Below are 72,089 nucleotides of genomic sequence, written 5' to 3' on the forward strand. Positions count from 1 at the left end.
TGCTAGTACCTCTGCATAGGACACAGGAAAGTTTCATGCCTTAACTGTAGCCCACATAGTTTTCTGTCCCTCATGGAGCAGGTGCCAATGGAGCCACTGCACCACATCACCTGCAGGTTCAGCCTCCAACCATCACACCCTTGTCAACATATCTGCCTCATCATTCCTAGAATGGGCTAGAGGGGCATGCCTTGTGACATGATATACTGTCACCTGCTTCTAGTGTCCTATTTCCTTCCCATAAGTCCTGCTACATGGCCTGACCTCATAGTGGATGGTGCATTACCATCCGCTGGTTAATGTGCCAAGTAGCAATCCAGAGGTTTAGTCCATGATAGATAGCCCTGCTGTCAGTACAGATCACCAGAGATAAAGGATCATTATGGGCAACTAGCCAAACAGCTCTTAATTCTGCCCATTGGCTGCTTTGGCCTGTACCCATGTCTATTCAAATAGTCTCAGTGGCCAGATGGAAGGCTATAGTCATCCACTTGGCAGGTTGGCCCCTGCTGGAACCATCAGTATACCAGGCATCCTTGAGGATGAGCACCCCCCCCCTCCTGGTAGGGACTGACTTCAGATTCTGCCTCCTGAGCCCCAGCTGCACCTGACTCTAAGGTCGCATAGGTGACTGGCCCCAAGACTTCCTGCAGTTCTGCCCTCAATGGGCTGGTGCTAAGAGCACAGCATTGTTGCAGGTAGGCACCCCACTTGGCCAGAGTGGACATTTGGGCCATACCACTATGTGGTTTGGTTGCCCAATCTCTCACCCATCCTGCAATAGGGTATGTTGTCTTGGCTGTAACTAATGTTGTGGTTGTAATACTCTCAGTGGCCAGGAGGGCAGCATACATAGCTGCCAGCTGCTTCTCCACTAATGAGTAACAAACTTCACCTTTCCACAATTGAGACCAAAACCCAATAGGTTGCCGTAAGCACTCTGTCCATTGCCACAAGCCCCATTCAAACCCCTCTGAGATTACATAAACATCCAGCTCACAGGGCCTGGCAGGATCAAACACATTCAAGGCCTGTGCTACCTTGACAGCTCTCTTAGCTGCTGCAAACAAACCTTGTGCCTATTCAGTCCAATCCCAAAGAGCTCCCTTCCAAAAAAGGTTGTACAAGGGGCGCAGTAACTGAACCAAATGAGATATAAATGCTTGCCAATACCCCAACAAACCTAAGAATTCCTGTAACTGTTTTACCATAGAGGGCACAGGGTATGCTTGGATCTTATCTATAACTGTGTCAGGAATAACATTTGTCTTACCCGACCAGACAAGTCCCAAGAATTTAACAGATAACCCAGGTCCTTGTAATTTGTTCTCATTGACTGCCCAGCCACATGCTTTCAAATGGGATAGCAGGGTAGGGACTGCTTGCTCCAATTCTGGAAGAGAATCACTAGTTAGAATAATATCATCAATATAATGGTACATGTAAACTGCCTCTGGCTGTTTCCATTTAGCCAGGTCAGCAGCCACCAGTCTGTGGCACAACGCAGGGCTATGCAAATAGCCCTGGGGCAACTCTCTAAAGGTCCATTGTCTCCCTTCCCAACTGAAGGAAAATTGGTCTGACTCTCTGGAGCTATATCAATAGAGAAAAAAAGCATTGGCCAAGTCTGCCACAAAGTGGTATGTCTCCAACTCATGGCTTAGCCAATCCATCATGTTAGCTATCAAGGGAACAGCAGTGTGCAAAGGGGGAACAACATTATTAAGTTCTCTGTAATCTTCTGTCATTCTCCAGGTTCCATCTGCTTTGCGCACAGGACATACCGGGGTGTTGTAAGGACTGTGTGCTGGCCAGAAGACCCTCACCTTTTCTAGTTCGAGGATTGTCCCTGCGACTTCTTCATAACCACCTGGCAGGTGGTACTGCTTGGTGTTAGTCACACGCCGAGGGATGGGTAATTGCAAAGGGGAATGTTGCCGGGGTCCAGCCCCGGGGGGAATCCAGGGGTCCCACAGGGAGAGACGGCATCGGCGAATCGAGTGAGAGAGCTGAATTCTTTTCTTTCTCTTTATTCTCTCATTAGCATTTACTGTCAGGCATCTCTGCCAATGGCTGGTCTAACTTTACTTTTTATACACACACACTAAGTTACAATCACATGGTATTCAGAATACATTGATTAATCATTGTTTTTGTTTCACTATGGTTACATTTCCTAGGTAACAGTTAATTCATTTCTATAAACTATAAATCAGGTGGTAAGTCATTCAAAGTACAATTATACAATAACTTGAACAGCAATAACAATATTGGTACAAACTTCCAAAAGGTCAGTACTGATTAATAACTCTACCTTGTCTAAAATTCTATTGTCTAGTCAAATTTTATTTATTTACCATATTCATACACTAGTTAAGTTCTAACTTTATTCTTCTCAGAGTGTTCCACCACCTGCAGGTCAGGTATGCAAGAAGAAAGGAAAGTTCCTCTACTCTACTACATGAATACGCTAGGGAGGTAAAGTGATGAATTAAGTGAAGGCTGAAAGGTGCTCTGTGTATAGTTACTGTTTCCTACCTATTCATAAGTCACAATCTATTCTTTCTAACATGATTAATAAGAAGAAATTCTCCTACAAACTTAACCCTTTACGAGGGATATCATAGCCAGCCTCTTATATCTATGAGCCCAGTTCAAGGGGCTTACAGGCTTTTCTGTGGAACTCACACCCTTTCTCTCATTTTCAAAGAAATTACTACGAATCTACAGGGAAAGCACGGTACTATTATCCCTGTGCCATAAATGATAGCACACACCCAGAAAAGGGGGGATATAAGGCCAGATTAATTCAAAAAGGTCAAAGGGGGAATATCATTGTGCCTTTCCTTTGTAGTGACTTTGTCAACCCACAGCCATTGGTCTTCACTGCGGTGACTTTGTCAATCAGCAGTTTTTGATCTTCTTCTGCTGTGACCTTGTCAGCCAGCAGTTGTGGGTCTTCTTCTGCTGTGACTTTGTCAGCCAGCAGTTGTGGGTCTTCTCCTGCTGTGACCTTGTCAGCCAGCAGTTGTGGGTCTTCTCCTGCTGTGACCTTGTCAGCCAGCAGTCGTAGATCGGCTCCCGACAGAATGTGATGCATGTCCCTGCAGTACTGCCTTCACAACCTTGATCTGCAGCTGAAACTCCCCAGCTGTATTTTCTGTAAAACCCCTAGACAAATGTTAATCTTGTTAATGTAACAAATCTTGTCAAATGTTATAATCTTGTTAATGATTGTGTCATGCTGTCATGCCCCTCAACATGTATGTGGTCAAAGGTATATAACCAGCCACTGAAATATACTCAGCACACACAATTTGGGTCTGCAATTGCCCTGTGTTAGCTGTATATGGCTGGCATATTTAACAAATTTCCTCCTTCAATAAAACTCTTCAAAATTTATTTGGACTAGCCTGACCTATGGTGGCGCAGTGGGTAAAAGCATCGACCTGAAACTCTGAGGTCGCTGGTTTGAAACCCCAGGCTTCCCTAGTCAAGGCACATATGGGAGTTGATGCTTTCTGCTCCTGCCTCCCTTCTCTATCTGTCTCTGTCTCCTCTCTCTAAAATGAATAAATAAAATTTAAAAAAATTTCATTTAGACTGGGTGTCTCTACATAGACTTGATGAAGTGAGGTACAGTGCCTTTCAGAATCTGGGGTGCGGTACTTTATAATAGTTTCAATTTAACAAATACTAGAACAAAAAATATGTACAGAACATTTTATTTGTATTTTAAGTCCAAATTTAGGAATGAATATTAGAGGTCAGCAAGGTATCCAGTTAAACAAAACTACATAAATAATTATCAGCAGCCTTCCTCTACATGACTAGTTATCAATAAAGCAATGGAAGGCAACACTAAAGGTATAATTAGAATAATTAGTAGTTATAATATGATGTGCAGAGTTCCTATGAAAAATAAGTAATATCTATGCAAAGGTATGGGCATCTCTTCACAGTCATTCTCACATCATGGTTGCTGAAATGGAACATGTTATTAATATAATAAAGAATATCACAGTTTTTATTGGCTTTAAAATACATACTTGGTCCACTGCAGTGGAAGGAAGAGTTGTGTTTTCATTATTTGACATTTGAGCTTGTAGGATTTCTACTTGTATGATTTCTATTCAGCTACATATCCAGCAGCTCTGCATGATGGTTGTTCTGTAGTTTAGTTGTAATTTTGATATGGTTGTGAGAGGATGCAAGTACTGTGTTTAACTACACTGCCATCTTGACGGGAGGTCAGAAAGCATTCCATTAAAAGTATAGACTCAGACTATATAAAATTAAAGATTTTATACAGATATCATAAAGTAAGTTAAAGGAGCAAGTTATCAATTGAATAGATACAAAAACATTTGATAGTGTTGGAATCCATGGGAGTTGGAAAGACCAGAGTAACAGGCTTTATTTAAAGGAAGAAAGGAATCCTGCCAGGTACTTCTCTTGGGGAGAAGAGCGCAGGTTACAGACTAGGGGCGAGTTATACAGTGTTTGGGAGAGCCTGAGGAAATACTGAGGCAAAAGTTCTGGTGTGTCCAGAATGCTCCTTTTTGGGGGGCCTCAAGCATGTGGGTGTTGAATCAAAAGTCCTGGTATGTCCGGAGCCCCTCCTTGGAGTGGCTTGTCAGCTTCTTGGAATTCCTCTGTCTCAGGGGCGATAGTCCAGTAAGGGTGAGGTCTGACAGATAAGCGGAACATCAAGAAGGCAGTTTGGAATACACGTATCTATAATTTCTTAACTCTGTGGTTACATATAAAAGAAAGGCAGTTACTAATTTTATAATATATGGTGAGGGGTGATGAGGAGAAAGAGGAGAAAAAATTGGAAAATTATTGCTTCTTCTGGAGAAAACTCAAGAAGGGAACCTTGCCAAACCAAGAACCCCATCCAGTTAAGAAGGTAGTCAATTTCTGTGTTGTAAGGTCTGAACCAGGTGATGTCTCTGAAAACCTGAGTGAGGAAGTAAACAAATTTTGCGAGGTAATAATTGTGCATTGCTTGCTGTGAGTGCCAAATGGACAGAGTGGCATGGTGATACATGGTCTCCTGGTTGAGCCTCATGAGACGTGCTGGTCTGGTTCCTCTCAAATGAAGGGACATGTTGAGATTTGTAGAGATAGAGAACCTGTTAGTGTAAGATTTTAGAAGGACTGAATATTAAAAGGAAGGGGGTTTGGAGAACATTCAGGAGGCAACTTCTTGGGCTGAGGGGCAGCTTCTTCCTGCTGTCATCCCTACTTATTTGATATTTCCCTTGTGAAGTTCTTCTTGGGGTATTGGGGAATAGAAGTATAGAAGCATTTGATTGTAGGTAATCCTAGAGAGTTCTCTCATCTTGGCCTGTAGGAACTTGATAAATAAGGGGGCAAGTATTTGGAGATCAGGAATGCAGAGATAAGGAGGGTTGTATAGCAGAGGGTGAATGTTCTTCCATGGTAAAGATAGAAATATTTTTTCCTGGAAGTCCTGGAGAGAGAAGTTAGTTTGAGCTAAAAAAATGTTTCATGTTCATTTGTAGGCTCTTCTTCAGCCAAGAAGACCCAGCAATCTTGTCCCCTTACTATGTGAAGGGTAAAAAGATTGAGAAGTGTTAAGAGGTGAATGCTATTTGTTCTCCTAGTTCTTTCAGGGATATGGGAGAGCTTTAGGGTTAGGGGACCTGTAAGGGTTGAAAGATAGGATTTAGGAGGTTTGCTGATATAGGGTTTCAGATTTAACTGTTTCACGAGGGCAGGTTTCAGGGTTGGTGTGTAGGGTTAGGTAGATTTTTCCAATTTTCTGATGGCGAAGGTCTGCAAGTGGTTCTGTAAGAAACTAGTGAAAAAACATAAGAGGCAGGGTCCAAAAGTTAGAAAAATAAATAGGAGAGTGAGTGAACTAATGAAAGGCAATAGTCAAGACACCCAGTTTGTGTGAAACCACTGATTTCATGTATACAAATTTGCTAGGCTTCCTAAAGCAACAAGAAGAAAAATTACCTGAATAGCTCGTTTGGTCCTTAGATTGACAGGTAGTGTACTAGGAATTGAAATAGGCTCATGGGGTGGGATTAGGTTGATATTTGGGGGGGGTGAGATAGATTGGGGTACAGGTTTCTGTATAATTAGGAAGGAGACACATATAGGTGTTGGTCCCATATGAGTAGAAAAACCCTGATTAGGTGAGGCAGGCTGAGAGGTGAATAGAGAATAGAAGGACAAGGGGTCCGTTTCTTTTCTCTGTTTCTGAGCTCCAGATGGTTAGGGTGAAGGAAAGAGCCACTCCTAGCAGCAGTGGGAGTTGTCAGGATCACGGTATGTGGGCCTGTCCATGTGTAAGTTAGTCCTTGGGTGATGTACTGCTGAGTAACCTGTAATTACTGCAAGTACTTAGGGAAAGGGTGGTTACATTTCTACTACTTTGCAGTTAGAGTTTAAGTCCTAGTGGCCACTGCTTCTAGTTGGAATTAGCAGCAGGTCCCAGCCTACAATAGGCATGGGACATTGAGACAAGGGGAATAATGGAGATATTATACATTAAATAAAGTAATGAAATTAGACTGTCAATACCCACAGTAGAGATCTTTGATGGATAAATAAAACTCAAATATTTAGACAAAGCATAGTAGATGGTTCCTCTGTTTACAAGAAATGAGATTAGTTTATCTGCTACTTGGAATAAATACCTTAGGCCCCTGAGCGATGTCCTTGGGCCTTTAGTGGCAATTCCCAGCATGCTAGGCAAGGTCAGGTCACAGGTAGCTGGAGCAGGGCTAGAAGAGACTGAACCCTTCCTCAATGGAGCAAGGGGGCAGCTTACGTTCTCATGTCCTTCTTTCCACTGCACAGACGTGTAAACCAGTGGGGCTGGGAAGCCTGGCAGGCTTCAGTTCAATGACCTTTCTTTCCACTCTGGAGCAGGTCCCTGATGCAATTCTATGAAGCCCTTTAGGGCGCTGGAGCCTTTAAGAGCGTATGCCAAAAGCTGGTATTTCTTGGCTTCTTTTGGGCCTTATTTGCCTTTTCTGTTACTTCCTTTGGCTATTATAGACCTTAAAAGCCATGCTCAGAAGATCTCACAGTGGGGCTTGACTAAGAGCAAAATTGGGAATTCAGTGTTTAAAGAAGCCTATTAGACCAAGGAAAGAAAAGATTTGAACTGTGGTAGTAGGTGGTTGGAGACTGTGGAGAGTCTGAGTTTGATATAGGGTTAGACTTCAGGTGGTGGGGATTAAGGCAATGCCTAGATATACTAGGGATGGAGAATAAAGTTGAGCTTTAGCAGAGAAGACACGATATCCCTTCGTAGTGAGGAAGTTAAGAAGGGTGGTGGTGTGTCTCCTTGAGGCAGGCAGGGAGGGGCTGCAGAGGAGTAGGTTATTTACATATTGTAAGAGAGTACTAGTTTTGAGATTGCATGCTGCCAAATCCTGAGCTAGTGCCTACCCAAACAGGTGTGGGCTGTTTCTGATCCCCTGGGGTAAATTAGTGCATGTACGTTGCAGGGCTGCATTAGTTTCTGGGTCAGTTTAAATAAAAGTAAACAGAAAGTAAGAGTCAGAGTGTAGAGGAATGGTAAAGAAGTCATTCTTGCCTGACCTGTGGTGGCGCAGTGAATAAAGCATTGACTTGGAAATGCTGAGGTCGCCGGTTCAAAATCCTGGGCTTGCCTGGTCAAGGCACATGTGGGAGGTGATGCATCCAGCTCCTCCCCACCTTCTCTCTGTCTCTCTCTCCTCTCTCTCTCCTTCCCTGTCTCTCTCTCTCTTTCTCTCTCCTCTCTAAAATGAATAAATAAAAAAAGAGAGAAGGCATTCTTGAGGTCTAGGATTATGAATGAGTGGTGTTTGAGAAAATGTGTGACAATAACTTGTAGAGATTAGGGACTACTGGATTGAGGGGAATTATTGCCTCATTGATTAGGAGTAAATTTTTTATGCGGTGATGAGCCCCTGAAGGTTTCTGAGCAGGAAGGATAGGGGTATTGCCGGGAGAGTCCATGGGGATGAGTAAGCCTGGTTTAAGAGGTGGGTAATTATTGGTTTAAGGCCTTAGAAACAGACACAGTTACACATTAAACAAAGACTTCACATATTATGAATTAAGAAATTTAAAAGAGCATGCTTTATTTGTTTCAATTCAAATTATACTAGAATATTTTCTGACAAAGAGACAAGACAGATTATTCACTCACACAGTTCAATAGACAATTTTGCTTTTTTAAAGCTTTTCGAGATGGCAGGGAGTTGCCAGCATAGAGGGGAGGAAGAGAGAAAGCAGACAGATGGACAGTGTGAGCAGCTGGATAAAAAAGTAGGGTCAGAATCTGCAGGAGGAGGAGGAGAAGGTTAAAGTATTGGTGTGGCACCACATGGTCAGAGGAGTCAAAAAAGATGTGGAGCTCTGAGGAGAGGGGAGAGGAGGAGGAGGAAAGAGGCACAGTCACAGTTTGTAAGGAAGGAGGAGGGGTCAGAGAGGAGACAGACTGAACTGCAGTTTGTAAGGAGGGAAGAGAGGTCAGAGATGAGACAGGCACTGCAGCCAGAGTCATAGCTTCTAAGGAGGGGGGAGGGGACAAAGAACACAGTGGAGAAGGGAGTGGCCCCAGGCCAGTAGGGGAAGAGAAAGAGAAACCAGTGAATAAGAAAACAGGATTTAGTGAAGGGAGGGGGCTTTCTGGAGGGAAGAGACTCTAGCAAAAAAGATTTGCTGAGGGACTAGAAAGGGGTCCCGAGAGAGGGGTGCCCCCAGGGGTCAGGCAGGAGGGAGAGAGTTGGAAGACCACGGAGAAGGAAAGATTAGGAGCAGAGGTTTTAGGTGAGGTTTCTTTGGCCAAAATGGCCTGTGTGTAGAACAGAAGGCACAGAAATTAAGGACAGGAGAGAAGGGAGAAGAAAAGCCTGCATGTAAGGAATTTCTGATGCCCTCCCTGTTGGGTGGCAGAAATTGTCAACATCTCTTAGGATATTGTAATCGAATGTCCCATTTTTAGGCTAATAGGAGTCATTGTCTAGTGTCTGTACTGAGGCCATGCCATGTTACAGAAGATTAATTTCTTCGGTTTGAGGTCTGAGAGACTGAGTTTAGTGAGGTTTTTTTTGTGTGTGTGTGTGTGTGTTTTGTTTTGTTTTGTTTCTTTTCATTTTTCCTAAGATGGAAACAGGGAGGCAGTCAGACAGACTCCCGCATGCGCCCGACCGGGATCCACCCAGCATGCCCACCAGGGGGCAATGCCCTGCCCCTCTGGGGCGTTGCTCTGCTGCATCCAGAGCCACTCCAGCGCCTGATGCAGAGGCCACAGAGCCATCCCCAGCGCCCGGGCCATCCTTGCTCCAATGGAGCCTCGCTGCGGGAGGGGAAGAGAGAGACAGAGAGGAAGGAGAGGGGGAGCTGTGGAGAAGCAAATGGGCACCTCTCCTGTGTGCCCTGGCCAGGAATCGAACCCAGGACTCCTGTACGCCAGGCCGATGCTCCACCGCTGAGCCAACCAGCCAGGGCCTAGTGAGGTATTTTATGAGACATCCTAGAGGGGTCTGGTTGGAAGTCTTAGACTCTGAAGAGCCGTGGATACAGGTGAGCAAGAGGGGGTGTCCCCACCTTTTGTCACTGTCCCAAGAGGAGAGAATCTCTGTGTGGCAGAGTTGTCCCTAATAGAGGTTGTCACCACTTGTCAGGGAGCTCCGAGGATGAGATGTGGAGAGGTTTGGCCAGGCACCTAGTCTTCCATGCAGTCCACTGAGACTGAAAGTCAAACCCCTCAAAATGGTAGATGACGTCAGAGTAATGGCGGGGTAGGAAGCGATACCGATAAATCTCCCCCAAAACTCAACAAGATCTTCAACCAGAAACAAAAAAACCTATACTTGAAGCTTCCAGATGCTTTGCAATACACCCAAAGGTATGATTGAGTGAAAAATTGGCTAAATATATAACCAAACCCCGAAGGAAATAGGGAGTAAGAAATGCTCCGCCTTCCTCACTAACCTAAACAGGGTGGCTTTCTCTGGTAACTGTGAATATAGAAACTGAGGCGGGCAAAGGGGGTGAATAGATCCAGGCCGCCGCGGCACAAACGGCCGAACCAGGCTGTGGCACAGAGATCCAAGCCGAGGAAAATCTGATCCTGTGGCAACCCGGGCAATACAAGCTAACACTCGTGCCAAACCCAAACAAAGAAAGACAAGCGGAGCGGCCATTTTACCCGGTCTCTGGGTCGGTGCGCAGATAGTGGGCGAGAATTTCTTCCTAGGCCCCGAGAGTGGGTGCCCGTGTTGCCCCACGGAGAGGCAGGGTCAGAGGCCTTTCTGTGGGCAGAGGGCAGAGTCTCTGGGCAGCCCCAGCGCCCTGAGAAAGCCACGCACAGGAGGGAGTGAGAACTAATTCCAACGGTGGAGATTTTCCGTGCTGGATGGTGTTTCACTCAGAGGGAACCGCGGCCGGCCTCATATCCTGGTTTGCGCGCGCAGATAAGGAGTGAGCAATTCCTCCGAGTGCTTCGGCAGTGCACGCCCGTGTTATCGCACAGAGGGGCAGAGTCAGGGGCCTTTGTGTGGACCAAAGCAGAATCTCGAGCTGCCCCAGCGCCTTGCAAAAGCCGCGCACGGGGACGGAGCGAGACTCAATTCGAACGCTGCAACTTTTCCCTGCGGTTGGGGGTTTCACTCAGAGCGTGAGACTGCTGGCCGGATATCCTGGTCGCAGACAGTGAGTGAGAGTTTCCTCCAAGCGCCCCAGAAGTGGGCGCAAGCTTGTGTTACCGGACAGAGTGGCAGAGCCAGAGGTCTTTGAGTGGGCGGAAAACCCACCTGATTATGCTAGCAGCTCTGACTGACTGAGCCTTACCCAGAGCCCTGTGCTGAGTGGAAATAGAGTGGGGAGTTGCCAGCTCTTTGAGCCTCTTACTATCCAGGCAGAGGCAGCAGCAACCCCATAGCTGGATTATCAGGCTACTAATTGAGGAAGGAAAGACTAGGAGAAAGGCTCCAGGAACACGGACTCTCTCACTGTCGGAGCCTATAAATGCTAATGAGCTTCGACTGCCAACGACACTAAAGCACAATACATGACATTGCCATAGAGACTTATCAACTGCAAACCTCTACCTGAGCGTGCCAAAGGGGCAGAACCCGGGGTACAGAGTCACCGACCAGGAAGAGGGAGAGAAAAGAAAAAGCAAGAAGATAACCTCTCAAAATCAAGAATAATCTGCTGACTTTATAACCTATCCCATTTTATTATATTTGTTCGTTTGTTTCTCTTATCTTCATTCTTGATACTTTTTTTTCCTCCTCCAATTTGGCCGATTAACTCTCTACCGGTCTTACTCTCTCCTCTCCTTGAACTACACTACCCATAAGTGTTACATCTCCCATTATCTTTTCTTTTCTCTTCCTTTCTCTCTATGAGGGTTGCACTTCAAAACCCTTAACTCTCTCTCTCTCTCTCTCTCTCTCTCCTTTCTTTTTTCTTCTTTTAGTGGTTCCCTCTTTTTCTCTCTCTCTCTCTTTCTTTTCTCCCTCTATATTAGTTTCTTCCTTTCTCCTTTACATCTCCTCTCATTCAAACCTCAATAACAAACAAATTATCTTATCTGGGACTCAAACCTATGTTTGTGGCATTTTGGGGGGTTTTTACTTCACCTTTTTAACTCACTAGCAATGCTCCCATCCCTGGCTCTCCATATTATCTAGTTCTTGTTCCACTAAATACAATAGTAATTTTTTAATTTGTCCCCCCATTTTTCCATTTTCCTCTTATTCCTCTCATCATAACTCTTAGATAACCAACACCTAAAAGCAAATCATTTTCTTCTTGACCCAAATTTTTTCCTTATTTGCTTTTTGTGGGTCCATACACTCTTTTTTTTTCTTTTTTCTTTTTTTTTTCTTTTTTTTTTTTTGTTTTTTTGCCCCTTTATTACTTTTCCCCAATTCAGGCCCTCCATCACAGGCATTGTTTGTTATAATTCACAGTCCACCACGAGATTTTTTCAAGAAAGAGGGAAGAAGAGAGAAGAGGAAAAAAGGAGGGGGGGAATAATTTCCTTTTTTTAAAAATTTTTATTTTATTTTATTTTTCTTTATTTCATTATTAATTTTTTTTAAAAAAACAACTCTTCGATTATTTATTTTTTATTTTTTTTAACTTTTTATTCTTTATTAAATCTCATTAATACTATCAACAAAACCACCCTCAGATGCCATTAAGGAAGAGAAAATCGAATATCATGGATACAAAAGAAAGAGAGGTAACACAGCTAGATGAGGAAAAATCTATGGAGAAAAAATTTAATATATTGGAAACCTTGGAGCTAAATGACAGAGAATTCAAGATACAAATCCTAAAAATCCTCCGAGATATACAAGAAAACACAGAAAGGCAATTTAGGGAGCTCAGAAAACAACTCAATGAACACAAAGAATATATGTCCAAGGAAATTGAAACTATAAAAACAAATCAAACAGAGATGAAAAACTCAATTCACGAGCAGAAAAATGAAGTAACAAGCTTAGCTAATAGAACAGGTCAGATAGAAGAGAGGATTAGTGAAATAGAAGACAAGCAACTTGAGGCACAACAGAGAGAAGAAGAAAGAGACTCAAAAATTAAAAAAAATGAGATAGCCCTACAAGAATTATCTGACTCCATCAAAAAGAATAACATAAGAATAATAGGTATATCAGAGGGAGAAGAGAGAGAAAATGGAATGGAGAACATACTCAAACAAATAATAGATGAGAACTTCCCAAGCCTGTGGAAAGAACTAAAGCCTCAAGTTCAAGAAGCAAACAGAACTCCAAGTTTTCTTAACCCCAACAAACCTACTCCAAGGCATATCATAATGAAATTGACACAAACCAACAGCAAAGAAAAAATTCTCAAGGCAGCCAGGGAAAAGAAGAATACAACATATAAAGGAAGGCCCATTAGATTATCATCAAATTTCTCAGCAGAAACTCTACAAGCTAGAAGAGAGTGGACCCCAATATTTAAAGTCCTGAAAGAGAGGAACTTTCAGCCATGAATACTATACCCATCAAAGCTATCCTTCAAATACGAAGGAGAAATAAAAACATTCACAGATACAGAAAAGATGAGGGAATTTATCATCAGAAAACCCCCACTCCAGGAATTACTAAAGGGGGTTCTCCAATCAGATACAAAGAACAAAAAAAAAAACAGAGCCACAAGTAAAAGCTCCAAGAAGAACACAATAAAACCAAATTTAAACTGTGACAACAACAAAAAGAAAGAGGGGGAGAAGATGGAGATTAACAGTAGCAAAGGACGATGGAGTGCAAAAGTACTCACAAAATAGTTCGCTACAATGAACAGGGTAGGGACCCTTTTCATTACTCAAAGGTAACCACCATTGAAAAAACCACCACAGAAGCACATGAGATAAAAAAAATAGCAACAGAGGAAAGGTGTATGGAATACAACCAAATAAAAACAAAAGATAGAAAAACGAAAGAGAAGGATCAAACAAGACACAAAACTAACAGAAAGCAAGATATAAAATGGCAATAGGGAACTCACAAGTATCAATAATTACACTAAATGTAAACGGATTAAACTCACCAATAAAAAGGCACAGAGTAGCAGAATGGATTAAAAAAGAAAATCCAACTATATGCTGCCTACAGGAAACTCATCTAAGTAACAAGGATAAAAACAAATTCAAAGTGAAAGGCTGGAAAACAATACTGCAAGCAAATAACATCCAAAAAAAAGCAGGTGTAGCAATACTCATATCGGATAATGCTGACTACAAGACAGGAAAAGTACTCAGAGACAAAAATGGCCATTTCATAATGGCTAAGGGGACACTGAATCAAGAAGACATAACAATTCTTAATATATATGCACCAAACCAAGGAGCACCAAAATATATAAGACAGCTACTTATTGATTTTAAAACAAAAACTGACAAAAATACAATCATACTTGGAGACCTCAATACACCGCTGACGGCTCTAGATCGGTCATCCAAACAGAGAATCAACAAAGACATAGTGGCCTTAAACAAACCACTAGAGCACCTGGATATGATAGACATCTACAGGACATTTCATCCCAAAGTGACTGAGTATACATTTTTCTCCAGTGTACATGGATCATTCTCAAGAATTGACCATATGTTGGGCCACAAAAACAACATCAGTAAATTCAGAAAAATCAAACTTGTACCAAGCATATTTTCTGATCATAAAGCCTTGAAACTAGAACTCAACTGCAAAAAAGAGGAAAAAAATCCTACAAAAATGTGAAACTAAACAACATACTTTTAAAAAATGAATGGGTCAAAGAAGAAATAAGTGCAGAGATTTTTACAGTGCAAAGATATATACAGACTAATGAAAATGACAATACGACATATCAGAATCTATGGGATGCAGCAAAAGCAGTGATAAGAGGGAAGTTCATATCGCTTCAGGCATATATGAACAAACAAGAGAGAGCCCAAGTGAACCACTTAACTTCCCACCTTAAGGAACTAGAAGAAGAAGAACAAAGACAACCCAAAACTAGCTGAAGAAAGGAGATAATAAAAATCAGAGCAGAAATAAATGAATTAGAGAACAGAAAAACTATAGAAAAAATTAATAGAACAAGGAGCTGGTTCTTTGAAAAGATCAACAAAATTGACAAACCCTTGGCAAGACTTACCAAGGAAAAAAGAGAAAGAACTCATATAAACAAAATCCAAAATGAAAGAGGTGAAATCACCACGGACACCATAGATATACAAAGAATTATTGTAGAATACTATGAAACACTTTATGCCACTAAATTCAACAACCTAGAAGAAATGGATAAATTCCTAGAAAAATACAACCTTCCTAGACTGAGTCAAGAAGAAGCAGAAAGCCTAAACAGACCTATCAGTAGAGAAGAAATAGAAAAAACCATTAAAAACCTCCCCAAAAATAAAAGTCCAGGCCCTGACGGCTATACCAGCGAATTTTATCAAACATTCAAAGAAGACTTGGTTCCTATTCTACTCAAAGTCTTCCAAAAAATTGAAGAAGAAGCAATACTTCCAAACACATTTTATGAGGCCAACATAACCCTCATACCAAAACCAGGCAAGGATTGCACAAAAAAAGAAAACTACAGACCAATATCTCTAATGAATACAGATGCTAAAATACTAAACAAAATACTAGCAAATCGAATACAACAACATATTAAAAAAATAATACATCATGATCAAGTGGGATTCATCCCAGAATCTCAAGGATGGTTCAACATACGTAAAGCGGTTAATGTAATACACCATATCAACAAAACAAAGAACAAAAACCACATGATCTTATCAATAGACGCAGAAAAGGCTTTCGATAAAATACAACACAATTTTATGTTTAAGACTCTCAACAAAATGGGTATAGAAGGAAAATATCTCAACATGATAAAGGCCATATATAATAAACCATCAGCTAACATCATATTAAATGGCACTAAACTGAAGGCTTTCCCCCTTAAATCAGGAACAAGACAGGGTTGTCCACTCTCTCCACTCTTATTTAATGTGGTACTAGAGGTTCTAGCCAGAGCAATCAGACAAGACAAAGAAATAAAAGGCATCCATATCGGAAAAGAAGAAGTAAAGGTATCACTTTTTGCAGATGATATGATCCTATACATCGAAAACCCCAAAGAATCCACAAAAAGACTACTAGAAACAATAAGCCAATACAGTAAGGTCGCAGGATACAAAATTAACATACAGAAGTCAATAGCCTTTCTATATGCCAACAATGAAACAACTGAGAAGGAACTCAAAAGAGTAATCCCCTTCACGATTGCAACAAAAAAAATAAAATACTTAGGAATAAACATAACAAAGAATGTAAAGGACTTATAGAATGAAAACTATAAACCATTGTTAAGGGAAATCAAAAAAGATATAATGAGATGGAAGAATATACCTTGTTCTTGGCTAGGAAGAATAAATATAATCAAGATGGCTATATTACCCAAAGCAATATACAAATTCAATGCAATTCCCATCAAACTTCCAATGACGTTTTTTAAAGAAATAGAGCAAAAAATCATCAGATTTATATGGAACTATAAAAAACCCCGAATAGTCAAAGCAATCCTAAAGAAAAAGAATGAAGCTGGGGGCATAACAATACCTGACTTCAAACTCTATTATAGGGCCACGACAATCAAAACAGCATGGTATTGGCAGAAAAATAGACACTCAGACCAATGGAACAGAATAGAAAGTCCAGAAATAAAACCACATATATATAGTCAAATAGTTTTTGATAAAGGGGCCAACAACACACAATGGAGAAAAGAAAGCCTCTTCAATAAATGGTGCTGGGAAAACTGGAAAGCCACATGCAAAAGAATGAAACTGGACTACAGTCTTTCCCCCTGTACAAAAATTAACTCAAAATGGATCAAAGATCTAAACATAAGACCTGAAACAATTAAGTACATAGAAGAAGACATAGGTACTCAACTCATGGACCTGGGTTTTAAAGAGCATTTTATGATTTTGACTCCAGTGGCAAGAGAAGTGAAGGCAAAAATTAATGAATGGGACTACATCAGACTAAGAAGTTTTTGCTCAGCAAGAGAAACTGATAACAAAATAAACAGACAGCCAACTAAATGGGAAATGATATTTTCAAACAACAGCTCAGATAAGGGCCTAATATCCAAAATATACAAAGAACTCATAAAACTCAACAACAAACAAACAAACAATCTAATAAAAAAAATGGGAAGAGGATATGAATGGACACTTCTCCCAGGAAGAAATACAAATGGCCAACAGATATATGAAAAGATGCTCATCTTCTTTAGCTATTAGAGAAATGCAAATCAAAACAGCAATGAGATACCACCTCACACCTGTTCGATTAGCTGTTATTAGCAAGTCAGGTAATAGCAAATGTTGGAGAGGCTGTGGAGAAAAAGGAACCCTCATACACTGTTGGTGGGAATGTAAAGTAGTACAACCATTATGGAAGAAAGTATGGTGGTTCCTCAAAAAACTGAAAATAGAACTACCTTATGACCCAGCAATCCCTCTACTGGGTATATATCCCCAAAACTCAGAAACATTGATACGGAAAGACACATGCAGCCCCATGTTTATTGCAGCATTGTTCACAGTGGCCAGGACATGGAAACAACCAAAAAGCCCGTCAATAGATGACTGGATAAAGAAGATGTGGCACATATACACTATGGAATACTACTCAGCCATAAGAAATGATGACATCGGAACATTTACCGCAAAATGGTGGGATCTTGAAAACATGATACGAAGCGAAATAAGTAAATCAGAGAAAAACAGGAACTGTATTATTCCATACGTAGGTGGGACATAATAGTGAAACTAAGAGACATTGATAAGAGTGTGGTGGTTACGGGGGGGGGGGGGAGGGGGGAATGGGAGAGGGATAGGGGGTGGGGAGGGGCACAAAGAAAACAAGATAGAAGGTGACAGAGGACAATCTGACTTTGGGTGGTGGGTATGCAACATAATTGAACGACAAGATAACCTGGACTTGTTATCTTTGAATATATGTATCCTGATTTATTGATGTCACCCCATTAAAAAAAATAAAATTATAAAAAACAAACAAACAAAAAAAACCCCCTCAAAATGTGAGGTGTGTCAGAGAAAACCGTCTGACCAGGAAGGAGTGTTTTTAGAGAGAAACTTAGAGGCCAATCAGAGAAGGGGGGGAGAAACTCCTTACCTTTCTGGTCCAGCAGGGGTTCAGGACAGGGTTAGGCTGCTGGCCAATAAACCTACAATTACAAGTCCAAACAGAATCAGGGAGTAAGCCTGGGAGGAGCCGCTGCCCATTGCTTCCTTGGTTATAAGTTTGGACGGCAGAGAGGGATCGTCCAAGCAGTTAGTACCCTGTCCCAGGTTTCGGCACCAAATGTTGGAATTCATGGAAGTCTGAAAGATCAGAGTAACATTGGAAGGAAGAAAGGAACCCTGCCAGGCACTTCTCTTGGGGAGAAGAGCGCAGGTTACAGACTAGGGGCGAGTTATATAGTGTTTGGGAGAGCCTGAGGGGATACTGAGGCAAAAGTTCTGGTGTGTCCAGAGCCCCTCCTTGGAGCGGCTTGTCTTCTTCTTGGAATTTCTCTGTCTCAAGGGTGATAGTCCAGTAAGAGTGATGTCTGACAGATAAGCGGAACATCAAGTAGGGAGTTTGGAATACACATATCAGCATTAATCAACAATTGAAACACGTACACATAAACCAGATTTAAAAGGGACTTTATTAACTTAATAAAGGTAAGTAGACTGATATTACTAAGAAAAGAATCCTTTATTTCTTTCTTATTTTAAGAGACACTGCACAAACAAGAAAAAAAAAATATTAGAAAAAAATCTGTACAGAACCTTTTATTTACTAAGCCCCAATTTAGGAAAGGACAACGTTAGAGGTCATTAAGGTTTCCAGGTAATTGAACCTACATAAATAATTATCAGTTGCCTTCTTCTACATGAGCAGTTATCAACAAAGCAATGAAAAGGAACACTAAAGGTGTAACGAAAGGACTTTGTAAAAGGAACAGAGATCTCAGGGACTGGTACAGGGCTTAAGTTTTTTGTCCAGTCTCTGACTCTATAGGAAGTGCTAAGCCTAACCCCGCCTATAGCAACAATGTTCCTGAGTTCCACCCATCAACCTAGCCTTGCCTCCCAGAATTTTCAACTAAGTCCCGCCCCATAGGGCTAGTTAATCAAACCTCCGCCCTAGTTCCCTCTCACATTTCACATCCAACCAATCGCAACTGCGCTGATCCCGCTCCAGGACCTAACGGCATCTCGCCCCGGAGGAAGCCAGCGGTTTTCAGGTCCGTCGCCTCTTTTACTGTCCCTCCGGGCCTTGAACCTTTAACTGTATTTCACAGCTCCCAAGGCCCCGCCCCTTTCGCTGGGCGTTGAGCAAAAGCCGAAAATAGGTGTCTTTTGCGCGTGCGCAAGTTGTGAGCTGGCTCTCGCCTCATCTTCACTTGCCTCTGAGCTCCATTCTCACCTGGGTCCGCCATTTTCCGGGCTTGGGTCGGCCTTGTCTCAGGTCCGGTGGCGGAGGCGGAGAGCTTGGCCTTGGGGAAGGCAGAGATTAGAGGGTGGCTCGGATCGCCCGGGCGTTACTTCAGAGCCCGACCCGCTCCGCCCGTGGCTGTTGCTCGTCCCGAACTCCCTGAATCGGGCACTCTAGGCTGGGTCCAGTCGGCTGAGAACAAAGGGTGGAGAACAACCCTTATATTTAAATATAATTTGCTTCTAGAAGCGTCCTTTGCTCTCTTTCCAGAAAGGAAAAGCATCCCTGCCTTTCCCTTCCCGGGACGAGAGCCTCACTTGGTCGTCTCTGCGCTGATCTGCGGATTTCGGCGTGTCCGGTGAGCAAGGGGCTGGCATTCGGCTCCACTACGTCCCCGCCTTCCCTTCTGGTGCAGGAGATACTAGTTAATCTTGATGTTACCCTGCTTGCGGGCACCCGTTTGCTACCTTATATCCGGGTGCATTCAAGTGAACTAATTAGTAAGTATATTTTTAACTGTCATCGCGGAATGCAGCTATCCATTGTAATCATTTGTGTGTAGATCTTTTTTGAATTTCACACATAAAGTATAATCATCTGCCATTTTTAGCTGTTGTTTTTCACCTTGTACCTTGTATTTCTTTAGTGCACTTGCCAGGACCTCAATCCAGTTCATGTTGAATAGCATAGAATTTATATCATTACCTTGTTCCGGATCCCAGAGAGAATTATTCTACCATTTTACCATTAAATACATGATTATTGTATGAGTTTGTAGATTTTTTTTTTCTAGTAAAACGTGTTCCCTTCTAGTTCTGGTGGGTTAAATTGTTATCACCAATGAACATTATTATAGAAAAGTCACTACTTTGTATCTTAGGAGATAAGTTATATGTCTTTTTCTGTTAAAAAAAAGTGAATTATGGGCTTGCCTGGTCAAGGCACATATGGGAGTTGATGCTTCCTGCTCCTCCCTCCTCCTCTCTCTCAGTCTCTTCTCTCTAAAAAATGAATAAATAAAAAAAAACTTAAAAAAAAAAAAAAGGCCCTGGCCGGTTGGCTCAGCGGTAGAGCGTCGGCCTGGCGTGCGGAGCCCCGGGTTCGATTCCCGGCCAGGGCACATAGGAGAATCGCCCATTTGCTTCTCCACCCCCCCCCCTCCTTCCTCTCTGTCTCTCTCTTCCCCTCCCGCAGCCAAGGCTCCATTGGAGCAAAGATGGCCTGGGCGCTGGGGATGGCTCCTTGGCCTCTGCCCCAGGCGCTAGAGTGGCTCTGGTCGCAGCAGAGCGACGCCCCAGAGGGGCAGAGCATCGCCCCCTGGTGGGCGTGCCGGGTGGATCCCGGCCGGGGCGCATGAGGGAGTCTGTCCCTGTTTCCAGCTTCAGAAAAAAAAAACAAAAAAAAACATGAATTATATTAATGGATGATTCCATTTTCAACCACATATTATTCTTAGGACAAAGTGAACAAGGTTTATGATTAATATCTTTATTATTCATTTGTCTATTGCACTAATATATTATTTGCACTAATGCGTATGATTTTTTTTTTAATTCTGCCTCTGGTTTTGGAAATACTTGGGAAAACAGTGTTTTCGCCCCTATAATGGAATGTTGAATTTTTTTTTATTTGGGGATTCAGCTGGTTAATCAATTTGTAACTTCTGTTTCCTTTGTGGGTATTGTTTAAAGTGCTAAATATTTTTTTCTTTAATGACTGGATATAATCAAGTGTTGTCTTTATTTTAGATCATTGCTGGAAAAGTTGTATATCTCTCTCTTAAAATTACTTCATTACTTGTACATTTCCATATCTATTCCCTAAGCTTTTTTTTGTAGTCTTTCTGTAACTTGTGTAATTATAATTAATTCATAGCTTCTTTTGTCTGGGCTCTGTTCATAAAGAAAATTTCTACAGGTTTTTCGACTTCATTCGTTTTCAAAGGACATTAATTTTCAAAGGACACATGGCTGACTTTTCTAATTTTCTTTATTAGTTTTAAGGTATCATTAATTGTGTCTTCTTTTCACTTTTCTTTTTAACCATTTATACCGTTCTTTTCCCAACCTCCTGTGGTTAGCCCATTTTTACTGATTTTTTCTTCTCTGAGATTTGATGATATTTATAGGTCTATAAACATATGTATACAACCCCAGCTGTGGATTTCCAGTGCTATATGAACAGTTATTATAATTTTCTGATTCTGTCCTGCCATTTGAGTAATTCTGACTCACTAAAGTAAAATATGTGTGCGCCTTATCCCTATAATGTGCTTCACTATATATAGCATCTGCAACCACCTGATAGTTTGTTAATTTACTGCCTTCCTTCAAGAAATGATGTATTCCATGTGTTTCAGGGTTCCTCTGTTTTGTTTGGTGCTGTATCCCCTATGACTGCATGTGGTAGATTCAGGGGAGATGTTACCTAAGTGAATATGAAATGAAGGAGAAGAAGGTAGGGGCCTTAAGGGAAGCTACCTTGTTCTAGACATAGGTTTTACCCAAGAGAAGTTATTCAAAGATAAAACATTTGAATAGAATATTCATTTGTGTATCCTGCAAGTGTGCCCAACAAAGTTCTAGGCCAGACCCTGGTAATGTTAGGGAATAAGGTCCTCACTAACTTTGAAATTGTAAGTGTATGTTCACAAATGTACTCACTGGGCATTTCAGCTTTGAAGATAAATAGACCTGCATACACACCTGACAGAGTGGCTCTCTAATTGGGTAACATTGAGTGTGTAGTTAATTGACTGTAAGATTCATGAAGTATTGATATGTATTAATAAATAGTAATAATATGATTTGCAGAGTTCCTATAAAAATAAGTAATTTTTTTGCAAAGGTATGGGCATGTCTTCACAGTCACTTGCACATCATAGTTGCTCAAATGGAACCTGTTATTAATATAGTAAAGAATATTACAGTTTTTATTGGCTTTCAAATATATACTTGATCCACTGCATTGAAAGGAACAGTTGTGTTTTCATTATTTGAAATTTGTATATATTATTGTACTATCAGATGACCCACATTGCCAACTTAGGTATTCTTCTGTTGCTGCTTCTGTACAGGTAAACTTATGCCGCAGAATTCAAGTGAGGCAGTGTTCTCTGCCTCCTATGTGTGCAATTTAGACAGTTGATGCACTTTTTCAAAAACTAGGTTTCAGGGACCCTGCAGCCCATGTGGGGAACTTATTGATCAGGGGCTGAGCAGTAATATTTATTAGTCTGCCAAGGGGTGCAGAAGTAAGTAATATTGGGAATGGAGCACCCAAAAGTGGTATTTAAGTCAATGCTTTTTTGGGTTTGATACAGTATATATTCATAATATATTCAAAAGTTTGAAGGTATTGCCTGATACTGTTTTTGCTTCTCAATATCATGGGAAAACTGCCAGTTCAACTTTTAGACTACAGTGAACTGAACTTGCAAAATGAGACTCTTTAAAAGTAAAAAAATAAAAAAAACTCAATAAGAACCAGGTAATAGTTTTCTAGTTCTAGATGAGGTAAGATTATTCCACCTTCTTACAAGAGCAGTGTGTGTTTGCTTCAGTGTCTTGGGCTGGGTGTGTGCGTGTGAGGGTATTGTGTGTGTGGGGGAGGTGGTGGTGTTTGAGGGGAGTGGTCCCTTATAGTGTGCTGCAGCATCCAGGCTCATGATTGTGTGAATTGTGGGGAGACCTAGAGGATCATGACTCTCTTGCCTCAGCTGTAACTTCTCAACATTCTGTCTTTCTTCATGAAGGGGAACATGGGTGAGGAAAATAACACTGCCGAGTTCCAGGAAAGCATGACACAGGTCAGTAAGAGCTAATAATTTCCCAAGAATATTCTCAATTAACCATTTGTCGATCTGATTGTTTAAGCAGGGATCTGCAACCTGCTTCTGTGTTAGTCTACATAGAATGTATGTCACTTAGTTTTTCCATTTAGTTGTGTACTCATTTATTGCTTGTCGTATGTGTCCAGACTCGGGGTCGAACTCATGGTATCTGGCACTCCACATTGACTCTTTATCCACTGAGCCACCTGGCTAAAACTGGATTGTATGTCTATTTTTTTTATGTTGAGTTTTATAAGTTCCCTATAGTTTTTGCATATTAATCCTTTATCAAAAGCATTGGCAAAAATGTTCTCCCATTCAGTGGGTTTGCTTTTCATTTTGTTGATGGTTTCTTTTGTTGTGAAAAACTTTTTAATTGATGTACTCTCATTTTTAAATTGTTTTCTTGGTCAAAGGTATAGATCTTAAAATATACTGCTATAAGAAATACCCAAGATTTTAGTGCCTGTGTTTTCTTCTGGAATAATTGGGTTTCAAGTCTAATATTTAAGTGTTTATTTCATGTGAATTTAGTTTTGTGCATTCCACATTGTGTTTTTATTCATTAAAACTTCATCCAGATTTGATCCAGTATTTCATGTTACACTAATCCCTGAGTGAGAGAGAATGAAGAAGGTGAAATTGTTTCTGGAACAAGGAATTGTTGGTGTTAGGGTGGAAATTACAACCAAGTCCTTACCATTATTGATAGGTTCTGTATACTTAAGAAAAATAGCAGATAATGAAACCAATTTTACCATAGACTAATTGATATAAATAAGAGTCAAGTTTCCACAGCATCTCATTAACATTATAACAAAAAGAAGCCATTCGAAGACCTGTTGTGTTTCATTCATATAGTTTTCCCTAAATTTTCCTATATGCTCTGGACTGTTCTGGATCATGATAAGACTGGAATTGCTTACCACCACATTGTGGAGATAGAAATTGTGTTTTTAGGTGTGTTGTGATGTCTGTGATACAGGACTTGATCAGTCAGGAGCATGTGTGGGGGAAAGAGAAAAAGATCTGATGGCTAAGTCTTGGGGTTGATGTTAGAAAACCATACAATCTTCAAATATCATGTAAATGGATTTACTGTGCCCGGTATTGTCAGTATCATCTCAACTCGGGATTGTATCATTCTGAAAAGAATGTGTGGGATGTTTCAGGACCCATTGGTCTTTGAGGATGTGGCTGTGGATTTCAGCCAGGAAGAATGGGCTTTGTTGGATCTCACTCAGAGGAGCCTCTACAGAGATGTGATGCTGGAAACCTTCTGGAACCTGGCCTCCCTAGGTAAGAAAGGCAATATTCCTAGGTTCAGTTGTTTAGATAAGAAATCTGACAAATTGACCTTATTCCTTATTTTAGGATTTGGGCTGAGGAATAAGAATACATTGGTAAATATGACAGACACAGTCAGGAACCCTATGAAATGTATGCTTGACCATGAAAATAAACATCTGTGTATTGAACTGCTTTTTTATTGTTATTGAAAGCCTCTAGACTTACTGAGGGTTGAAAGTGTGGGCATAGACTTCAGGGGTCACTGTGGGACACAGGGAAGTTTATGGTTTGGGACCTCTTGACAATTTTGCTGACTTCAATGCCCTTTACTGAATGACCACCAGGAAAACATAAAAGCTAAGGATGTTAGGTTTATTACTCAGTCAAGTGAGAAAAACACATGAGGCAGGGAGTTGTGGTGGGTCACAGTCAGAGGGTATTGGTATATTTTACAGGATTTGAACTTTGGTTGAGTGATTTGAGGATGGATCTGTGGATCAAGCTGTATTAGTTTCTGAGGCTTTTTCTTTTCTTTTTTTTTTCTTTATTTTTTTGTATAAACTTAATTAAGAACACAGTGGAGAAGGGAGGGGCCCCTGACCAGCAGGGGAGGAGAAAGAGAATGATAGTGGTGAATAAGAAACAGGTTTTTGCGAAGGGAGGGGAGGGGGCTCTCAGAGGGAAGAGACCCGAGCACAAAAGAGGTCCGCAGAGGGACCAGAGAAAAGTCCGGAAAGAGGGGCGCCCCAGGGGGTCAGACAGGAGGGAGAGAGAGTTGGGAGTCTGCGGAGAAGGAAAGATCAGGACTGGAGGTTTTAGGTGAGATTTCTCTGGCAAGAAAAAAGCCTGTGCGGGGGAACAGGTGGCACAGAGATTAAGGATGGGTATGCAAATAATTAGAAGCCGTATATGTAAGAGATCTCCAATCAGTTCCCAGCTTTTTTGGCAATACTTAAATTGGTGAGTGTGTTAACACCGAAAGTCCCTTCAGGAGGCTAATTCAGTGGGTTCTGTGGCCTGGCCACAGCAGAGAAGAACAACAGTTTCTTCTTCTTTAGGGAGGGAGATTCCTGTGCCCCCACGGCTGCCCTCAGTCCTCGGAGTGGTCAGATTTGAGTATTAGCGTCCTAAAACTCAAGGTCTGGCCACGGATGGAAAAGGTAACATGGATGTGCTTGGGGACGTCTCTACAAGCACACGCACTCGGATGGACAGAAAAGACTTCCCTGACGTAGCTACAGTTTCAGACAGGGAGTCTCGGCAGAAAGAACTCAAGGGTGGGTGGAGGCAGGGGTGCACCGTGCGCCGAAGTGGGTGGAAGGTCGGAGATCCTGGTTCTTTCTCGGAGGGGATGAGGAAGAGGAGCGGTCCTTGCGGACTTCAACTCCTCCCAGGTTTTCGGCACCAAAATGTAAGGTATTTTTTCCCGCCAAGAAGGAAGGGAGAGGGCTGAGAGCCACCAAGTGTGGAATAGTAAAAGGCTTTATTAAGTACAGCGCATCCTGCCCAGCAAGGTTCCCTGGCCCCGCGGTAAGATGGAGGCCAGGGAAGTTGCTTCTGAGGCTTTTTACAACAAAGTACTGCAAACTGGGTGACCAGATACAAAAGAACCTTTTTTTTTTTTTTTTTCCAAAAGCAACTTTTTGAAGTCTGAAACCAAGGTGGTAGCAGGGCCATGCTCCTTCTGAAGCTCTATGGAAAAAATCCTGCCTGTCTCTTCCCAGCTCTGGTGGTGGCCAGCAGTCTTGGTATTCTTGACTTGCAGATGTATTTCTCTAAATCTGCCTCCATCTTCACACAGACTTCTCGGTTTCTAAGTCTCTCCCTCTTTGTAGGACAGTAGTCATTGGATTTAGGGCCCATCCTAATCCAGTGTAACTTATCTTAACGTGATTACATCAGCAATGACTCTATTTCCAAATAAAGCAACATTCTGAGATTCTAGGTAGACAAAAATTTTTAATAAATATGTTTATTTTTAGAGCAGTTTTAGGTTCACAGTCAAACTGAATGGAAGATACAGAGATTTACCATATACCCCTTACCACCCCATGCACAGCCTCCCCACTGTCAGCACACACCACCAGAGTCCTGCATTTGTCACAGTTGATGAGCCTGCACTGACACATGATCATCACCTAGAGTCCATAGCTTCCATTAGGCTTCACTCTTGGTGTTGTACCTTTGTTGTTTGAACAAATATGCGATGACGTACACCCACTGCCGTAATATCATGTAGAGCAGTTTCACTGTCCTAAAAGTCCTCTTTCTCTGGCTGATTCATCCCTCCTTCCCTTGTATCTCCTGGCAACTGTCGCTGTTTTTACTGTGTCCATCGTTTTCTCTTTTTGAGAAAGTTATGTATTTGAAGTCTTACAGTATGTACCCTTTTCACATTGGTTTCATTTAGTTAGTAACACATTTAAGGTTCTTTCATGCCTTTTATTCAATTTTCTAGATTGTTATTCATCCATTCATGTACAGGAAAACATCTTTCTGCTGCCAAGTTTTGGCAATTTTGAATAAAGCTGTTATAAATGTGTGCAGGTATTGTGTGGGCATGTTTCCAACTTCTTCGGATAAATTCTAAAGAGAATGACTGTCCGGCCATGTGGGTGTGTCTTTTCCTTGTTTTTCACTGTACCCTGTCTCAGAGTAACCTTGTGTTAGATTGGTATTCTGCGAGATGACTCATGTTCAGCAGGAGTACAAAATGTCCTGGCTGTAAGAATTAGACCAGGCTAATATACTGCGCATTAGATAAGAATGTCAGATCACTTTTTAATTTTTACTTATTGACTTTAGCGAGAGTGGAATAGAGAGAGAGATAAAGAGGCAGGAACATCGATCTATTCCTATATGTGCCCTGACCAGGGATCGAACTTGCCACCTCTGTGCTTTGGGTCTATGAACCAACTGAGCTATCTGGCCAGGGTTCAGATCAGTTTTAGACATCAGAGGCTTTGTTGCTACTCCTCTGCCATAAACATATTTTTGTTAAACATTTTCTTGCAGTTAACGTCACACTTGGTGCTAAGTTTGCAAAATCAGAAGACCAAAGTGTCAGCCTTGTCTCCTGGAAATGTTCGTGGTTCCTTATTGTTTTCCTGAATGTGACATGCCTTTCTGTTTAACAGGGTACACACTGCATACACCCTGGCTGATCTTCCAGTGGAAGCAGGAGGAGGACCTGGAGATGACAAAGAGAGGGCCTGTCCAGGGGGAGCGCCAGGAAGGCAAGAGTTCTTGGGAGAAACTGTCTAGGTTCGGGGTATTCATTTGAAAAAATCAAATGAAAGCCAAAAACAACTGTTTTGTCTGAGATACAATTTTTCACATACACCATTGATTACTATTTGACTTTTTATTAACAGTCTTCCTTGTTTTGTAAAAGACTTTCTTTGTTTGTTTTTGTAAGTTGGTATTTGGTCATGTGCATTTTACACTGTTCCTGTTTGTTTTGTTCTCCCAATAATACCCTCTTCGTATTACTGTCCATGAAAATCTTCATGGAATATTTCTCATTCAGTTTCTTATCATTTGACCCTGTACTTGGAAGTAGAGTCTTGAAATAGCCACTCTGCAAAAGCCCTGTGTTCAAAGATGCCTTTACCTTTCGTTTCAGATTCTGACACTCAACTTAAGACTAATGAATCAGTCACTTCACTAGATATTTATGAAGAAACAGTATCCAATGAACAGGAAATAGTAAGATTTAAGAGAAATGATGCCCAGTCATCTATCTTATACCAAAAGTGGGAATACCATGGTATTGACTATAAGAACAAAAACCATGAGAGACATTCGAGGTGAGTTCCATTCATAAAAAAGAAAGTAGTGCCTCATCATAATATCTTAAAATGTTATGAAATGTAAAGAACATGTATATAAAACTTGTCAAAAGGTGTAATTTTATAAAGAATTTTTACAAGATTTTTTACTCAAATGAGACTGCGATTTTCATTGTTTGATATAATTCTGTTATAAGCAGCTATGAGAAAATTCCCATAAGTCAGAAACTCAGTGATACATATGCAATTAACAGTTCAAGTGCTATAGAGATGTTCAGTGAAATTTATGTACTTTTACTGATCAATGTCACCTCATTGAATTAATTTCAACATAAAAAACAAAAAGTTCCTGTCCCATTGGCTCAGTGATAGAGCATCAGCCAGGCATATGGATGTCCCGGGGTCAATTCCTGGTCAGGGCAAACAGGAGAAGTAACTATCTGCTTCTCCTCCACTCCCTCTTTTTCTTTTCTCTCTCTCTCTCTCTCTCTCTCTCTCTCTCTCTCTCTCTTGCCTCCTGCAGTCATGGCTCGATTGCTTCTAGCACATCAGCCCCGGGCCCTGAAGTTGGCTCAGCAGGGCTACGCATCAGGCACTAAAAATAGTTTGGTTGCTATTGCAGCCACAATGAACTACTCAGAGACCAGATGATATGCTCTCAGGGGCCAAGGGGAGACAGCAGTCCCAGTCAGCAGACCAAAGAACTGAGGCCTGGTCCCCAGCCTTACTCAGATATTTATTAGAAAGTACAAATAACTCAAGGAAGCAGACAGCAGAAGTTTTCAGTGAATGAAGTAAAGGACAAGTTATTTGCTTCCTTCTATCTCTGTTCCGAGAGCCTAAACATTTTCTATTACTAAATCTTATCCTGCTGCTTCACTGTTTTCAGCACACACTGTCTCCAGTACATGGACAGAAAGGTCCCTGGACTCTTGTCTGCTCAGAGCTTTTACCCTCCTGCACCTCACTGTCTCTAATTGTAATTCTAACTGTATTTTCATAGGAGATTGCTATATATCCCCTTTTTTGTTTTAGTAAAGATTAACATAGAGAAAGATGATTGAGTGGTTGCAGTGGAAGGTGAAGAGCAAGCATAGAGAGAAACAGGTTTTTAGGGGTCACAGCTGTGTCTATATTTTGCAAAAGTTCTTTAGCATGCCTCGTTATATGTATCAAAGTGTCCCAGGTGATATCAGGCATGCCCTGAGTACTTGGTAGCATGTTAGGTGTCCTCTTTTTTGGGTTCATTTCCAGGTGGATTTACTATAAGCTTCTGAATCTCTGGGACTGGGTTGCTTTATAGGGGTGGATGCTAATTCACAATGAGGCATTACATTTCTCACTGGTATCCAAAGAGGACCTGTTGATGACAAAATTACAACATATCCTTAAACTCGGGTTAGCAATCTGACTAGATTCTGCCACTTAGGGCCAGCTAATATGTCCCAGTACAACACGAGAGGCTTAGGCTATTGTTTGGCTTGGTATAAAATGCCTTTCAGCTGCTGTTAAGTCCAGATGAGGAAATGTTTTAAAAATTAAGAGTAAAAAGAGCTTTATACAATTGTTTTTGTGGGGCAAGTCTCTTCTCCTGACTCCCCTTTTTTTGTTTCTGTAGTTGGGGCTTAAGGATGCCATTGGCTCCTTCTGCAATACCTGTAAGTTTCAGTGAATTTCTCAAGCTCCTGAAGTCCCTAAGAATGTTTTAATGTTCCTTTTTATTTTTTTTTTTCAGGACAGTCCTTGTTTTTTTTTGTTGTTGTTTTTTTTTGTTTTGCATTTTTCTGAAGCTGGAAACAGGGAGAGACAGTCAGACAGACTCCCGCATGCGCCCGACCAGGATCCACCCGGCACGCCCACCAGGGGGCGACACTCTGCCCACCAGAGGGCGATGCTCTGCCCATCCTGGGCGTCACCATGTTGCGACCCTCCTGGGTGTCGCCATGTTGCAACCAGAGTCACTCTAGGGCCTGGGGCAGAGGCCACAGAGCCATCCCCAGCGCCCGGGCCATCTTTGCTCCAATGGAGCCTTGGCTGCGGGAGGGGAAGAGAGAGACAGAGAGGAAGGCGCCGCGGAGGGGTGGAGAAGCAAATGGGCGCTTCTCCTATGTGCCCTGGCCGGGAATCGAACCCAGGTCCTCCGCACGCTAGGCCGATGCTCTACCGCTGAGCCAACTGGCCAGGGCCAGGACAGTCCTTGTTTTAAAATACTTCCTTCCTCTTCTCACCTTTGTCTATTTTAGTATCTTCTCTTTTTTGTTCTTGACTTTCCACAAACTTTCTACAACCCACACAAACCTTCTGTAACTTGCACAAATCTTCTGTAACTTTCTTAAACTTTATCTATTCAGTAATAACTAGCTTTCAGAACTTATTTACTTTCTTCTTTTTCCTTTTAAAAATATTTCTATACCTTATATCTTTTTTCATATAATTTCTTTCTAATTAATCAGAATTTTTAATTTCTAAAAACCTTAATTTCAATGAGGACTAAGTTAGTAATTAGTAATTTTAGATTGATACTTCTGTGAACATATTTTAAGACCCTTAGACACCAGTACTTTTATTGGCAAACAAACATTTTTTAAAAAACATGTTTTTTGTAAACCTAAGCAAAACATCACTTTTTGTTAAGAACTTTAAACAGATTAAATTAAACTAGTAGTGATATCAAATGTATTTGTAGACTACCTGGTTAGAAAAATTTAGAATACTTTCATATTTTACAATAGTATTAATCATGTTTCTATTGTTCACAGGATTATATTAGTTCCCAGGTCTCCAGAAGAAGGTTTTATTTTTATTTCTTTTTTTTTTTTACAGAGACAGAGTCAGAGAGAGGGATAGACAGGGACAGATAGGAATGGAGAGAGATGAGAAGCATCAATCATCAGTTTTTTGTTGCTACACCTTAGTTGTTCATTAATTGCTTTCTCATATGTGCCTTGACCGCGGGCTTTCAGCAGACCGAGTAATCCCTTGCTCAAGCCAGCAACCTTGGATCCAAGGTGGTGAGCTTTGCTCACCAGATAAGCATGTGCTCAAGTGGGCCACCTTGGGGTCTTGAGCCTGAATCCTCCGTATCCCAGTCCAACTCTCTATCCAGTGTGCTACCTCCTGGTCAGGCAAAAAGAAGGTTTTTAAGATATTTAAATGACTGGGTTTCTCTTACTCCTAAAATTACCCATAGTCATTTTTTTTATAGCCAAATTTAGATTATTCCAGTTATATAGTATTAACCCCAGTTTTAACTTGGCTTGATAATTTGCATAAACAGAACAAGAATAGTAATTAATGAAATGGGCTTAAAATCTCCTTTGATGGAACTTTTTTGTATTTTTCTGAAGCTGGACACACGGGAGAAATAGTCTCCCGCATGCGCCCGACCGGGATCCACTTGGCACGCCCACCAGGGGGCGACGCTCTGCCCACCAGGGGGCGATGCTCTGCCCCTCCAGGGCATCGCTCAGTTGCGACCAGAGCCACTCCAGTGCCTGGGGCAGAGGCCAAGGAGCCATCCCCAGCGCCCAGGCCACCTTTGCTCCAGTGGAGCCTCGCTGTGGGAGGGGAAGAGCAAGACAGAGAGGAAAGAGAGGGGGAGGGGTGGAGAAGCAGATGGGTGCTTCTCCCATGTGCCCTGGCCAGGAATCGAACCCGGGATCCCTGCACGCCAGGCCGACGCTCCACCACTGAGCCAACCGGCCAAGGCCTGATGGAACTTTTAAAGGAATTTTTAGATTGAATTTTAATTAGTCTCTCAGGGCACACTCAAAAGCCAGGCTACATGGTTGCTGTTAGGCTCTTCCAGTAATCTTTCTAAAAATATCTTTCTTTTCCATACTTGTAACAGGTTTGTGGCCTTGGTCACAGACTGTCTAACTTCCCAACCCCGAGGTCTCTCCTGAAGGTATTGTCCTAAGGACTATTCCCAGAATCTTTCCAGGGTGGGGGAAGTTGCTTATGGGAGAGGGATGAGGGGAATTTGAGACTTTAAAGGTGTGATTTAAGGGAGCCCTGGATCCAAACCTAACATTCCACCTTTTTGTTGTTTAAGGAAAAAGGGTGAAGGTCTTTTCTTCTGAATCTCTTCCCTGCTGGTTAGAGTTGATCAAGTATCTAAGGGGAGAAGCTGGTCTGAGGTTTGGGCTAGGTTGTGAGAACACTTTTTACAAGCCCTTTCCAATTCTAAGGAGTCATTTCATATTCCATCCATGTTGCCTTGACCTTCTCCTTGGGAAAAGTCTTTTTCCAATCTTCTAAGTCTGAACTTCTCTGGATTGTGAGCAAGAGAGCAGTTCAATTCTGATCTGAAATTGCATTTGAAAGAGTCCTGTAGCTGTAACATGAGACTCCATTGCCCAGAAGAAAGGGAATTCCCCATGAGGAGGAGAGATGAAGGGAAAGAGAAATCCCTTGGCCACCTGATCTTTAAAAGTGACCTCACCACAAGCATTCAATGGCCATTCCCCTGCTGCTTGTGTTCCTTACAAAATGGGATGAGCACATGTCCTTTTCCTTTGCCAGGCTTTGGGAGGCCATTTCTTCTGGTTCCTCATGTGGGGAACCACTTGTCGTGACGATAATGAACTACTCAGAGTAGCAAACCTGTCATTTGGTTCCAATTCCTCACACAGAGCCCCACATGTCATGGTGACAAAAACTACTGAGACCAGATGAAACGCTTCAGGGGGCTGAGGGGAGGCAACAGTCCTGGTCAGCAGACTGAATAGTTAAAGCCCTATCCCCAGCCTTACTCAAGATATTTATTAGCCAGTACAAATAACTCAAGGAAGCAGAAAGCAAAAGTTTTCAGGGGTGAAGTAAAGGACGGGGAACATGCTGACTTCTAACCTCTGTTCTGAGAGCCTAAACATTTTCTGTTACTGAATCTTATTATGCTGTTTTGCTGTCTCCAGCATGAACTGTTTCCAGTATGGGTCAGAGAGGCACCTAGACTCTCATCCACTAAGGGCTTTCACCTTAGGTCACGTTGCTGTCTCTAATTACTATTCTAACTCTGCATATTTTCATAGTATATTCCTACAGATTGTGAGTATGGCCCCAGATGGGCAGAGCATTGGGCCCAGATGGTTTTCACTGGGTTAGTCCTGGTGAGGGTGCATGTCTATCTCCCCTCCTTTCACTTGTAAAAGAATTTTACAAAATTAAAAAAAAAACAAAACTTGGTGATAAATACTGTGTATTGTAAGACGCTCTGTGAGAACTTGCAGCTGATAAACCCTTAGGGCAATGGTTCTCAAACTCTTAAAGTTGGGGCACATTTAAAATCCTACAAATAATTGTAGGCACACTATATTCAAATTTCTGAGAAATATGTTAAATAGTTAAGTCAAATGTTAAAGAAAAAAATATAAAATCCAAGCATGCTTTTATGGTAATTAAGCAAAATAAATACGACAAAATTAAATTTATTCTGACATTGAAAAACATTTTTATGTTACATTTTTTGAGTTATGCTTTTTAGAATATATAACAAAGAGGGGTTAAAAAATTAAAAAGTGACAAAAGTCATCTATTTATATGTATATAGATACATTCTTAGTAAGATTTAGTAAATTTGGGAGGTCCCAGTATGAATTGTGTTTTTTCATTCTTGTGTTTATGAGAAACATGAGCCTGATGTGTCCTAGTAATTTCTTCAATGTTTGGGCATATATTTGAAAGGCAGACTCTCATTTCCTTGTCAATACATTGAAGAATTTCTCTCTTTTTACTCTTAATTGTGTTGAATGCAGAAAACCCCCAACATACATATTATATTAACTTTACACCAAAGTACAGTGTTACCTTGAGGTACGAATTTAATTCATTCTGGAACTGTGCTTGTAAGTCAGTCAACTTGTCTTGTATATCAAACTGCCAGTACTGGACCTGTACGCTAATGAGCCAACTAGCGGCAGCTTCCCTAATCGTGACTCATATCTCAGAATTTTACTTGAATCTGGAACAAAAATTTGGACCGAGTCGCAGCTCGTATCTTAAAATTTCATATGTTGGCATGTTCATATCTCAAGGTACCATTGTATAGAAGAAATTTCCCTCCAGTTTTTCTGGAAAATATGGGGGGTATTTTAAACAATCCAGCACCATAGCTTAACAGCCTTTTGCAACCCAATCTGGCAATTAAGGTGGGGGTTGGACAGAATGTCAGCTTAAAGCCAATTCTTCACACCGCTGTCCCCTAAAAATCTAAATTCCAAAAACACTTGGGTTTTTTGTTCCCCAACAGGTACATATTTCTCTGGAATACCATAGGGTGCACTTGGAAATCTAGGGTTCACACTTTGAGAACCACTGCCTTAGGGTGAAAAACATGCACAATTACTGAAAATATTAAAAATATTTATTACTAATATTGTGCTTTTTATTTTTAAAAGAAGTCATGTGGTGAAGAATGTCTATGAATGTGACCACGAAAATCAGTGTGGAAAAACCTTTGGCCAAATTTCAAGTCTTAACTTACTCCAGAGAACTGCTGAGGTGCAATCCTATGAATGCCGTGAATGTAAAAAGGTCTTCACGGATCACGTTTCCCTGAAGACCCATGTCAGTTCGCACACAGGAGGCAAACCCTACCAGTGCAGGGAGTGTGGGAAGGCTTTCCATGTCCTCGCCTATTTCAGGAAGCACATGAAAACCCCTGTGGAAGACAAACCCTACAAATGTCAGCAGTGTACCAGAGCCTTCGGCTGTTCTTCATTCTTCAGGGCACATATGAAACTTCACCATGGACAGACAAACTGTGAATGTGAGCAATGTGGTAAAACCTTCAGCTGTTCTTCATCCCTCACAGAGCACAAGAGAATTCACAGTGGAGATAAGCCTTACCAATGCAAGGAATGTGGGAAGGTCTTAAGTTGCTCCTCCTCACTATCCAAACATAAAAGAATTCACAGTGGAGATAAGCCTTACAAATGCAAGGAATGTGGGAAGGCTTTTAATTCATCTTCTCACCTCAAAATACATTTAAGAATGCATACTGGAGAAAAGCCTTATGAATGTAAGGAGTGTGGGAAGGCCTTTAATTCTTCTTCTCGCCTCATAATACATTTAAGAATCCATACTGGAGAGAAACCCTATAAATGTAAAGAGTGTGGCAAGGCCTACAATTGTCCCTCCTCTTTAAGTATCCATATGAGAGAGCACACTGGAGAGAAACCCTATAAATGTAAGGAGTGTGAGAAGGCCTACAATTGTCCCTCCTACTTAAGTATCCATATGAGAAAGCACACTGGAGAGAAACCCTATGAATGTCTGGAGTGTGGGAAAGCCTTCTCTCTCCTCAGTTCCCTTAATACGCATCTGAAAAATCAAAGTAAAGAGAAACCCTATAAGTGTAAAGAGTGTGGAACAGACTTTAGCTGTCCCTCATCCTTCAGAGCACATGTTAGAGATCATACTGTCAAGACAAAGTATGAAAAATATGAATGTAAGGAGTGTGGGAAGGCCTTTAGTCATCGCTCATCTCTCACGGCACACTTGAGACTGCACAGTGAAGAGAATCCTTATAAATGCAAGGAATGTGGGAAAGCCTTTACTCGTTCCTCCCACCTTACATTGCATGGACGGACTCACACTGGGGAGAAACCCTATGCATGTAAGGAGTGTGGGAAAGCCTTTAGTGACTCTTCAGCTCTGACTGTACACATTGCCCGAATGCATAGTGGAGAGAAGCCTTTTGACTGTCTACAGTGTGGGAAAGCCTTCAGTTCTCTCCCATCGTTTCGAAGTCATGTAAGAAACCACATGGGGGAGAAACCCTATAAATGCAAGGAATGTGGGAAAGCCTTTATTAGTTCCTCCAACCTTACAGTACATGCACGAACTCACAGTGGGGAGAAACCGTATAAATGTAAGAAATGCGGGGATGCCTTTATTTATGCCTCATCTCTTAGTGCTCACATGAGGACACACACAGGGGAGAAGCCCTATGAGTGTAAGGAATGTGGGAAGGCCTTTAGTCATCCCTCATCTCTCACTGCACACTTGAGACTGCACAGTGGAGAGAATCCTTATAAATGCAAGGAATGTGGGAAAGCCTTTATTAGTTCTTCTCACCTTACAATGCATGGACGCACTCACAGTGGGGAGAAACCTCATGAATGTAGGAAATGTGGGAAAGCCTTTACTAGTGCCTCATCTCTTAGGACTCACATGAGGATACACACAGGGGAGAAACCCTATGAATGTAAGAATTGTGGAAAAGCCTTTATTAGGTCCTCCCACCTTACATTGCATGGACGGACTCACATTAGAGAGAAGCTTCATGAATGTAAGAAATGAGGGAAAGCCTTTTATCTGTTCTGCAGTTCTTAGCATTCACATGAGGACGCACACTGGGGAGAAGCCCTATGAATGTGTAGGAAAGACTGTCTTGTCTACTTTCTAACTCACATGAAAATCCTAGAGAAAACATGCAAATGTGAGGATTATGAGAACATCTGCAAAGCTTTTCAAATCTTAGGCAACGTGAGATCTCACACAGTGGAGGCATCCTATGACTTTAACGAAGTAGTTAATTTTTCCTCATTTTTTTGAAGACTTCTATGAATTCACAATTGATAACCTCTTGTACATAAACCACGTGTTAACATCTTCAAAAATATTGCTTATTACAAGTCAAAATTTCTAAGAGCTTGACCAGGTTGAGGCGCAGTAGATAAAGCATTGGACTGGGATGTGAAGGACTGAGGTTAGATACCCTGAGGTTGCTGGCTTGAGCACAGATTAATATGGTTTGAGCAAGGCTCACCAGCTTGAGCTCTCATTCGCTGGCTTTAGCAAGGGGTCCCTCAGTCTGCTATAGCCCCCCAGTCAAGGCACATATGAGAAAGCAATGAGAAACTAAGGTGCCACAGTAAACAATTGATGTTTCTCATCTTTTTTCCCTTTCTGTCTGTTCCTCTCTGTCCCTCTCTCTCTCTCTGTCACACATACAAAAAAAATTCCTAAGAAAAAAGGGTGTAAGAAAATTTGCTCTAGAAGCAAATATCAGTGTTTCACCTTTAAGTTGGCTCAATGGTTTCTGGTTTGTATTTTCTGATATGAATAATTAAGGTGATAAATTTTTCTCTAATGCTTTTCCACTCTTTTATTCCATGGTGCTTTTGTCACTAAGTTGTTATGTTGTTTCTGTCACTAAGTGAGGGAGTGTGTTTCTTCATATCCAGGTAGGGGTGGTCCTTTTATTTTTGTTTGTTTCTCATTAATGAATGCTAAGTGTGCAGTGATCATGGTATGCACCCTTGAGTATTTATAATTTCTTTTATATTTGCTTTTGTAATTGGTCATTTCATTTTTACCTAGTTAGTCCAATACTGGAAATTGCATACTCAATATTCTTCACTCCTTTTATTATTTTTGAAGTCATCAGCTTTTTCTATTCAAAGCTATTCAAGAAGTGTTTCATCTGATGTTTTTGTATTTCATTCTTTGTCCTTGCTCCTGGCTGATGATGGAACACCTTGTGTTTTGAGAGTACAAGAATACCTTGTGACTAGAAAGCCATAATAAAGTCAGTTTACTTCTTTGTTGATTTGGGCATGGCTGGGACTCCATTTCCCAGAACCAATTTCATATACAGTTCCTGGTTAGAGTTGTCTAAAAGAGAGTTTGTATGTGAATTGGAAGACAAAGGATAGAATCCCTTACATGAGTTTAGTAAGGCCATGATACTGGGAGACAGAGTCATAGGTTCCTGGTGGACTAGTTTCCAGCTCATTTCTCTGATCATTGGCCTCACCAATCAGTACTGGCTCAAGAACATTAAGTCCTTGATGTTAGTTTTAGTTACCTTGGAGGCAGCAGTTCCATAAACTTTCCTATAAGTTGCTTCATTATGGCCATACACAGCCTCTTAGACTTTGACAAGTTTTAGCATTGTCATCCTGCAGATGTTACACTCCCCCTGACACATCAACTGATTATATTGACTTGGCCCCAGTTTGGAGCTGGACTGTTGTCTTCTGCATAGTCCAGTCCCATTATATCATTACTCAAGTGGAAAGATACATCTGTGTAAGTTCACTGTGGTCTCAAAATAAAAAGGGCTGTGGATAGTGAGGAAAATTGGATATAAGTGAGGTATCAGATAGGGTGTCATCCCATTTTAGTGGAGAAAGATTTATATTTGACATCTTCAAACAAGATTTTACCCCTGCCTTTTTTGTTTTTTTGTTTTTTTTTACCTAAGATGTTTTATTGGTTTGTGCTTCAGGTACGTTTAGCCACACTTATTTCTTCTATTATATTTCCCCCCATCTCTAAAAGTACAGTCCTGTGTTGCATACAGCACATAAATCAGCAACGGATGATGGTTGTCCCAGAAGATTATGAGATGAGACATTCCTATTGCCTGTGAATTCTAATGTTTGCACAGTGACAAAATTGTGTAATGATGCTCTTCTCAGAATGTATTTCAGTTGTTACATAGAGCCACACTGTATACCTGTAGCATTTCCCGTCATCATTTTCTATTTTATTAAGGAATCTGAACACTACTGTACAGAAGTGTGCTAATCCTAAGTGTACCGCTTGATGGAATTGCACATAATGTTTACACCTTGATAACTGAACACTTCCATAACTCCAGAAAGTTTACTCATCTGCCTTCTCAGTAATTGCTCCAGATGACGTCAGAGTAATGGCGGGGTAGGAAGCGATACCGATAAATCTCCCCAAAACTCAACAAGATCTTCAACCAGAAACAGAAAAACCTATCCTTGGAGCCTCCAGATGTTTCGCAATACACCTGAAGGTATGGTTGAGTGAAAAATTGGCTAAATATATAACCAAACTCTGAAGGAAATAGGGAGTGAGAAATGCTCCGCCTTCCTCACTAAACTAAACGGCGGCTTTCTCTGAAAACTGTGAATATAGAAACTGAGGCGGGCAAAGGGGATGAATAGATCCAGGCCGCGGCACAAAGGGCCGAACCAGGCTGTGGTACGGAGATCCAAGCCGAGTAATTGCTCCACAGAGGAAAGCACGATTTTATCTTTAATTATAACTTATTAGCTTTGCTTCTTATTGATTTAACTTTTATTTATTGATTGTAGAGAGAAAAGAAAGGAGAGAGAGAAAAAGAGATTGACTAGTTCCACTTATTTATGCATTTCTTGGTTGATTCTGTGTGTGCCCTGATGGGGATGAAACTCACAATGTTGGCGTATCAGGATTTTGCTTTAAGCAACTGAGATACCCGTCCAGAGCTTTGATCTTTATATAAATGTTAAAATATAATACATGGTTATATGTTTTGCTTGTTTTCTCTATTTAATAACTGCTTTTCCATTGTCATTTTGGCAGACACTTATTTCTCTTGATAAATGCTCTGTATGTGGGAATATGATTAGTGGATCAGGGTAGGTTTCAGGTGTGGTTTTGGTAGGTATTTCACTATTTCAGAAAGGCTGATAGCACCTATAATTCTAGATGCAATAGATGAATATTCCAGTTGGTCTAGATACCTAGCCATCACACACTCATTTTAGCCATTCTGCAGAAGTTGTAATTTTTTGGTTTTGATTTTAATTTGCATTTATTTATTCTGTAATTATGTAGAATACTTAAAAATGTTTTAAAATTGCCCTGGCTGGTTGGCTCAGCGGTAGAGCGTCGGCCTAGCGTGCGGAGGACCCGGGTTCGATTCCCGGCCAGGGCACACAGGAGAAGCGCCCATTTGCTTCTCCACCCCTCCGCCGCGCTTTCCTCTCTGTCTCTCTCTTCCCCTCCCGCAGCCAAGGCTCCATTGGAGCAAAGATGGCCCGGGCGCTGGGGATGGCTCTGTGGCCTCTGCCTCAGGCGCTAGAGTGGCTCTGGTCGCAACATGGCGACGCCCAGGATGGGCAGAGCATCGCCCCCTGGTGGGCAGAGCGTCGCCCCTGGTGGGCGTGCCGGGTGGATCCCGGTCGGGCGCATGCGGGAGTCTGACTGACTGTCTCTCCCTGTTTCCAGCTTCAGAAAAATGAAAAAAAAAAAAAAAGTTTTAAAATTTATTTACTGATTTTACAGAGGAAGGAAGAGATGGGGGGGGGGAAGCATAGACTTACTGTCCCAATTATTTATGCATTCATTGGTTGATTCTTGCATGTGCTCTGCCTGGGGATCAAACCCACAATAGTTTCATGTCATTGTGACACTCTAAATAAGCAAGCACCTTACCAGGGTTGAATATATTTTTATGTACTTGTTGACTATTTGAGTATCTTTCATGAGGGTACCTGTTGAAACATTTTACCAATTTTCATTTCTAATTTGGAGAGTTTCTTCCTGTTGTCCATTTTATGTGTGTGCATCTCTGTAGTTACATAGGCCATATATATATATATGTAATGTGTATTTCCTACATAATGTATATTGCAGAAAACTTTTCTCAGTCTCTGGTTTGTCTGTCACTCTTTTCATATTTGTTAGTTATAACAGGAATTTATCAGTTTGATTACTGGAAAGTCCTTGGGTGCAACTGGCTTCATGCATGGTTGGTTTTTCAGGCTCAACCAATTTTGTCTGGATATATTGTCTTACTGTCTTGGGGGTGCATCTTCTTGCATTAGCTATTCTTGGCAGGCTATCTCTCTTCGTGGTCTCAGTAAATGCACAGTGCTTTCTTTCTGGATTGGGTTTTTGGGGAGAATAGAGTGATGGTCTTTTGGGACAATTCCAATATGATTATTGCCACTGTATCTGATTGACTCACTTGCCCACTGTTATTCACAGGAATGTAACACTGATTTACTTAGGAGTGGGCACTCATACTCGTCCACACACCAGAGTAGAGTCTATATGTGCTTCTTTATTCACCATTTCTTTCTGTATTAATTATAGTATCTCCTTATTAATTTTAAAAATAAAGCTGGGACTATGCTTAGAATTACATTGATTTGATAAAAATAACCTGAATAAAATCGACATTTTTATAATGCTGGGTCTTATAGTTGATGAAAACAATATATTCAATAATTGTCCATTTGCCTACATCATCTTTAACAGTGAATTGTAGTTTTAATTGTAGAGGTATTGAATACCTTCATTTAATTTACATCTATGTATATACTGTGTTTTACTTTGTAAACATTTTTATTGAATTTATTGGAGTGACATTGGTTAATAAAATTACATAGTTTTTACATGTATAATTCTATAATGTATCTTTTGTGTATTGTATGGTGTGTTCACCGCCCAAGTTCTTTATTTTCTTTTTTTATTTTTCAGTTTAGTATATACAATTTCAATTTCTTTTTGTACATTTTTTTTCTCCATTAACCTTTATCAATTCAGTTATTTCAAATATTTATGGCTTATTTTGGATTTTGTGTGTATACAGTCTTGTCAATAACAATAAAAAAATTTTTAATTTTTTTATTTTCTTGCCTCATTCTTTACAGTGTTGAAAGGGAAAATGAACACCATTGCCTTGTTTCTGATCTTAGGAGATAGTGTTCTAAAATACTTCTTTAAGTATATACATATTAATAGCTGTAAGTTTTTTATAGTTAATGGCATCTGTTAGACAAGCACTAGATATGTTTTCAATCAGATGGGCTACCAATGTTATGGAAGGAGCATTAACCCTTTGAGTAGTATGAATGTTCATGTATGTCCTTGCTCCTTCTGAACATCCGGAGTACAATTATTTTAAAAATGTATTAGGCAACATTTAAAAAAGGCAAGTATGTTCTTATTTTCATAAATTGGTTATCAAACAAACATGATTTTAAGTTAATAAAACTGTAACTTATTTCAGTTTTGAAAAATAATTCACTCTCCAGGGTCAGCAAGCATGAAAAAAATCTCACTACTCAAAGGCTAAAAAGGAAGGTAAAAAGTCAGTTGGAAAAGTATGAGAGATTTAAATTATGGTATTATTTATTTATTTATGTGGCAGAAAAGGGAGAGTCAGAGAGAGAAACAGGGACAGGCAGAAAGGGAGAGAGATGAGAAACATCAATTCGTCTTTGTGGCTCCTTAATTCATTGATTTCTCATACGTGCTTTGACCAGTGGGCTACAGTAGACCGAGTGACCCCTTGCTTGAGCCAGTGACCTTGGACTTAAGCTGGTGAGTCTTTCTTAAACCAGATGAGCTTGCTCTCAAGCTGGTGGCCTCAGGGTCTCGAACCTGGGTCCTGCACATCCCAATCCGATGCTCCGCAGTCTATCAACTGTGCCATCACCTGGTCAAGCGATCATGGTATCTTTGAGTGACAACATGGCACATTGTTATTTTATAAATAATAGTTTGATTTGACCAAAATAGCTATAGTTTATTTAGTGATTACAGGGGGTCCTCGGGTTATGATACAGTTTCATTTATACAACACTGAAATAACCCGAATTTTGATGTAAGTCAAAATACCCCAGCCTAAGTCACTTACCTATTTGTACACAGTTGTAAAATCATAATGTAGTACATAAAAACACAAGCCACAGAAAAAAGGAAAAGACATAAAATACTGTACTGTACACTCTACTGTGTATTCTCCTGCCCCGCCGCAACCAAACTGGTTCACCTATGTCGTTCATAAGTACATTATCATCATAAGCTGAAACACATCTTGATTTTTTTAAAGTTTTTATGGGAGTGTGAACTACAAACCTATGTCGATACTGTCGTAATGTGAGCACTCCCTGTGCTCTGTGTTAGACACCCTTTAACGTACACTGTAGCTCTACTCTTCACAAAAATGCATTTACTTTTAACAAAAAAACTTTGAGATAGGTACTGTGTTCACCATGTTTTACAGATAAAGAAAATGGGGCAGAGAAACAGCTTGCCCAAGTCCACAAAGCTTGTTAAGTAGCTACATTTACCTGGCGTCAGAATTCAAAATTGTGTCTGACCAGTGGTAGTGCAGTGGGTTGAGCATCATCCTGGGACCCTAAGGACCCAGGTTTGAAACCCCCAGGCTGCCAACTTCAGTACAAGCTCACCTGCTTGAGCATGGGGTTGCTAATTTGAGCATGGAATTATTGACATGATCCCATTTTACTGGCTTGAACCCAAGGTGGCTGTCTTGAGCAAGGGGTCTCTGGCTTGGCTCAAGAATCTTTATCATCCCCATAAAGGCACATATGAGAAGCAATCAGTGAACAATCCAAGTGCCACAAGTATGAGTTGGTGCTTTGCATGTCTCATCCTTTCTGTCTCTCATTAAAAAAATAATAAAAAAGAATTTACACTTGTAACTACCACATGTTATTATTCAAAAGAGAGATTTGTGGCATAGTATTGAATGTTGACATTCTTGAACCTCAGTATCTAACTCAAAGTACAACTTCTGAAGAGTAATTGAAATAATTACCATTTAAAAGCATTTCTATGTGCCACATACTCATGAATCTTCTCTTTGTTATGTACTTTAAACAAAAAAAACTTTTAAAAATTACTTGGACAATTTTATGAATTGATTGCTTCTGATTTTCACATGACCGTCTTCCTGCAATAAGCCTCTCCTTATGCTCTATCTTGTTTTCCATTTTAATTTGTATTTTTCATTCAGGCAGAGAAACTACGTAAACTTTATCCTTCCTTAGTATCTAAGTGTATAGTAGAACGTCAATCACATGCACATTTTGGTGCAACAAGTTTTCAGACTCCCTCGTTCACATCCTTCATGACTGAAATGACCTACCAAAAACAACTCCACCACCCTTTCCTCTCAACCTCTGGTAACCATCATTCTACTTTTTCTTTCTAAGAGTTTATGTATTTTAGATATCTCGCACAAGTGGAACCATGTGGTAGTTGTCTTTTGTGACTTGTTCATTTCACTTAGCATAATGTTCTCAAGGTTCATCCATGTTGTATAAGAAAGCATCTCCTATTTTATGACCCAGTGATATTCCATTCATGTAGACACCACATTTTCTTTATCCATTCATATGTCAGTGGGTACTCTGTTTTCACCTTTTGGTTGTGGTGAATGATGCTGCAATAAACATGTGTGTGCAAATATCTCTTCTCTGAGAATCAGATTCCAAAGGGCCCAGCAAATTTGGATTATTTACAATTACCTTTCAAATAGGGCTTCCAGATTTAGTAGAACAATAACCATGCCCAAATTGGAAGTGCAGACAATGCATTTGGGACCTACTTGTACCAAACAGTTCTTTGTTATTCACCTCAAATTGTAATTTATTTGTTTATAAAATTTCTTAATTCTATGGGTTGACATAGTTCATCAAACTATAGAGGTTTGAAGTGTACAATTCAAATTCAATTTTTAGTGGGCATCCTGTATTTTATATCAACTATTTCTAAGGTCATTATGAAGATTAAACAATATGATAAAATCGATCAGTCAGATTATTTTTTATGGAGTGCATTCCTTGCTAACTTTTTGTTACAAATTTAAGTGACATCATTAGTTTTATATACTAATTGGTTTATATTGACACATTAGAAAATAAATTGTATATTTTTATTTTCTAGCATTCTTCTTTAAGTGTTTTTAGTTGTTTTTCTTGAGTAGAATTATATTATCTGAATATTCATTTCTGTGGTATTTTGTGTGTGTGTCTGCCCTAATGCATGGGCTACATTTTCTAGAAACATAACAGTGATAAAATCAACTTTTATGTTTGCTGACTATGATGAAAATGACTCCAACGTCCCAGCATTAAACCTCATACTAGGTTAATACTGTACTTGGTTAGTGTACACATTTTGTTTTTCATATATCTGTTCTGGTAAAATCTCTAATATGAAATGAATTTTAATTCACCAAATGCTATTTGAACATGAATAGAAATTTTGTAATCTTTTCCTTAGACCTCTTATTATGATAAAACCAACTTCCACTTATTGATTCTTTATTATGAGCCAAACACTGTCTTAAGTACTTCATATTATATGTTTAGTTTTCTCCTCACAGCAATCCATAAAGGAAAAATTTTATCAATAACACTACGAAAGGGTCACCAAACCTTCCTGTAAAGGGCCCGGTAGTAAATATTTCAGGCTCAGTATGCCATGTGGTCTTTGTTATAACTACTCAGCTCTGTCATCATAGTACAAAAGCAGCCATTAACAATACATACATGAATGAGCATGGCCATGTTCCATAAAATTTTATTTGTGAAAACAGGTGCCAGGCTAGATTTGGCCCAAACACCGTAGTTTTTAATAAACCTCAAAGGTGGGTAAAGTGCTCAAGATCACAGTTTGAACTTGTCCAAGATAATAAAGATAGCAGTATCAAATTAATTTTGAATTCTTGATATGTAGTATCAAATGGAAATGTATAGAAGTTCTAAAAATGGATAATACCACAGTTAATGGAAACTGACATGAGAAGAACTCATATTAAGAAAAGCTTGAAGGTCTCCTTGCAGATGTAAGCATGTTTCAATATGGAAATATTTTTATGTTCCACCATGAGAAATGTTAGCAATAAAGATGCCAAATTCCTGATAGTATTTCATCATCAATATCATTCCAGAAAATTCAAATTGCAAGTAAATTTTTAAGTGGAAATAATTAATCTTTATGGGGAGAGCCTTTCTTTTGGTACGTGACTCAAAGCAGCCAAGTGACATTGCACTGGGAAGTTGAGGGACTCAGAGTAATTGATCTGGACCAAGGACACTGACTTTTTCCTCCCATGGCTCTCTAAGATTGTGAAATGTTAAGGGAATAAGTTCATGAACCAATTTGTCTAATTGTGAGCTCTGTGCATTGAGTACTCAAAACTAGACTACCAAAAATGATCAGTCTCTGTCTCTAGCCTTTTAGGTGCCAGGCTCTGTCTAGCTGGCTTCACACTTCTGCCACTTCTTCTCAGAACATTCATCTTCATCGGGAGGTCTGACCTGAGTCTGTTTTGCTTCCAGACCCACGAACAGAGTCTCAGCCATCATTGCTCACCAGGCAGAAGAGGGGAAGCAGACTGGCCCCCTTGGTCACGCAGCAGCAGAGTCACAGCCCAGCCCAGTGAGTGCCATGGGAGACAGTAGAGTGGAGGTTGGAGAGAATGGGAGCATTGTTTTTTATTGTCAGGACTAGCAGGACATTCGGAGTAGACAGACAGAGCACCAAATGGAGTTTCTACTTCAAGCAGTGTGAATTCTATGTACTTGGTTCTGGTGGGAGTCCAATAACTTTCATTCAGAGTTCTGATTACTTCTTACATTGTTCTTACCTCTCATAGAAATTACCCCCATCATAGCAAGAAACAGGCCTCTCTAAACAGCCTCCTAAGTACTCCAAAACCAGGAGTTGATGATGATGAGCAGGAGGTGGTGGAGGAAGATAAATAAAGTGATCCAGATGTCATGAATGGTCACAGAGGACCTCTTAAGTACCAGATGCTCAGCTGAGTGTTCTACACCTTGTTTCATTTCATATGCATAATCACTGCCTGAAAGAGAAATGCACATTTTAACACTGTACATATGAATACAGGAGCACAGCATTTAAATATAACTTGTACTAGATCATGCTGTAATGTAGAAGTAAATTCAAGTTGGATTCCAGGCATCCAGACTCCACACACAGGACACATGACCACTATTCGTTCCTAAAAACCCAACTTATCATTTTACTTGCCAGGTCACTCCAGGCAGACCCCCTGTTCACTGTCCTCCCTGTGAGGGTTCCCAGGAGACCTCAGTGGAGAGTGATGGATGCCCCCTGCTGCACTGACTGTAAGAAGGCTAGCTGAGTTCATGGTGCAGACCATAGACAAATCAGTTTATAATTTAGGGCAGATCTTTTGCTTCTAGATTTTTCTTGAACTGTCTTCTTCCTCCTTCATTTCTGAATGTTAGCTCTTTGCAGTCTAAAAGAGACATATTACAGGTGTTGGTTTTCATTCTTAAAAACCAATAATCAGTTCAAATATGTATCTCAGCTGTACTTTTAGTTAAGACCTCTGAACTTCTGTGTTAAGCTTTCTGAGGTGTTGGGAAACAGTAAAGAAGTTTAACATATAACCAGCAGAGTCTAAGATTTAGTTTAATTTTGTCTGCTATATAATCTTCTGCAATAATAGACAAGTTCTGGTGTGTCTGAACCTCAACATTTTCATCTTAGTTGATTCCTAGTTGTCAAAATTGCATTTTTGCAAAGATTAAATATAGTGGAAATTCCATATGTGATGAATGTACATAGAAAGTTCAAAATAAATTTTAGATATTATTATTAATATTACCAGTCTATCTTTATGCACTTTGAATAAAATATTGTGTGATTTGAAGGTATGCATTTCCCTGGATCTCTGATGGAACATTCTATTCTGTTCTGATACAAGTAGATACGAAGAGTATAAAGGAAAATGACTGAATCTTATTAATTTATTTTTTTTAATTTTTATTGTTTTTAAGAGGGAAAGGTGAAAGGAGAGAGAGGGAGAAAAAAGTGAAACATCAATTTGTGGTTTGACTTAGTTGAGTATTCATTGGTGGCTTCTTGTACAGCCAAAATAAAGATAAAACTCACAATCTTGGTGTACTGGAAGAATGTTCCATCCAACTGAGCTACTTGGCCAGGGCTGAATCTCTTTAATTTCTGATTCCTCAGAGCCTATACCTTTGCACAGAGTAGGCAACAAAAAGGAAAACAAAACAAAACAAAATCTCTTTTTAACATTAAATAGACCCTTAGTTCACACAAACACAGAGTAGGCAATAGGCTCCCCCACCCCAGCTGCTTTTCTCCCTGTTCTTTCACCCCTTCCAGCAATATTTCACAGGAGTACAGAAAAGATGCAAGGGGATTATGTGCGACTATGACATACACTTCCTCTGAACCTCTTTCTTTTTATAAGATACACATCATTCACTTTCAAAAAATTGTGTTAATTTTAAATAATGTAAAATTTAAAGAATGGAGAAGGGCAGGATTAATCTGACTTCATGGACTGAGACACTTTTAGGATTTCACATTCAGGATGTCATGTCATTCCACGTTCAAGTTCCCTGGGACAGGGAAGGCTTTGATCTCTCTGCCATGTAATGATATAGAAGTCATTAAATATTTCTTGAGGTTAAATTTATCAATAAGTGGTTACTGCAATAACAATTTAATTCTGATTACAATATGGTAACTTGATGTTAATTGCCAAACTTTGGGGCCTATTTTCTTCCCATTTTTGGGTAAAAATGTCATCAGAAAGAGGCTGTGATGTTTATACACACTCTTAATTTGCTGTGTGAAAGATGTGGAACTCAAATGTTCAGCCCCTGAGTCTTAACCCAGGACTCTGTTCCTCAACTAGAGCTGAACAATTTTTTTTCATGCCTGCTTTGTCCAAGATGAGGAAACAGAGGCAGAATCATTGGTTCCTCCTATTAGGACTCAGTGAAGTCACTGTAAATAAGGGAACAGAATAAGTAATTTACAGGGGCCTTTCTGAAATAAATATTGTGGTTTATAAGATTTTGTATAAATAGTATTTTTTTTATCTCACTTTGAAAATCTGACACGTGCAAGCAATATTTTCTCTGTAAGTTGAGAAATTCAGCGAGCTATCATGACATGACTATTACTAGACAGACTTCAGGGAAATCTTGGTTCTAGATTTTAGCAATAAGAGCAGGTAATTGATTGTATCTGATTTTTTGAGAAAAATTTAGGTAAATAATAGTAAAATTTAATGTGCACTGATTTTTACAATGTAAACATTTATACCTCATATATATCTTATTGGCATTCACACCTGTGTGATATGGAGACATAAAAATATTTGCATAGAATTGTCAGTATAATGAATTAAAAAATAAAATAAAGTATATTTCTCTGGCAATATTATACAACAACTTAAATGTTTAAAATAGATGCATATAATTTATAGAAGGACTAAAAAAATAAAGTTTTAATAAGAATATTTCAGAGTTAAATTTTCATGAAGACTGTTTATGAGTACAAAGTCAATCCTAACACCATAAAAGTATAAGCAGAAAAATATTTCCACCAAATTCCCTGACAGTAGTTGACTCTGTGGGAAAGGAATAGCTACAAAATTGAAATTTTATTGGTAATATTGCAAATATCTATAAAATATAAGTTCTGCAAAAATATTACTGAAAGGTGACATTTTTAATATGGTGATTGGATATCAGTGATAATAATATTGTAAATATTATTAATGAGTCTTTCACTATGTGCCTGAGAAGGCAATGACTCCCAGCTCTGGCTGCACATTAGATCACCATCAGACTCACATGTAGGTAGTCTGGTTTAACTGTTCTAGGCTGTGGCTAGGGCATCAGTCAAGTTTAAAAGATCCACAGGTGATTATAATGGCCAATAGGGAGTGATAGCTACTGGTTCATATTTGCTTTAATTTAATTTCTTTCAACAATCCTATAAAGTAGGTTTTATTTTTATCTCCATTTTAATGATGTAGAAATTGTCCAAGCTTTTGTTATATTATATGCTGTGTTTTCCTCTTTTGCATTTTCTCAAATTCCCATTGCTACCTGCCAGGGAAAGAAAATCTCAAGTTGTCCTCAGAGACCTAGCATTCGAATAACTGTAGGTCTTCTTATTAGGACAATTTGACATAAAACATTTTTTAATTCATTTTTTTTAGAGAGGAGAGGGAGAGACAGAGAGAGAGAGAGAAAGGGGGAGGAGCTGGAAGCATCAACTCCCATATGTGCCTTGACCAGGCAAGCCCAGGGTTTCGAACCAGCGACCTCAGCATTTCCAGGTCGAGGCTTTATCCACTGCGCCACCACAGGTCAGGTGAAAACATTCTTAACTAGGCTAGAAAGACTGAGTTTCAAACATCCCTTTGGGCAGTGGTGGTATTCAGCCAGTTCTCACCTGTTTTGGTAGAAGCAATACCTGATTTTTTTTTAATTTGGTGAAGAGTTGTTAAAATGGTACATGTAATCCTGGCTCTTAGCTGCCCAATGTGCAAATCACATATTTACATTCCTTACTCTTCCTTTTTTATTTAATTAATTGTGTTTACATAGATTCTAGGGTCACTTTGAATGCATCCCCCCTCCCCCATATTCCCATCAACATCTTCCTTGCCCCCTCCCTACAGTGCCCTACCCGCTTTCCTTCAGGTTTATCCCATCCTATCATACCCTTTCCCTCTGTTCTCTTTTCCTCTGGTCCCTTTGATCCCTCCTCTGACTCGATTTCATTCCTCAGTTCTCATTATTCCTTGGATTCCTCAAATGAGTGAGGTCATATGATATTTTTCTTTCTCTGCCTGGCTTATTTCACTCAACATAATAGTTTCCAGGTCCCTCCATATTGTTGTAAAAGGTAATATTTCCTTTTTTTTCATAGCCCCATAGTATTCCATTGTATATATGTACCAAAGCTTTTTAATCCACTTGTCCACTGATGGACACTTGGACTGTTTCCAGATCTTTGCTATTGTGAACAATGCTTCCATAAACATGAGGGTTCATTTCTTTTTTTCAGTTGGTGATATAGTGTCCTTGGGATATATTCCTATAAATGGGATGGCTGGGTCAAAGGGCAGTTCCATTTTTAATTTTTTGAGGAATCTCCATACTGTTTTCCACAGTGGCTGCACAAGTCTGCATTCCCACCAGCAGTGTAGGATGGTTCCCCTTTCTCCACAACCTCACCAGCGTCTATGATGTGTTTTTTGTTAATGAGCGCCATTCTGACTGTTGTAAGGTGATATCTCATTGTGGTTTTAATTTGCATTTCTCTAATGATTAGTGATGTTGAACATTTTTTTATCTGTCTATTGGCCATCTGTATGTCCTCTTTGGAGAAGTGTCTATTCATTTCTTTTGCCCATTTTTTGATTGGATTGTTTGTCTTCCTGGTGATGAGTTTTACATGTTCTTTATAAATTTTAATTATTAATACCTTATCAGATGTATTGTCGAATATGTTCTTCCCATTGTGTGGTTTGTCTTTTTATTCTGTTCATATTGTCTTTAGCTGTGCAAAAGCTTTTTCATTTGATATAGTCACATTTGTTTATCCTGTCTTTTATTTCATTTGCCTGTGGAGATAAATCAGCAAATATATTGCTGCTATAGATGTCGGTGAGCTTACTGCCTATGTTTTCTTCTAGTATGCTTATGCTTTCACAAATTAGGCTCTTACCTCCTTTGTCAAATATCAATAGTCCATAAAGATGTGGGTTTATTTCTGGGTTCTCTGTTCTGTTCTGTTGACCTATATGCTTGTTCTTATGCCAGTACCAGGCTGTTTTGAGTACAATGGCCTTGTAGTATAACTTGATATCAGGAAGTGTGATACCTCCCAGTTTATTCTTCTTTCTCAAGATTGCTGAGGCTATTCGTGTTCTTTTTTGGTTCCATATAAATTTTTTGGAATATGTGTTCTATATCTTTGAAGTATGTCATTGGTATTTTAATTGGTATTACATTGAATTTATAAATCGCTTTGGGTAATATAGACAGTTTAATGATGTTTATTCTTACTAACCATGAGCACGGTATATGCTTCCACTTGTTTGTGTCTTCCTTAATTTGTTTTATCAATGTATTATAATTTTCTGAGTACAAGTCTTTAACCTTCTTTGTTAAATTTACTCCTAGGTACTTTATTTTTTTGTTGCAATAGTGAAGGGATTTGTTTCCTTAATTTCTCTTTCTGACAGTTTATTGTTTGTGTATAAAAATGCCTCTGATTTCTGTGTATTAATTTTATATCCTCCCACCTTTCTGAATTTGTTTATTATGTCCAGTAGTTTTTTAACTAAGACTTTAGGGTTTTCTATATACAGTATCACATCATCTGCAAATAATGATAGTTTTACTTCTTCTTTTCCAATTTGAATGCCTTTTATTTCTTCTTCTCTGATTGCTGTAGCTACGACTTCCAGTACTATGTTGAATAAAAGTGGTGAAAGGGGGCACTCCTGCCTTGTTTCTGATTTTAGGGTAATTGCTTTTAATTTTTGTCTATTAATTATGATGTTGGCTATAGGTTTGTTATAGATGGCCTTTATCATGTTGAGGTATGTTTCCTGTATTCCCACTTTGCTAAGAGTTTTTGTCATAAATGGGTGCTAAATTTTATCAAATACTTTTTCTGCATCTATTGAAATTATGATGTGGTTTTTCTCCTTTCTTTAGTTTATGTGGTGAATCACATTAATTGATTTACAAATGTTGTACCATCCTTGCCTCCCCAGAATAAATCCCACTTGATCATGATGTATAATTTTTTTCATGTATTGCTGGATCCAGTTTGCTAATAATATTTTGTTGAGGATTTTAGCATCTAAATTCATCAGGAATTTTGGCCTATAGATCCCTTTCTTTGTGTTGGCATTGCCTGGTTTTGGAATCAGAATTATGATCACCTCATAAAAGGAACTTGGAAGTGTTCCTTTCTTTTGAATTTTTTTGAAATAGCTTGAGAAGGATAAGAGTTAGTTTTTCTTTGAATATTTGGTAGAATTTACCAGTGAAGCCATTGGGCCCAGGTGTTTTGTTTCTTTGGGACCTTTTTGATAACTGTTTTGATCTCTTGTTGTAATTGGTCTGTTTAGGTTTTCTAATTCTTACAGATTGATTTTTGGAGAATTATATGTTTCAATAAATTTGTCCATTTACCTAGGTTGTTTAATATTTTGGCATACAGTTCTTTACAATATTTTTTTTTTACAATATTTTGTATTTCTGTTGTGTCGGTTGTTATTTCTTCACTTTTATTTTTAATTTTATTTATTTAGTTAGTTCTCTCTCTTATTTTCTAGGTGAGTCTTGTTAAAGGTTTATTGATCTTGTTTACCCTTTCAAAGATCCATCTCTTTGTTTCAGTGATCCTCTGTATTGTTTTTTAGACTCTGTGTGATTTATTTGTGCTCTGATATTTATTATTTCCTTCCTTCTATTACCTCTAGGCCTTACTTGCTGTGTTTTTCTAGTTCTTTTAGATGAAAGGTTTGTATGTTTATTTGAGCTTTTTCAAGCTTCTTAAGGAATGGCTGTGGTGCTATGAACTTCCCTCTAAAGGCTGCTGTTGCTGTGTCCCATAAATTTTGAGTTGTTGTATGTTCATTATCATTAGTTTCTAGAAATTTTTTTCTTTTTTATTTCATTTTAACTCATTTGTTATTTAATAACATGCTATTTAGTTTCAATGTGTTTGAGTATTTTTGAGTTTTTTGTTGCGGCTGATTTTTAGTTTCAGGCCACTGTGATCAGAGAAAAGGCTTAATATGATTTCAGTGTTCTTAAATTTGTTGAGACTGCTTTTGTGTCCTATCATGTGGTCTATAATAGAGAATGTAACATGAGCACTTGAAAAGAATGTATATTCTACTGTCTTAGGGTGAAAGGTTCTAAAGATATCTATTAAATTGAGTTGATCTAGTGTGTTCTTTAAGTCTGCTATTTCTTTGTTAATTTTCTTTCTTGAGGATCTATCTAGCAATGTTAGTGGAATATTGAAATCTGCTACTATTATAGTATTGCTATTGATCTCGCCCTATATATCCATCAAAGTCTACTTTATATATTTAGGTGCTCCTATATTAGATGCGTAGATATTTATGATGGTTATATCTTCCTTTTTGATTGCTCCCTTTATCATTATGTAGTGACCTTCTTTATCTTTTACTATAGCCTTGGTTTTAAAGTCCATTTTGTCTAAGTATTGCTACCCCAGCTTTTTTTACATTTCCATTTGCATGAAATATTATTTTTTTATCCTTTTACCTTCAGTCTATGTGCATCTTTTGTTTTAAGGCAGGGATCCCCAAACTTTTTACACAGGGGGCCAGTTCATTCTCCTTCAGACCATTGGAGGGCCGCCACATACAGTGCTCCTCTCACTGACCACCAATGAAAGAGGTGCCCCTTCCGGAAGTGCGATGGGGGGGCGCATAAATGGCCTCAGGGGGCTGCAAGTGGCCTGCAGGCCATAGTTTGTGGATGCCTGTTTTAAGGTGTGTCTCTTGTAGGCAGCATATGTATAGGTCCTATATTTTTATCCAAGCAGCTACCCTATATCTTTTTTTTTTTTTTTCTTTTTTAAGGCATATGAAAAATTTGAAGAGATTTTATTTATTGAATTGAAAAAATAGTATTCAAATTATCCTCTAATAACAAGATTTTAAAGTTATTTTTAAACATATATAATTATAGAAATATAGTAATATGAAAATGTAAAAGGAATAAAAAAGTAACTCACTTTAAAGAATACTTTTAAAATATCCACTATTATTATTCTGCTATTTTACTTTCTGATCATTTTACCTACACTTTAAAATTAGTTACCTACACTTTTTTTTTTTCCCAGTAGAAAGTTTTTATTTTTTTATTTATTTTTTATTTATTTATTTATTTTTTTTTATAATTTTATTTTTTTAATGGGGTGACATCAATAAATCAGGATACATATATTCAAAGATAACAAGTCCAGGTTATCTTGTCGTTCAATTATGTTGCATACCCACCACCCAAAGTCAGATTATCCTCTGTCACCTTCTATCTTGTTTTCTTTGTGCCCCTCCCACCCCCTATCCCTCTCCCATTCCCCCCTCCCCCCCGTAACCACCACACTCTTATCAATGTCTCTTAGTTTCACTATTATGTCCCACCTACGTATGGAATAATACAGTTCCTGTTTTTTTCTGATTTACTTATTTCGCTTCGTATCATGTTATCAAGATCCCACCATTTTGCTGTAAATGTTCCGAAGTCATCATTTCTTATGGCTGAGTAGTATTCCATAGTGTATATGTGCCACATCTTCTTTATCCAGTCATCTATTGATGGGCTTTTTGGTTGTTTCCATGTCCTGGCCACTGTGAACAATGCTGCAATAAACATGGACATGCTGCAAAAGACACATGCTGCATGTGTCTTTACGTATCAATGTTTCTGAGTTTTGGGGATATATACCCAGTAGAGGGATTGCTGGGTCATAAGGTAGTTCTATTTTCAGTTTTTTGAGGAACCACCATACTTTCTTCCATAATGGTTGTACTACTTTACATTCCCACCAACAGTGTATGAGGGTTCCTTTTTCTCCACAGCCTCTCCAACATTTGCTATTACCTGACTTGCTAATAACAGCTAATCGAACAGGTGTGAGGTGGTATCTCATTGCAGTTTTGATTTGCATTTCTCTAATAGCTAAAGAAGACGAGCATCTTTTCATATATCTGTTGGCCATTTGTATTTCTTCCTGGGAGAAGTGTCTATTCATATCCCCTTCCCATTTTTTTATTGGATTGTTTGTTTGTTTGTTGTTGAGTTTTATGAGTTCTTTGTATATTTTGGATATTAGGCCCTTATCTGAGCTGTTGTTTGAAAATATCATTTCCCATTTAGTTGGCTTTCTGTTTATTTTGTTATCAGTTTCCCTTGCTGAGCAAAAACTTCTTAGTCTGATGTAGTCCCATTCATTAATTTTTGCCTTCACTTCTCTTGCCATTGGAGTCAAATTCATAAAATGCTCTTTAAAACCCAGGTCCATGAGTTGAGTACCTATGTCTTCTTCTATGTACTTAATTGTTTCAGGTCTTATGTTTAGATCTTTGATCCATTTTGAGTTAATTTTTGTACAGGGGGAGAGACTGTAGTCCAGTTTCATTCTTTTGCATGTGGCTTTCCAGTTTTCCCAGCACCATTTATTGAAGAGGCTTTCTTTTCTCCATTGTGTGTTGTTGGCCCCTTTATCAAAAATTATTTGACTATATATATGTGGTTTTATTTCTGGACTTTCTATTCTGTTCCATTGGTCTGAGTGTCTATTTTTCTGCCAATACCATGCTGTTTAGATTGTCGTGGCCCTATAATAGAGTTTGAAGTCAGGTATTGTTATGCCCCCAGCTTCATTCTTTTTCTTTAGGATTGCTTTGGCTATTCGGGGTTTTTTATAGTTCCATATAAATCTGATGATTTTTTGCTCTATTTCTTTAAAAAATGTCATTGGAATTTTGATGGGAATTGCATTAAATTTGTATATTGCTTTGGGTAATATAGCCATCTTGATTATATTTATTCTTCCTAGCCAAGAACAAGGTATATTCTTCCATCTCATTATATCTTTTTCGATTTCCCTTAACAATGGTTTATAGTTTTCATTATATAAGTCCTTTACATTCTTTGTTATGTTTATTCCTAAGTATTTTATTTTTTTTGTTGCAATCGTGAAGGGGATTATTCTTTTGAGTTCCTTCTCAGTTGTTTCATTGTTGGCATATAGAAAGGCTATTGACTTCTGTATGTTAATTTTGTATCCTGCGACCTTACTGTATTGGCTTATTGTTTCTAGTAGTCTTTTTGTGGATTCTTTGGGGTTTTCGATGTATAGGATCATATCATCTGCAAAAAGTGATACCTTTACTTCTTCTTTTCCGATATGGATGCCTTTTATTTCTTTGTCTTGTCTGATTGCTCTGGCTAGAACCTCTAGTACCACATTAAATAAGAGTGGAGAGAGTGGACAACCCTGTCTTGTTCCTGATTTAAGGGGGAAAGCCTTCAGTTTAGTGCCATTTAATATGATGTTAGCTGATGGTTTATCATATATGGCCTTTATCATGTTGAGATATTTTCCTTCTATACCCATTTTGTTGAGAGTCTTAAACATAAAATTGTGTTGTATTTTATCGAAAGCCTTTTCTGCGTCTATTGATAAGATCATGTGGTTTTTGTTCTTTGTTTTGTTGATATGGTGTATTACGTTAACCGTTTTACGTATGTTGAACCATCCTTGAGATTCTGGGATGAATCCCACTTGATCATGATGTATTATTTTTTTAATATGTTGTTGTATTCGATTTGCTAGTATTTTGTTTAGTATTTTAGCATCTGTATTCATTAGAGATATTGGTCTGTAGTTTTCTTTTTTTGTGCCATCCTTGCCTGGTTTTGGTATGAGGGTTATGTTGGCCTCATAAAATGTGTTTGGAAGTATTGCTTCTTCAATTTTTTGGAAGACTTTGAGTAGAATAGGAACCAAGTCTTCTTTGAATGTTTGATAAAATTCGCTGGTATAGCCGTCAGGGCCTGGACTTTTATTTTTGGGGAGGTTTTTAATGGTTTTTTCTATTTCTTCTCTACTGATAGGTCTGTTTAGGCTTTCTGCTTCTTCTTGACTCAGTCTAGGAAGGTTGCATTGTTCTAGGAATTTATCCATTTCTTCTAGGTTGTTGAATTTAGTGGCATAAAGTTTTTCATAGTATTCTACAATAATTCTTTGTATATCTACGGTGTCCGTGGTGATTTCTCCTCTTTCATTTTGGATTTTGTTTATATGAGTTCTTTCTCTTTTTTCCTTGGTAAGTCTTGCCAAGGGTTTGTCAATTTTGTTGATCTTTTCAAAGAACCAGCTCCTTGTTCTATTAATTTTTTCTATAGTTTTTCTGTTCTCTAATTCATTTATTTCTGCTCTGATTTTTATTATCTCCTTTCTTCGGCTGGTTTTGGGTTGTCTTTGTTCTTCTTTTTCTAGTTCCTTAAGGTGGGAAGTTAAGTGGTTCACTTGGGCTCTCTCTTGTTTGTTCATATATGCCTGAAGCGATATGAACTTCCCTCTTATCACTGCTTTTGCTGCATCCCATAGATTCTGATATGTCGTATTGTCATTTTCATTAGTCTGTATATATCTTTTGATCTCTGCACTTATTTCTTCTTTGACCCATTCATTTTTTAAAAGTATGTTGTTTAGTTTCCACATTTTTGTGGGATTTTTTTCCTCTTTTTTGCAGTTGAATTCTAGTTTCAAGGCTTTATGATCAGAAAATATGCTTGGTACAACTTCAATTTTTCTGAATTTGCTGATATTGTTTTTGTGGCCCAACATATGGTCAATTCTTGAGAATGATCCATGTACACTGGAGAAAAATGTATACTCAGTCACTTTGGGATGAAATGTCCTGTAGATGTCTATCATATCCAGGTGCTCTAGTGTTTTGTTTAAGGCCACTATGTCTTTGTTGATTCTCTGTTTGGATCACCGATCTAGAGCCGTCAGCGGTGTATTGAGGTCTCCAAGTATGATTGTATTTTTGTCAGTTTTTGTTTTAAGATCAATAAGTAGCTGTCTTATATATTTTGGTGCTCCTTGGTTTGGTGCATATATATTAAGAATTGTTATGTCTTCTTGATTCAGTGTCCCCTTAGCCATTATGAAATGGCCATTTTTGTCTCTAAGTACTTTTCCTGTCTTGTAGTCAGCATTATCCGATATGAGTATTGCTACACCTGCTTTTTTTTGGATGTTATTTGCTTGCAGTATTGTTTTCCAGCCTTTCACTTTGAATTTGTTTTTATCCTTGTTACTTAGATGAGTTTCCTGTAGGCAGCATACAGTTGGATTTTCTTTTTTAATCCATTCTGCTACTCTGTGCCTTTTTTTGGTGAGTTTAATCCATTTACATTTAGTGTAATTATTGATACTTGTGAGTTCCCTATTGCCATTTTATATCTTGCTTTCTGTTAGTTTTGTGTCTTGTTTGATCCTTCTCTTTCGTTTTTCTATCTTTTGTTTTTATTTGGTTGTATTCCATACATCTTTCCTCTGTTGCTATCTTTTTTATCTCATGTGCTTCTGTGGTGGTTTTTTCAATGGTGGTTACCTTTGAGTAATGAAAAGGGTCCCTACCCTGTTCATTGTAGCGAACTATTTTGTGAGTACTTTTGCACTCCATCGTCCTTTGCTACTGTTAATCTCCGTCTTCTCCCCCTCTTTCTTTTTGTTGTTGTCACAGTTTAAATTTGGTTTTATTGTGTTCTTCTTGGAGCTTTTACTTGTGGCTCTGTTTTTTTTTGTTCTTTGTATCTGATTGGAGAACCCCCTTTAGTAATTCCTGGAGTGGGGGTTTTCTGATGATAAATTCCCTCATCTTTTCTGTATCTGTGAATGTTTTTATTTCTCCTTCGTATTTGAAGGATAGCTTTGATGGGTATAGTATTCGTGGCTGAAAGTTCCTCTCTTTCAGGACTTTAAATATTGGGGTCCACTCTCTTCTAGCTTGTAGAGTTTCTGCTGAGAAATCTGATGATAATCTAATGGGCCTTCCTTTATATGTTGTATTCTTCTTTTCCCTGGCTGCCTTGAGAATTTTTTCTTTGCTGTTGGTTTGTGTCAATTTCATTATGATATGCCTTGGAGTAGGTTTGTTGGGGTTAAGAAAACTTGGAGTTCTGTTTGCTTCTTGAACTTGAGGCTTTAGTTCTTTCCACAGGCTTGGGAAGTTCTCATCAATTATTTGTTTAAGTATGTTCTCCATTCCATTTTCTCTCTCTTCTCCCTCTGATATACCTATTATTCTTATGTTATTCTTTTTGATGGAGTCAGATAATTCTTGTAGGGCTATCTCATTTTTTTAAATTTTTGAGTCTCTTTCTTCTTCTCTCTGTTGTGCCTCAAGTTGCTTGTCTTCTATTTCACTAATCCTCTCTTCTATCTGACCTGTTCTATTAGCTAAGCTTGTTACTTCGTTTTTCAGCTCGTTAATTGAGTTTTTCATCTCTGTTTGATTTGTTTTTATAGTTTCAATTTCCTTGGACATATATTCTTTGTGTTCATGGAGTTGTTTTCTGAGCTCCCTATATTGCCTTTCTGTGTTTTCTTGTATATCTCGGAGGATTTTTAGGATTTCTATCTTGAATTCTCTGTCATTTAGCTCCAAGGTTTCCAATATATTAAATTTTTTCTCCATAGATTTTTCCTCATCTAGCTGTGTTACCTCTCTTTCTTTTGTATCCATGATATTCGATTTTCTCTTCCTTAATGGCATCTGAGGGTGGTTTTGTTGATAGTATTAATGAGATTTAATAAAGAATAAAAAGTTAAAAAAAAATAAAAAAATAACAAATCGAAAAGAGTTGTTTTTTTAAAAAAAATTAATAATGAAATAAAGAAAAATAAAATAAAATTAAAATGTTTTAAAAAAGGAAATTATTCCCCCCCTCTTTTTTTCCTCTCCTCTCCTCTCCCCTCTTTCTTGAGAAAATCTTGTGGTGGACTGTGAGTTATAACAAACAATGCCTGTGATGGAGGGCCTGAATTGGGGAAAAGTAATAAAGGGGCAAAAAAGAGAGAAAGAAAAAAAAAAAAAAAAAAAGGAAAAGAAAAAAAAAAAAAAAAAAGGAAAAAGAAAAAAAAAAAAGCGTATGGACCCACAAAAAGCAAATAAGGAAAAAATTTGGGTCAAGAATAAAATGATTTGCTTTTAGGTGTTGGTTTTCTAAGAGTTATGATGAGAGGAATAAGAGGAAAATGGAAAAATGGGGGGACAAATTAAAAACTTACTATTGTATTTAGTGGAACAAGAACTAGATAATATGGAGAGCCAGGGATGAGAGCACTGCTAGTGAGTTAAAAAGGTGAAGTAAAAACCCCCCAAAATGCCACAAACATAGGTTTGAGTCCCAGAGAAGATAATTTGTTTGTTATTGAGGTTTGAATGAGAGGAGATGTAAAGGAGAAAGGAAGAAACTAATATAGAGGGAGAAAAGAAAGAGAGAGAGAGAGAAAAAGAGGGAACCACTAAAAGAAGAAAAAAGAAAGGAGAGAGAGAGAGAGAGTTAAGGGTTTTGGAGTGCAACCCTCATAGAGAGAAAGGAAGAGAAGAGAAATGATAATGGGAGATGTAACACTTATGGGTAGTGTAGTTCAAGGAGAGGAGAGAGTAAGACCGGTAGAGAGTTAATCGGCCAAATTGGAGGAGGAAAAAAAAGTCTCAAGAATGAAGATAAGAGAAACAAACAAACAATTATAATAAAATGGGATAGGTTATAAAGTCTGCAGATTATTCTTGATTTTGAGAGGTTATCTTCTTGCTTTTTCTTTTCTCTCCCTCTTCCTGGTCGGTGACTCTGTACCCCGGGTTCTGCCCCTTTGGCACGCTCAGGTAGAGGTTTGCAGTTGATAAGTCTCTATGGCAATGTCATGTATTATGCTTTATTCTCGTTGGGAGTTGAGGCTCATTAGCATTTATAGGCTCCGACAGTGAGAGAGTCCGTGTTCCTGGAGCCTTTCTCCTAGTCTTTCCTTCCTCAATTAGTAGCCTGATAGTCCAGGTATGGGGTTGCTGCTGCCTCTGCCTGGATAGTAAGAGGCTCAAATTGCTGGCAACTCCCCACTCTATTTCCACTCAGCACAGGGCTCTGGGTAAGGCTCAGTCAGTCAGAGCTGCTAGCATAATCAGGTGGGCTTTCCGCCCACTCAAAGACCACTGGCTCTGCCACTCTGTCCGGTAACACAAGCGGGCGCCCACTTCCGGGGCGCTTGGAGGAAACTCTCACTCACTGTCTGCAACCAGGATATCCGGCCAGCAGTCTCACGCTCTGAGTGAAACACCCAACCGCAGGGAAAAGTTGCAGCATTGGAATTGAGTCTCGCTCCGTCCCCGTGTGCGGCTTTTGCAAGGCGCTGGGGCGGCCCGAGATTCCGCTTTGGCCCACACAAAGGCCCCTGACTCTGCCCCTCTGTGCGATAACACGGGCGCGCACTGCCGAGGCACTCGGAGGAATCGCTCACTCCTTATCTGCGCGCGCACACGAGGATATGAGGCCGGCCGCGGTTCCCTCTGAGTAAAACCCTCACCAGCACGGAAAATCTCCACCGTTGGAAGTAGTTCTTGCTCCCTCCCGTGCGTGGCTTTCCCAGGGCGCTGGGGCTGCCCAGAGACTCTGTCGTCAGCCCACAGAAAGGCCTCTGACCCTGCCTCTCCGTGGGGCAACACGGGCACCCACTTCCGCGGCTTAGGAAGAAATCTCTCTTCCACTAACTGCGCACCGACCAGGAGACCGGGTAAAATGGCCGCTCCGCTTGTCTTTCTTTGTTTGGGTTTGGTGCGAGTGTTAGCTTGTATTGCCCGGGTTGCCACAGGATCAGATTTTTCTCGGCTTGGATCTCTGAGCCACAGCCTGGTTCGGCCGTTTTTGCTGCGGCGGCCTGGATCTATTCACCCCCTTTGCCCGCCTCAGTTTCTATATTCACAGTTACGAGAGAAAGCCGCCCTGTTTAGGTTAGTGAGGAAGGAGGAGCATTTCTTACTCCCTATTTCCTTCGGGGTTTGGTTATATATTTAGCCAATTTTTCACTCAATCATACCTTTGGGTGTATTGCGAAGAATCTGGAAGCTCCAAGTATAGGTTTTTCTGTTTCTGGTTGAAGATCTTGTTGAGTTTTGGGGGAGATTTATCGGTATCGCTTCCTATTCCGCCATTACTCTGACCACCCTATATCTTTTGATTGGATCATTTAATTCATTTACATTTAAGGTTATTATTGATATGTAGTTGTTTATTGCCATTTTATTCTTTAAAGCTGTATTCCTCTTTTGCTATATTCTTTTCCCACTTTGATCTGTTTACAACAGGCCCCTTAATATTTCCTCCAGCATTGGTTTCATTGTAATAAATTTTTTGAGTTTTTTTTTTTTTGTCTGGGAAGCTTTTTCTTTCTTTTTCAATTTTAAATGATAGCCTTGCTGGATAAAGTAGTCTTGGTTGTAGGCTCTTTTGCATTACTTTGAATATGTCTTGCCATTCCCTTTTGGCCTCAAGTGTTTTTGTTGAGAAGTCTAATGTCATCCTTATGGGGGCTCCTTTGTAAGTCATAGCCTTTTTTTCCCTATCAACTTTTAATATTTTCTCTTTATCACTTAGCTTTGGTATTTTAATTATGATGTGTCTTGGTGTAGGTTTCTTTGGGTTTCTCTTTAATGGAGTTCTCTGTGCTTCTTGAACTTGTGAGAGTTTCTCCTGCATTAATTTAGGGAGGTTTTCAGCTATGATTTGATTGAATAAAGTTTCTATCTCTTGTTCTTTCTCTTCTTCTTCAGGAATCCCTATGATGCGGATGTTATTTTTCTTCATGTTGTCACAGAGTTCTCTTTGAGTTTCCTAAGACTTTTTGAATCTCTTTTCTATTTTCTGCTCTGCTTCCATGCCTTTGTTCAATTTGTCCTCCAACTCTCTGATTTGATTCTTAGCTTCATTTATTCGGCTTTTAATTTCTTCCATTGCGGTCTTCATTTCTGACATTGTATTTGTCACCTTTGACTGATTCTTTTTTAATATTTCAATGTCCTTTTTTATACTTGCTATCTCTTTATTTAGGTGTTCATACTGACCATCCATTGTTGTTCTAAGATCCCTAAGCATCCTAACAGTCATTATTTTAAACTCTGCATCCAGTATTTTGGTTATTTCCATATCACTCAGTTACTTTTCTGGAGATTTTCTTTTGTGATTTCATTTAAATTGCACCTCTCTGTCTTCTCATTATGCCTGTGTGTTTGCATGTGTATTTTGTAGGGTTGGTTGAGTCTAGGTTTGGTGTTGTCTGTCTCCAATGTTAGTTGTGTTATTTTTAGGTCTTCTTGGCTTGGCATCAGCTCTTGTTTGTAATCTACAGTCGGGTTTGGCTTTTCTAGTTGAGCTGCTTTGAAGTCTTGATTTATTTGTTCTCTTCTCATTTATCTTGATGTTAGTCTTGTTTACTGATCTCAGCAGGTGGCTTATTTGAAACTGTATCCAGGAATGCAGTGGGTATAACCTGTGACTCTGAAGGCCTGATCTGCCAGTTTTTCACTCTGGGGGTGGGGTGCTTTCTCTGCTTCAGTAGGGGGAGGTGTATCTCAGATCTCCATGGAGACCTGAGTTACTGCCCCTCCTCCCCATTCTTGTTTTTAGCTGTGTCTTGTTGCACTGATTGGAGATGGAGAGATATCTTGAGATGGGTGACCCAGAACCACTTTAGGGTTGTGTTATGTGGAAGAATCAACCTCTACCCCAGCTATGGCCACCTCCAGCACTGGATGAGTCAACTTCTCAGGTTCTCCCATGCATTCCTCTGTCCATCACTATCTGTCTATCTGTCCCCCCTTTTCTTTTGGAAGATAAGTGAGCCCTTTCAACACACCTCATTCCCAGGTCCCCAGGCAAGTGGCTGTGAGCGATACTTTCTACTCTTTTCCTTGGAATGAGAGCCCTTCTGGGCTCTCAGCCTCACACCCCCTTCATTCCTGTAAGCAGGAAGACTCACTGCTCTTTGGTGCTTTCTACCAGACTCAGTGTTGCTTCTTCTTTGCTCCTTGGTTTTTGAGAGCTTTTCTTGTAGTCCAGAGTTGGTTTTTCATGCTGATTGTTTTTAAATTAATTTGTAATCCAGTTTGGTGGTGTGAGCTGGGAGTCTGTGCATCTGCCTACTCCAGTGATGTGAAACTTTATATATCCCTTACTCTTCTTTAATGTTCATTTGCACAGCAGCATATTCTAAGCACCTGTAGTAATTTTCAATCCTTTTATAGGTGAAAAATATTGTGAGTATGAACACCAATTAGGAAACAATATGGAAATATTTTAAATAACAGTTTTATTGTTTATTGTCAGGTATTATTTAATATTTTTATTTATATTTTTAAACTCATAATTCAGTTTTGTGTACCTATTTTAATGTTCTTATTTCAGTATTAAACGCATTAAATAATAAACTACCTTTTAGTACATCATTATTTTTATACTTAGTACAGTCAGAGAACCAGTTGTTAAATTATTTACATCCCACCACTGCCTTTGGGACTCCCTGTGGTTGTAAAACCTGAACTGTAAATAAGATGGTTGATTTGATGAGAAAACAATGCTTCCAAATCTTAGAACAAGAATCATGTTCAAATGCTTTAACCAAGGCACTAAATAATAGAGAGAAGCAAAGCAAAGAGCAGTTTCAAACACAGAGACTCCCTGAGAGTGCATAGGGTTGATACAAATAACCCTGCATAAAATGCCTGAAATATCTAATACCTGAAAAGACTTTTAAAAGAAAATTCACATACTTGGGTGAGTGTTTCTTTCCATTGGGGATGGATATCGGAGAAACCAAATAAGAATAAAAAAATCCAGAATGATAATTATTATAGAAAGATTATAGTTGATTAATTAAAATTGGTTTTTATTTAGAATATAGATTATCTTATGAACATGTATAAACATTCCAAATTAAGGAAATTTAGTGCATTGTATTTCGGTAAATTAATGTATATTTGCTTTTTGTATCTTTTACCTGGAGTAATTTCTTTTAAGAAGAAAAGATATTTCTTAATTCATGCATTTCCTTCATGGGAGGAAACTAATATTTACTGTGTTCAGGACTTAACTTCATTAACTTAGTGTTTCTAGAGTAGATATATATAAAAACAGGTAACTAGACAAAAAATCAATGACAATGCCCTCTGAAATCTGAGTTTGCCACCACTGGGAAATAACTGCCAAAGTCCTGGAGTATGTGTTTCATAAGTGTGAATGCTTTACTTTCATTTGAATTAATCCAAATATAGATTCAGTAAAAACTGCCAATTTAGCTGTTTCATTTATTCCAAATGCCTTTTCTTTTTTAGGCAATGTCTCAGCCTCATGGAACTAAATAATCTAACACATGTCTCAGAGTTCTTCCTCATGGGTCTGTAAGATGATCTGGAACTGCAGCCTTTGCTCGGTGGGCTCTTTCTGTCCATGTACCTGGTCACCCTGTTGGGATCCTGCTCATCATCCTGGCTATCAGCTCAGACTCCCTCCTGCACACGCCCATGTACTTCTTCCTCTCCCACCTGTCCTTGGCTGACATTGGTTTCATTTCTACTGCCATCTCAAAGATGATTCTGGACATGCAGACTCACAGCAGAGTCATCTCCTATAAAGGCTGCCTGACTCAGATGTCCATTATTTTTTTTTTTTGGAGACACAGATTATCTACTCTTGACTGTGATGGCATTTGACAGATTTGTGGCCATCTGTTACCCTCTTCACTACCCAACCATTATGTACCCATGCCACTGTGGCCTGCTGGTTTGGGGACCATTTTTCATCAGCCTTCTGAACCCGCAACTGCACTACTTGATGGTGTCACATTTTACCTTCTTCATGGATGTGGAAATACCACATTTCTTCTGTGACCATTCTCAGCTACTCAGCCTTGCCTGTTTTAAAATCCCCAACAACAATAATACATTGATCCAGTTCGTTGGTGCCATCTTGGGTGGTGTTCCACTCTCAGGGAACCTTTTCTCTTACTATAAAATTGTTTGCTTCATTCTGCGAGTCCCATCCTCAGGTGGGAAGTATAAATCCTTCTCCAACTGTGGATCTCAACTGTCAGTTGTTTGTTTATTTTATGGAACAGGTTTTGGTGTGTACCTCAGTTTCATGGTCTCAGTTTCTCCCAGGAAGGGAGCAGTGGCCTCAGCGATGTACACTGTGGTCATTTCTATGCCAAACCCCTTTGTCTATAACTTGAGGAACAGGGATATGAAGAGGGCCAGGCAGGGGCTCTTCAGAAGAACAACCTAATCACAATACCTGTGCTATCTTTTTCTGATTTTAAGATTAAAAATGACAGTAAAACAAATACATGGAACTCAAAATTCTACCATTCAGCTTTATCATTTTTGTATTTCTGTGCCTTTAAATCTTTACATTATCTCCTATCTGAATATTGCTTCATTTGGTATATATTTAATGGGCTCAAGTGATTAAAATGGCATAATTTGATCATTTGTAGGTATAGAGGGTTTTTTATTTCTAATTCTTGGCATCCTAGAGAAATGCACTAATGCACTAGTCTTTTTTATCTTATTTTTATTAATTTTAATGCAGTGACATTGATAAATCAGGGTACATATGTTCTGAAAAAACATCTCCAGATTATTTTGACCTTTGATTATGCTGCATAACCCTCACTAAAAGTCAAATCAGCCCTGGCCGGTTGGCTCAGCGGTAGAGCGTCGGCCTGGTGTGCAGGGGACCCGGGTTTGATTCCCAACCAGGGCACATAGGAGAAGCGCTCATTTGCTTCTCCACCCCGCCCCCCCTCCTTCCTCTCTGTCTCTCTTCCCCTCCCGCAGCCAAGGCTCCATTGGAGCAAAGATGGCCCGAGCGCTGGGGATGGCTCCTTGGCCTCTGCCCCAGGCGCTAGAGTGGCTCTGGTCGCGGCAGAGCGACCCCCCGGAGGGGCAGAGCATCGCCCCCTTGTGGGCAGAGCGTGGCCCCTGGTGGGCGTGCCGGGTGGATCCCAGTCGGGCGCATGCGGGAGTCTGTCTGACTGTCTTTCCCCGTTTCCGGCTTCAGAAAAAAAAAAAAAGTCAAATCATCCCCGGTCACCTTTTATCTGGTTTTCTTTGTGCCCCTACCCTCCCCCCACTTCCTCCCTCTCCTTCCTCGCCCTCTCCCCACCCCTCCACCCCACTCCCAGTTACCATCACATTCTTATCTATGTCTCTGAGTCTCATTTTTATGTCCCATCTATGCATGGGTTTATATAGTTCTTAGTTTTTTCTGATTTACTTATTTCACTCCATATAATGTTATCAAGGTCCATTCATGTAATTGTAAATGATCCGATGTCATCATTTCTTTTGGCTGAGTGTATTCCATAGTATATATGTACCAAAGCTTTTTAATCCACTCCTCCTCTGACGGACACTTGGGCTGTTTCCAGATCTTTGCTATTGTGAACAATGCTGCTATAAACATGGGGGTGCATTTCTCCTTCTGGAACCATTCTATGGTGTTCTTGGGGTATATTCCTAACAGTAGTATAGCTGGGTCAAAAGGCAGTTCAATTTTAATTTCTTGAGGAATCTCCATACTGTTTTCCACAGTGGCTGCACCAGTCTGCATTCCCACCAGCAGTGTAGGAGGGTTCCCTTTTCTCCACATCCTAACCAGCACTTATTCTGTGTTGTTTTGTTGATGAGCGCCATTCTGACTGGTGTGAGGTGATATCTCATTGTGGTTTTAATTTGCATTTCTCTAATGATTAGTGATGTTGAGTATTTTTTCATATGCCTATTTGCCATCTCTATATCCTCTTTGGAGAAGTGTATTCATTTCTTTTGCCCATTTTTTGATTGGATTGTTTGTCTTTCTGGTGTTGAGATTTACAAGTTCTTTATAAATTTTGGTTATTAACCCCTTATCAGACATAGTGTCAAATATGTTCTCCCATTGTGTAGTTTGCCTTTTCATTCTGTTCTTATTGTCTTTGGCTGTGCAAAAGCTTTTTAGTTTGATATAGTCACATTTGTTTATTCTGTCTTTTATTTCCCTTGCCCGTGGAGATAAATCAGCAAATATATCACTGCGAGAGATGTCAGAGAGCTTACTGCCTATGTTTTCTTCTAAGATGTTATGGTTTCCTGCCTTACATATAAGTCTTTTATCCATTTTGAGTTTATTTTTGTGAATGGTGTAAGTTGGTGGTCTAGTTTCACTTTTATGCAGGTTGCTATCCAATTTTCCCAACACCATTTGTTGAAGAGGCTGTCTTTACTCCATTGTATGCCCTTACCTCCTTTGTCAAATATCACTTGTCTATAGAGCTGTGGGTTTATTTCTGGGTTCTCCATTCTGTTTCATTGATCTATGTGCCTGTTCTTATGCCAGTACCAGGCTGTTTTGAGTACAATGGTCTTGTAGTATAGCTTGATATGAGGAAGTGTGATACCTCCCACTTTATTCTTCTTTTTTAAGATTGCTGAGGCTATTCGTGTTCTCTTTTGGATCCATATAAATTTTTGGAATATGTGATCTATATCTTTAAAGTATGTCATTGCTATTTTAATTGGTATTGCATTGAATTTATAAATTACTTTGGGTAATACAGACATTTTAATGATGTTTATTCTTACTAACCATGAGCATGGTATATGCTTCCAATTGTTTGTATCTTCCTTGATTTCTTTTATCAATGTTTTATAATTTTCCGAGTATAAGTCTTTAGTCTCCTTGGTTAAATGTACTCCTAGGTACTTTGTTTTTTTGGTTGTAATAGTAAAAGGGATTGTTTTCTTAATTTCTCTTTCTGACTGTTCATTGTTGGTGTATAAAAATGCCTCTGATTTCTGAGTATTAATTTTATATCCTGCCACTTTGCTGAATTCATTTATCATGTCCAGTAGTTTTTTGACTGAGACTTTAGGATGTTCTATATACAATATCATATCATCTGCAAATAATGATAGTTTTACTTCCTCTTTTCCAACTTGAATGCCTTTTATTTCTTCTTCTTGTCTGATTGCTGTGGCTAGGACTTCCAGAACTATGTTGAATAAGAGTGGTGAAAGGGGGCACCCCTGCCTTGTTCCTGATCTTAAGGGGATTGCTTTTAATTTTTGCCTATTGAGTATGATGTTGGCTGTGGGTTTGTTATAGATGGCCTTTATCATGTTGAGGTATGTTCCCTGTATTCCCACTTTGCTGAGAGTTTTGATCATGAATGGGTGCTAGATTTATCAAATGCTTTTTCTGCATCTATTGAAATTATGATGTGGTTTTTCTCCTTTGTTTTGTTTATGAGATGAATAATATTGATAGATTTTCGAATATTGTACTAGCCTTGCCTCCCCAGAATAAATGCCACTTGATCATAGTGTATGATTTTTTCCATATATTGTTGGATCCGGTTTGCTAATATTTTGTTCAGGATTTTAGCATCTATATTCATGAGGGATATTGGAGTATAATTTTCTTTCTTTGTGTTGTTTTTGCCTGGTTGTGGAATCAGAATTATGCTCACCTCATGAAAGGAGCTTGGATGTCTTCCTTCCTCTTGAATTTTTTGAAATAGCTTGAGGAGGATAGGAGTTAGTTCTTTGAATATTTGGTAGAATTCACTTGTGAAACCATCTGGCTCAGGACTTTTCTTTGTTGAAAGTTTTTTGATAAGTGTTTTGATATCATTTGGTGTAATTGGTCTGTTTAGATTTTCTGATTCTTCCAGATTAATTGTTGGAAGATTGCATGTTTAAAGGAATTTGTCCATTTTATCTAGGTTGTCTAGTTTTTTGCATACAGTTTTCATAGTATTTTCTTACAATATTTTGTATTTCTGTTGTGTCAGTTGTTATTTCTTCACTCTCATTTCTAATTTTATTTATTTGAGTCCTCTCTTTTTCTTGTTGAGTCTAGTTAAAGGTTCATCAATCTTGTTTACCTTTTCAAAAAACCAGCTCCTAATTTCCTGAGTTTTTTTTTTTTTTTTTGTCTGGGAAGCTTTTTATTTCTTTTTCAATTTTAAATGATAGCCTTGCTGGATAAAGTAGTCTTGGTTGTATGTTCTTATTCTGCATTACTTTGAATATTTCTTTCCATTCCCTTCTGGCTTCAAGTGTTTCTGTTGAGAAGTCTGATATCATCCTTATGGGAGCTCCTTTGTAGGTGATAGCCTTTTTGTCTCTTGAAGCTTTTAATATTTTCTCTTTATCACTTAGCTTTGGTATTTTAATTATGATGTGTTTTGGTGTAGGTTTCTTTGGGTTTCTCTTTAATGGAGTCCTTTGTCCTTCTTGAACTTGTGAGAGTTTCTCCTGCATTAATTTAGGGAATTTTCAGCTATGATATGATTGAATATCCCTTGGCCTTTCTCTTCTTCTTCAGGAACCCCTATGATGCGGATGTTATTTCTCTTAATGTTGTCACAGAGCTCTCTAAGAGTTTCCTCAAACTTTTCGAGTCTTTTTTTTTTCTTCTGTGCTTTCATGCTTTCATTCCAGTTGTCCTCCAACTCGCTGATTCGATCCTCAGCTCTATCCATTCTGTTTTTAATTCTTTCTATTGTGGTCTTCATTTCTGATATTGTATTTGTCATCTGTGACTGATTCTTTTTTAATATTTCAATATCCTTTTTTTACTTGCTATTTCTTTATTTAGGTGTTCATGATGACCATCCATTGTTGTTCTAAGATCCCTAAGCATCCTTACAATCATTATTTTAAACTCCGCATCCGAAAGTGTGATTATTTTTATATCACTCAGTTCATCTCCTGAAGGTCTCTTTTGTGGTTTCATTTGGATTGCACTTCTTTGTCTTCTCATTTTGTCTGGGTGTCTGGGTGTTTTCTTTTAGAGCTGGTTGAATCTAGGTTTGGTGTTGTTTGCCTCCAGTTTTTACTAGTGTTGTTTCTAGGTCTTCTTGGGTTGGCATCAGCTATTATTTGTAATCCACTTTAGGATTTGGGCCACTCTGAAGTCTTGATTTGTTTGTTTTCTTAACAGGTGATTGTCTTGTTTGCTGATCTCAGTAGGGGGCTTTTTTTATTTTTTTTAATTTTTTTTATTTATTCATTTTAGAGAGGAGAGGGAGAGACAGAGACAAAGAGAGGAGAGACAGAGAGAAAAGGGGGAGAGGATCTGGAAGCATCAACTCCCATATGTGCCTTGACCAGGCAAGCCCAGGGTTTTGAACCGGCGACCTCAGCATTTCCAGGTCGATGCTATATCCACTACGCCACCACAGGCTTATTTGAAACTGTATCCAGGAATGCGGTGGGTGTGACCTGAGGCTCTGAAGTCCTCTTCTGCCAGCTAATCTCTCTGGGGGGGTTGCTTTCTCAGCTTCAGTAGGGGGAGGTGTATCTCAAATCTCCATGGAGACCTTAGTTACTGCCCCTCCTCCCCACTTCTTGTTTTCTGCTGTGTCTTGTTGTGCTGATTGGAGCTGGAGAGATGTCTGTATCTCTGTGACCTGGAAGTACTTTTGTATTTAGCTTTGTGGAAGGATCAGCCCCTCCCCCAGTTATGGCCGCCTCCAGCACTGAATGAGTCAGCTTTTTATGTCATCACCTATATTCCTCTCCCCCTCACCATCCGTCTCTCTCTCTCTCTCCTTTCTTTTTGGAATACAAGCGGGCCTTTTCAACACACCTTGCTCCCTGGTCGCCAGGCAAGTGGCTGTGAGCAGTATTTACTGCTCTTTTCCTTGGAGTGAGAGCCCAGCCTCACCCACCCCATTCCTGTAAGCAGGGGAGATTCAGGCACTCCCTACCAGGATTTTTGTGGCTTCTTCTTTGCTCCTTGGTTTTTGACAGCTGTTCTTGTAGTCCAGGTTTGTTTTTTTTATGCTGATTGTTCATAAATTATTTTATAATCCAGTTTGGTCGTGTGAGCTGGGAGTCTGTGCATCTGCCTACTCTACTGCCATCTTCAGGTCCTCAGCAATACTTTCCTGCTGGCCCCTTCTCTAGCTGTAATTTGTCTCTCCTGCTCAGACATCAGTGTCTCCTGGAGAAACCAATTTCTTCTGTGATTTGGTGCAGAGCCCAAAGGTCCCCTCGGGCTGTGGCATTTCGAGCTCAGTCTTCAGCTGCAGTTTGCGCTGAGGAGAGGAGGAGCATGGCAAGCCGTGCAGACTCGGGTGGTTGATGCAGTTCCCGGGGCTTGCCCACCGCCACGGGAGGTG

The 72,089-nt window shown here is 39.5% G+C and overlaps 1 protein-coding gene and 1 pseudogene across 2 annotated transcripts; both read left to right on the plus strand.

Moving 5' to 3' along the window:
- The first annotated feature begins 18,972 nt into the window (after positions 1–18,972).
- Positions 18,973–39,697, plus strand: ZNF266 (zinc finger protein 266). Of its 2 annotated transcripts, XM_066272171.1 has the most exons (8): positions 18,973–19,534; positions 21,394–21,491; positions 22,789–22,842; positions 24,039–24,165; positions 27,294–27,392; positions 27,782–27,965; positions 34,346–35,702; positions 38,454–39,697. In XM_066272171.1, exons 2-8 carry the CDS (start codon positions 21,477–21,479, stop codon positions 38,484–38,486), a joined length of 1,869 nt encoding a protein of 622 aa, XP_066128268.1. In that variant the 5' UTR covers positions 18,973–19,534; positions 21,394–21,476; the 3' UTR covers positions 38,487–39,697. The 2 variants fall into 2 exon arrangements, with proteins under 2 accessions (XP_066128268.1, XP_066128257.1); XM_066272160.1 differs by having other exon boundaries at positions 18,976–19,534; positions 34,346–39,695.
- Positions 39,698–65,308: 25,611 nt separating this feature from the next.
- Positions 65,309–66,202, plus strand: LOC136333437 (olfactory receptor 7E178-like; annotated as a pseudogene).
- The last annotated feature ends 5,887 nt before the right edge of the window (positions 66,203–72,089 follow it).

The sequence above is a fragment of the Saccopteryx bilineata genome, chromosome 1, assembly GCF_036850765.1.
Source record: "Saccopteryx bilineata isolate mSacBil1 chromosome 1, mSacBil1_pri_phased_curated, whole genome shotgun sequence".
NCBI classification, from domain to species: Eukaryota; Metazoa; Chordata; class Mammalia; order Chiroptera; family Emballonuridae; genus Saccopteryx; species Saccopteryx bilineata.

Bases quoted from the DNA above. Each gene is read 5' to 3' on its own strand.
- ZNF266 (XM_066272160.1), top strand. The intron at 22,843-24,038 runs GTCAGTAAGAGC...GGGATGTTTCAG, and splicing joins TCCAGGAAAGCATGACACAG to GACCCATTGGTCTTTGAGGA. The intron at 27,966-34,345 runs GTGAGTTCCATT...TATTTTTAAAAG, and splicing joins AACCATGAGAGACATTCGAG to AAGTCATGTGGTGAAGAATG.